The sequence below is a fragment of the Numenius arquata genome, chromosome 7 (genome assembly GCF_964106895.1).
Source record: "Numenius arquata chromosome 7, bNumArq3.hap1.1, whole genome shotgun sequence".
Lineage (NCBI taxonomy): Eukaryota > Metazoa > Chordata > Aves > Charadriiformes > Scolopacidae > Numenius > Numenius arquata.
Genome location: NC_133582.1, coordinates 22,557,065 through 22,629,153, shown reverse-complemented (window position 1 = coordinate 22,629,153; position 72,089 = coordinate 22,557,065). Strand labels below are relative to the sequence as shown.

Below are 72,089 nucleotides of genomic sequence, written 5' to 3'. Positions count from 1 at the left end.
AGTCATTCCACTACTGCCAGGCAGGAGTGTAACACATGGGTGAGCACTTGCTTGTAGACTGCTATTCCAAAAAAGCAAATACGGGGATTTTTGCAAAATAAAGCAACATTAAACTGGCTTTATTATTTTATTTTGATTTACTGCACTTTTCCTCCTATCTGCTAGGAGATTTGGGAGACTATCCAGCATTTTTTAGCATGAAAGAGAACAAAATAGAAACCCTCCTTTACAAAATAAAAAGGGATTGATGAGACAGAAGGTAGACAAAAGTGGGCAACGGGCACCTAAAATTGCAGCTGTCTCATTGAGAGAGAAGTGTTTCTGGAGAGAAGCAGTATTATTTATTTATGCCCAAGTTGGTCAAGGAAGCAAAGCCTGGGCCAGCATAGAACATGAACTTAGATGTGTCCATCACCCTTACAGGCTCATGAAAACAAAGCTTAACTTCAGATTGTTTCTGTATTCCAGTAGGGGAAGTGTTAAGGAAGAGGAAAAACACAGCCTGGGAAAGGCTGAGGTGTCTGTGAGTGCATCCAAAGGAGGGTAAGTGGACAAGCTAGGTAGAATTAGGTTGAGGCAAAAATATTGCTTAGATCAGGAGGAACAAAATTTGGTGATGGTGAGAACAGTACAAAACAAAGTGAACAGACTCGCACCACTTCTCAAATTTGCAGATCTGTTATCTTATCCAGCAGCTCCATCTCAGAACTGGGATAGTGTTTTCTACAGCTAAGCAGGATGGGAGAGGCCACCTCCTCACCATCCTCAATGGATCACTGCTGGGATCTACTGTCACATTCCCCCTACCTAGCGACCTTCAATATAAGAATAAAAAGAAGATGACCCAAAACCACTAGAAGCCCAATATCCTGTCTCTGACAGTAAGCAAAACCAGATGCCTGGGGAAGGATGCAAGATACAGCAAAAAAAATATGCCCAGCCACTGCTGTCCAGGCCTCCAAACATTTTTGACTCGAGGACTTCCTGAGCCAAACAGGTATCTATAAATTTGGTGAACTTGCCACAAATTTCTCTCCTGTAAACTGCTCTAGTTTCCACCTCAGCCCTCAGCATCTACAATATCCTTTGGTAGAAGATTCTACCAGTCTTTCACTGTTTGCATGAAGATCCCCCCTTTTTTCTTTTGTTACAGCTTCTGCTAGCCTCATTTGATATTCCCTGGCTCACCATCTCTTCAGGTAAAGGAATACTCGGTCACTATTTTGTCTTTCCTGCGTCACTCAAACACAGAGACCTTTGTTACAAACACGATCACCATTACGCATCAGTTTTGTCATTCCCATGCTGAAGACTCTTCCTCTATTTTGTTGTTTGTTGTCCAAAAACCATTCATTTGATCATTGTTACTAGCTCTCATCTTTACTGTTCTGGGTAACTCTCCATCATTAGCATCATTTGTTACTCTATCACTTACCTTTTTCTCTTCACATCATTTGCAAATATGTTCACGAGCAAAGTCCAAGCACAGATCTCTGCAGAGTTCAACTGGCATCCTCCCCTCACTGCAGAAGGTATTTACTCCAACTGCTTTGCATCTTCCAGTTACACAATGTCCATGTTGTCCACAGGGTGAGATCCTCTTAGTCCACGTTTAGTTAGTTTCATTTGAGGCTATTGTAAGGAATTCCAACAAAGATTTCTAGAAATTCAAATAGACCATGTAAACAAGATGACTTGCTGACCTGACAAATAAACTTTGTGGTTGGTAAGGCAAGGCTCCTTTATAAAAGCCACGCTGACTTTTCCAAAGCATGACAGCTTTACCCACGTGGCTGCCAATTCTAATTCTGTTTTCATTAGCCAGTATTTCACATATCCCAGTCTAACAGATTAGTGTCTCATTTTGCGGCTAAAGCCAAACTACTAAGCAAATGCACGAGAAATTCAAATACTCATTCAAAAAATTTGTTTTAATTATTAATGCTTAAATGTAATTTCTTATGAGCAGGCACAAATGCATTAATGATTCAAGGAAAACACCCATCTTTATTTCCTATAATCACTATTTCAAGTGCGCGCAAAGGCACATGTCAATCATCTAAAGGCAAGCATCTAAAAATTAAGGTTATGTATCTGTAATCTCTGTGGAGAGCATTAGTCCTACTTACTTAGAAAAATACCATGTTTAAAATCAAAGTCTGCTTATCTGTCTTTTGTCAAATAGTTTGAGATTGCAAGTGAGAAGTTAGCCTTTAACTTCAGTTTGAGCTCTAGGGATATCGATTTCTTTGGCTTCCTGACCATTCTTCCACTGCTGCAGGCTGCATGCTAGAATTCCTGCAGATAAGAAACCTCTGGTATGATGCCCTTGACATTTGGTTGCAAATCTTGACTGTTTTGGAGGGGGCTGGGGCGAGGGCTGAAAGGCTTGTCCTTGGCCTGCGTATTTCACTGCAGTGAATTGTTTTTCAGCTTTATTTCCTACAGAAACAAACCGCAGGCAAGTGTGCTACCTTTTCTGCCTGTGCATGAACATGCAAATGCAATTTCATAATCAGGCATAGTCTTTAAAAATCCCCAACACATCAGACAAAACATTCCATCAATAGTCAGTTCACAAAGTACGGAAACTGAAAACAGCTGCTTTCCAGAGAAAGGGGCACCTGGTTCAATTAATGGGTTACGTATTTCAAATTTACAGCTACAGACTGCTTTCTCTAAAAACTGTCTTTGAAAGAGCTGAAGCTTCAGGAAGTAGTCCAACAAGGGAACGGGAAATTTGGATTCCAGTGCTACTTCCTCCTCATTTTGAATTGGGTTATTTTAAGCTAGCATTTTAACATATCATGAGAAGGTAAAATCTTGTGTGCTTAATTTAAGGATTAAGATGCTTTTAAAAATGAGTGCAGTAGCCCAGAGATGACACCACATAGCAGGGAGTATTTTAACATACAAATATTCATCATAGTACACTGGCTTTTTACATCTAGTTTCATTTTCAGCGTTAAGGCAGTTAAAGACTGAAGTGCCTGTAATACAGTGACTGTGACCACAAAGATTCTGACGTTTAAATCATTCAGTAGGATTTTTATAGGATTATGTAAGAATCATAAAAAAAAGATCATGGATTTAAGCAATACTCCCTGCATCTGGTCAAGCATCATTCATGCATACAACTGTTTAAAGAAAAAGAGTTAAACATTCAGACAAGTTTTATTTTTCTTTTTCAAAACTTTATTAGGTAGACGTTACTAGATGACATTGTAAAACCCCTTGTGTGCAAGTGAACAAACTCTACAATATATATCTTCCCGCAATTCATTAAATCCACAACATCTGCCTATTTCTGAATATTGATTCTAAGACAGGTGGAATGCATTCAAATGCTACTTTACATTCTTCCATTTCATCATGGGGAAGCACTTTTTCAGTCTGTTGGTTAACAGGGGCTTGGGACATCAGTGTAAGCGGAAGGAATGCCTTTAAAGGAAATGAAGTACCGTAAGGTTTTACTTACGAACTTCACAATACGGACACCAGATTCATCGCAAAGTCTTTTAAATTAAACTGCCTACCACAAATGTGATTGTATTTAGCAAAGTGAAGCAGTACAGAGACATACCTATTACTGAATACTAGTGAGGTAACATTTTGAAAATAAAACTGTTAAAAAATTCACTTACTTTCAAAAGGTCCTGTCCAGCAGGACAAACATTGGCAGAACAACTTCCCTTGTATCCATGCATGTACGTGTGCATATATGACTGTGTCTACTATAGCTTTTTAAAGAGCATGATTTTAGTTATACATTCATCAGGACAAGTTTAAAAATCAGATATTACTATGGTATATTCTACAGAAAACTTCAGCAAACCATCTCTGGACCTCCTAAATTAAAAGGCACTCTGAAGAGGGTAGCAAGAAATAATCCTTACAACACATTGACATGAACTAAAGCAGCCATAAAGGTAGCACTCGACAGTGCTTATTGGTATACATTTAAAATATCAACTTGAAGATGGATTCTTTGTAAAATATTGCCCAAGACTATCAAATACTTTTGTCAAGTTACAGCACGAAGACCATTGTTGCAATACCATGCAACAAAAAAAAAAAAAAAGAAAAGGCAAAATGCAAGAGAAAGACAATGGAAAATCCTTATCAGTATTTTGACTGTGTGCCTGCTGGTTGTAAGAGAGAAGAATGTAATTTAAGGAAATAACTTTTGAAAATAAACAGTAACTCATATGACTGAAGAAGTATTTTGATGGTGCCTCTGCTTCCATGAGTTGTACAATGACTAGTTAATACCTACAAACTGGACGTAATACCGAAATAGAACTTAAGATATTTGTAAGAGTGATAATTCACTTATTTTAGTGCAATATGGCTCTAAATCAAATTCCCTATCACCAAAAACTTCAGGTATGCAAGCTGAATCCTGATTAAACACTCCTGTGATATTTCATGAAAAAATAATGCTGCAAGTGACAGCTATATTACTAATTAAGAACTGTAGGGGAAAAAAAAAAAAAGCCCCTCCTACAGTTCTGGAAAACTCACAAATTTCAGGAGATGAAAAGGTTCCAAGAGATATTCCTCTCATCTTCATTTCTCCCTTTTTTTCTTCCTTCACAAATTCTTACTGGAGGAAACCGAACACAGTAAAACCATTTTATGATGAGTTTACTATAAACAGACCTTCTACGCATAATTTTTCATTTACCCCCCCTTTATTAAGTCAACTTCCTTCTAATAATTACCTTTATATAAATGCAGTATTTTTTAAAAGATAATTTCTAACAGATGTTCATGTAATTCAAGATAACTTTAGAACAGTAACTTTTTATTGGCACCTGACTTCTAATAGATGGACAAAAGTGTGAGCAGTATTAGTAAGAAAAAACAGGTCCTTTGGAAAACCTAGATCACAAAAGATAAAATCCTACTGTCTTCTGGGAAAGGAAGTAATTCCAGAAAAAGAAATAAACCCTACAGTATCCATTTTGAAGTTATCTGAAGAGGGTAAAATGAATACTAGTTTTTCAGATCATACCTCCCACCACGCAATGAAGAGCTGGGCAGAAGTCCCAGAGCTGCTCCACCAAGCTTGTTTGATGGTTTAGTCCATTAAGATACCCACCCCAGAGGAATTACCAACTTACATTAAAAATATATGTTAGTTCAAGCTGGCTAGCACTGAAATGCTGTTAAACTGTCCAAGTCCCAACCCAGCTACAGTGCACCTCTGTGCGCCATGGTCCTCAGGGCTTCCACCTTCATGAATTGGTGCCAACAGGGCCCGTTTTAGCCCTGGAGTTTGAGGGTATGCATACCACTGGTCGTGGTCTAACTTAACTTCAGCTGAATTCTCTTCTCCGTAAAGTTGCATTGCTTTAAGTGGTTTAAAACTCCTAGCTGGCTACGCTGGAAGACCAAACTCATTCTGACACCACATATAGATGCATTTCTGCAAAAGTCTGAAGGGAGAGGTGGGAAGAGAGGTGAACAGCAAATTAAAAAACTCAGAAATGAGATCATCAGATTTAAAATAGGCACGGCAGATTACTTTTATAATTCATTAAAAGGTAACTTCTTCACTAATGTAACATTTTTCAATTTTCTGAGCAAACCAGTATTGGTAACTTTGGCTTAATATGTCTGTCTGTAGGAGCCCACATAACAGAAATTCCCATATTGCTCTATGGAGGAGAATGAACACCTTTCATTTCTTTCAAGCAATAAGGCACTTACGCATTTAAAATTTCCCATTTTACAAAACACACTGAATACCGGAATTCAAGCACTGATTACATGGGTATTGCCTACCTCCAGTTTTTGTAACTTCTTAGTCATCAAATAAATATACTACAGAAAGTTCTAATCACTGATGCATCTAGTGTGTACATAGCCCAAATGCGGTGTCAGAAATTGCTTTTTTAATGAATCCACAGTATTTTGCCCAGCACTGTAGTTGTGCCACAAGCCTGTACACTAAAAAAGATGTGATTCTTTGTCTCACTACCCTGAACTCTTGCCATTCAAATTAACCCTATTTTAAAGGCAATTCTTCACCTTAAAATATATAAAAGAAAAGAGATGGGGGCAGGAGAAAATTTCTCATTGAATTGTCATGGAATTAGGATAAAGTTCAGCTTGGACAACCTCCTCAGAAACAGAGATCATGTTTTCTTTTTTTTCAGCACCTATTATTCTCGTCTCTACCATAGTCTAAAGAATTAACAAATACCTTAAAAAGTTATTTGGACTCTGTTAGTTATGTAGCAAAGACATCTGTGCTGTTTAATTATATTTTAAAAAATGCAAAATTAAAAGCCCTGAAGAAAAACAGATTTCAGCATCTTGCATTTAGGTAATTTAAATAAAACAGAGTTAATCTTTTGCTGCTATAGCAAAGCATTACTGAAATGACTGCTTGTGAGATCACATTTTCCAGGTCCAATTTCATCTTCAGCCATTTTCACACGTCAGTTTGAAATTATGGAAATTGGAAAGAAAAGAAGAGCATTAGAAATAATGTGTATAACAAATGGAAATATCGTAAACATTTTATGATGAGATCGTAAACACAGTGAAATGTAAATCTACCCCTGTCCGTGCAATTTCTGGACACGAAGCAGCAGAATGTAAATTGATATGAAGAACTCTTAAGAGTGCATTTTTTTTGCAAAAAGATAGTCCATGACTAAAGACTGAATCCATCTGCTTAACCAGAACTTGCATAAGGCAAGAAAATGTTTCTTGACTGCATCAGCACTTTTATAGGGCAGGTTTAAAATATCTGAACAGCTTGTTTGGATTCTGTAAGTAGGTTTTCCTTCTAAAAGAGGTAAATGTGGCATCGTATCAGTAGCATCATGCTCAGTGACAGTAGGTTAAAATTTCAACAATACTGTTTTCAGTCTGACAAGTTTTCAACAAGATAAACACTGAATGGGGTTACCATGCAGCTGTGTTTAAGCAGGTATGTGCAAAATCCATGCTTATGCTAAAAATATAAAATATTTTTCCACAATAAATTTCTCTTCTGACTGATTCATCCACTTCAGACTAATTTTTTCAAGTTTTGATAAGCCAAATAAGCTCCAAAAATGTAAATGTTTTCTTTTGCACAATATGCATTTTTAAATAAACTAATTGCTATTATAACTTCTTTTAAAAAAATCCACATATATTTAGAAATAAGCAGCTGGAATTATGCTTAGAAATTTATGTTTTTCTTTTTTACTAGGAAGTAAGTAATTTAAGCTTACTACACATTTTTACCTTTGAAATCAGAGCATGTACTCTAAGATCAGTTTTCATTTCCCTACCTTACGGTATTTCACCATCAGGCTAAGAGAAGCGTCAGTGATTAATTGCCTAATATGACCACTCCATTCCTTACTGGAGAGGGAACGTATAGATCCTGAGCCCTTATGCACAGAATGATAAGGAAGGATCAGCCAGGAAGGTACAGTCCTGTGTAACTGTAACAAGCTGCATTTGTTAGTTTTATTAAGAAAAACGTTGGGGGCTGTTGTGTTATAGCTTGAGAAGTACTTAAATGAAAAACACTGCTAGTCTTGCAGTTGAATCAAGGCTCAGCTGGTTCTTCACAGAACAGTAGCAAGACAAGCCACCAAATATATCAGCGATACAGCTTTTTAAATATTTGTGGGCCCTCTTTTTCAAGTTTATTTGTTAAGTCTGAAAAATATTGAGCAGCTGTAATTAAAATTCTTACACTGTGCTAATACCTGTTACACTGAAGAAAGCAGAATTTTAAGACATTATTTAACACTCTATGGAAGCTGTTTCTAGCTTTACTGATGACTCAAAGCACTAAGAAGGTCTATTTATTATATTAAAAGCTAGTATTTCTCCTTTTGACAACTTGCTTTAATAAGAATGTTTGGAAATTCTTTCCTACTCCCTGCCCTCTCCTGCACTTATTAAACAGCACTAGTATCACCCTGCGAGTTAGAGGACTGGCTCCATAGTAGTTTGCACTTCTTCAGAAGCGAACTAGATTTTCAAGTTGCTGTACAATGGCTATCAACATGCCTCCAGATATTTTTATCAAAGTATTTGGGGCCAAATTCCATGTTGGCGTAAAAAAGGGTATGACTTCTCTGGTTTAATGGGGCTATGACTGGTGTCAGGAATGGAGCTGACCTGCTGTAACTATAAGGCGGCAAAATTAAAAGAAATTAAGAAATTCTCTCTCTAATAGTTTCCTCAGGTAGGATTCCTCCCGTCAGCAAAATCAGAGATCTAATATAGATTGTAAAAGTAACAGCAATCCATGGTTCTTATCCACAACTTGGACCTACACAATTACCATACCAAGCATTATGAATGATGCAAGCTTTGCTCAAGAAACAAGCCACCATAATTACATTTTAAAAAAAACCTCAGAGTCTGCATAGCAAACTGTTTGGCCATTGAATATGAAACAGTTTCTCAGATCTAACTGGCAAGAGAAACCATTCAATCACTGGAGAATTTGTATCCTCTGACAGAATTACTGGCCTACCTACAGACCATTTAATGTCACACGAGCTATGGCAGTCTTTGGAAGAGCAGAAAGCCCCTTGGCTAAAAAGAATACCTGATGGTGATCCAAAACACCTTCTAGTCAAATTGGCAACAGTCCCTGCAAATTAATATTTTTTCATGAAGTAAAACATCACATTGCTCAAACTTTCAGAACCAATAAATAGATGCAAATTAAAAAAACCCCTAACATACCAGAAAGAGTTACGAAGTCAGTATTAGTAACATCAAAATCCTCCCTTACATATACATTTGCACTGCCCCAAAGGAAGATAATAGATTGCTCAAAGTGCACTATATTTTAATGACATTTGAAAGACATGAATATGCTGTTTATTATAGAGGAGGTGAGAACTGAAGACTAATAAACTTCTTGTATGCAACTAAAACTGATGGGTCAACTAGAGCACGAGGCTACTCAGAAATTCACTTCTGCCTCTCACTTATATTTTTACTCAGTTTCTTCTTCTCACTGGCTAACAGATTGACACAAGGAAAAGCACAATTATTTTCCAGTCGCAAGCTCCTGGATAAGCTCTGCAAATACACCTAACGATGCTCTAAGAGGCCGCAGTCAGACTCATCCTGCCACTGACATGCTTGAGCAGCCCTGAAACTTGACCCAATTAATGAAATACAACTAATTACTCTTAGTGGAGAAAGCGGAGAAAGGGAAAGCAGCTCCCCCCGACTGGTGTGTCCAGCCGGCCCTCCCCAGCGGGAGCAGGACTGGGAACACACAGCACAGCGCTGCTGGGAGGGACCCTGCAAGGAGGCCTGAGCACCTGGGAAAATCCATTTCCAAGCAAGCTAGAAAGAGAAGGCTTATATAGAATGGATTTAAGCATTTCCTACTATTGGTGAGCAACAGCTTCGCACAAAGAGAAATAATCTTAAATATTAAATGTGGTGAAAGCAATCCTGATGATCAGCAATACAGTAGCATGAAATCTGCCTTAGCAGGTTAATTTAGCTGCCTGATGAAACTTTCTGCTAACAGAGATGGAGTAGAACAGTTTGATGGTTTCTTTAGAGTACAGTTACAAAAACCAAAAGATGTTTACATAAGGAAAGAAAAACATCCTTGAATTTCCTTACAAAGTTCATTCCATTTCTTTCAAACTGATAAATTAATTCTTGTAAAACAAATGACTTGACTTTGATGTAGATAAGATTTTCTATGATATAAGAAGAGCTGTTTAAAAGCTAACATTTTATTGAATGAAGTTTTGTACTAAGCTACTTTTCACATTTCAGTTGGTTATGTTACATAATATTGATGAAAAATTGTATTCAAGTGGGAATATTTTTATATGGATGGAAAAAGACTTCCATATCCCTACTCTGCCTGGCCCTTGAAAATTCTTCCTGTTCTACAGAAAACCAAAAGCAAATATTTGTCATTCCCTTTTTTTTTTTCTTACAGAGAAAGTAAGATTAGACTCTCTCATTTTACAAGGTCAAAGATGCCTCATTTTGCTATGTGTGGAAAATGAAGAACTATTTCCCTTCGATTTAATCTGTTCCGATAAAATCAAAATGGCCTAGATGAAATGATAATGTTGGAACTGAGATGTGTGTTCCTTTCCTCCACCCACAATGCCATGCTTTCTGAATATAAATAAGTGCAGATCTATTATCTTCCCTTTTATGCTCTTTATTTTAGCACCTTAATTTCAGATTTTACTGAACTCCCATCAGAAACTGAAAACGGCAAACATGGCAGAGTGAAAACAGCTACAAAGACCGTAAAAATATTCCACATATTTGTAAAGAACCAGGAAAAGAAAGGATATTAATCCACTATAAAGTTAATTACGGATAATCTCAAGTACTAAAATATTCTCAAGTGGAATAGTTTGACACCATATTACAGACTGCATTGCAAACCCAGATCTCTCTCTCTCTCACTCTGAGGTTTGAAGGTTTTTCTAAATAATACAAAAATATCTTCATTATTTGACATTTAAAGAAAGGAATAAAAATCCCTGAGTAAGCTAAAAAGACAACTGATATGTATAGCCTCAGAAAACACACTCAAAAACAAGACCAATTTTAAGGCAGCTTCCAACCTCAGACAGAACACAAATAGAAAACTGATGTGTCACAGAAGAAGAAATCTAATTAACGGGTGGATTTGCATTGATAATAGGCTTTGAACTTTACTTCTAAATGTCATTGCTTCCCTGCTTAACTTGCAAGTCTTAGAAAGGTACTATTTCTACTGTTAAGACAACAGGGCCAACATGTCCTTAAATTCAAATGGAAATATTAAGTATTTGTTGACTACTATGGTGTGCTTGTACACACAGTTTCAACAAGAAAAAACTCCAAGGAAACAAAACCAGAAGTTGACAGAAAATAAGCATACTAGCCAGCTATGGTAAGCTGATTATTTGTGTTTCCAGGTAAACAAAATGAATCAGTTTCTTCCACTGAGGCTTTGAAGTCAAAGCGAGTATCTCATAACAGTATTACATTAGTGGGATAGAATACTATTTACTTACAAGTTACAACTAGATTCAAATTTAGTAACAGTTTTCAAAGAAAGTGGTGCAAAATACATCCTCTCAAATGATATGCTATTTGCAGGCCTAGATTTTGAAGTCTGTAGAGGCTTTAGGACATTGCCCATCTCCCTGCTTCCCCCTCTCTCCATATATATATATATATATATGTATATATCACACACACATATATATCTTCAAACACACATCCCGAAAAAAAGTACCTTCACAGTACAAATCCAATCTTCTTTTAAGATCAGCTTGTATTTTTGAAGTATAAAGTAGATATTTCTCTTATTCAGTTCCTTTCTTTATTGTTTCAGTGTTCTGCTTACACAAATTTCTTTTATGCTATTTTTTTTTAAGTTATATTTGTATGATAAATTTGGATTATAACTAAAAGTGAAAAAATTCTCAGTAGCTGATTCCTAATGCTGAATTACATTGCTGTTGTGATGATGCGCTGAGAAAGAGGTCTGGTGGCAAACAGTGGTACTCTGAAGTTAGGAAAAAAGAGCAAGGATCGCTATTCTCTTCAGATCATCTCAGGAGGAGAAACACTGGAAGCAGAGAATAAGAATGAAGTGGTCTCATAAGAACTCATGACCCCTCCCCTTGCCCAAAATTCACAGATTTTCCTCATGAGACATCAGTGGATGCTCTAAGACTTATGTAGCTGAACAAACAAACAAAACGTGCTTTTTAGGTTATAAAATTTCATCAAGTCAATCTTCACACAACTAGTGTGTAGCATGTGTATTAGATACCAAGTCAGAACAGAAAAGCAGCTTTCCAGCTTCCCTGCAAACACATTTCCTTGTACGTTCTGCATCACACTTCAGGGATATCTTAGGACAGAACAGGCTACTGACACTTCTTGTTATCTAAACCCTTCAATTTTTTTCTGTAATGGGAGAGTTTCAAAATGCTGTACTCTTCTAACAAATCTGTCACCCCCTCAATCAATATTAATAGACTGTCATAAATACTAAAGTGAAACCAATCAGCATATCTCTAAGCATCACGGAGCTTCAGTACTAAGGCTATTTCCCTCTGAGGCACTGCAGTTTGGCGGTGGCCATCTGCACTCTTGGCCACTAGCAGGACGACTCAGAAGATAACCAGCTGTCATGCTCTGGCATGTGACGGGGTTTTGGTATGCTGAACAGAATGCTGTGTGATGGAAGTTATTTACAGAAGTAGTTTTTAATACCAAAAGTAGTATGCTCAGTATACAGTAAGAGTCCAAACACTTCTAAGCATTTCCCCCTTAAAGGCCGACACTGAAGTTAAACGGAGCACATGTTAGCAGTTAAATGCTTTCTTCACAGGCCAAATCGGTAGTAGAGTTCTGGCTACAATACAGACTTTGATTGTCTAGTTCAGAAACTTAGACTCAAAAAACCCTCCAAAGTAATAATAAAAAAAAAAAAACAAAACACCAAACCCCAAAACATTTAAAAAGCAGCAGTCAGGGGGCCCATCTTGTTCAGAGTGCACCAGAGCAAAGAGGCTTTCTGGTCTGCAGTAGTGTTTTCGGCTGAGGGAAGATGGCAGCAGATCCCCCCCTTCTTCTTCCAGGGCGGTGGCTTTGATGCTGTTACCAGCACTGTATTGCTCTGTTGCACAAAGCGCGGATAGCCCTTGCAGGACCAGCTCAGTTCAGGTGAGTTAAGGTCCGTCCTTACCAGGGCATACCTGTCCGTGATCTTTTCCTCTGCTTTTTACAAAGGCAATAGATAGGAAACACAAATAAACCTGCCAAAAGAGAAAAATAAGAAGAAAATCACAATTAAATACAATCCCTTGTGTGTGCATTATGTTCTTTCAATGTATGTAGAGTATTTAGATGCAGCTTTCCATGCCACAAGAGAATTCAGACAAGGCATTTGGACAATCAGAAAAAATACTAGTCTGCAACAGTCTAAGTTGTAGTCTATAACAAAAGACTATTACAGTCATCAGGATCCTGGCTTTGCTCAATAGCCTTGTAAATGGTGTAGAACAGTTTTCAGCTGTGATACTGAAATTAACAGTTGTGTTGGCAGTAAATATTGCTGTAATTACCTAAAACCCAAAATATTCCTATAAATAATCAATGATTTTGGAACTACTCATAGAGCTCTCATTGATTGTGTCTTACCTGGCCATACCTAGGATGGAACTTCAGTGGCTTATTGGGTATTATTGCTATTACTGCTATTGTATTACTGCAAAACCCTGTTAGTTTTTAATGTAAGTAAAAGAGTGGGGTTTTTTCCAGCATAGATTATACCAGATTGCTACACAAAATAAGCTTTACCAGCATTAAGAAGTCTTTATTACCTATATTTTGGCATAAAAATGCCACTAAAAAGAACAAATATTTAAGATCTCTCTCTATAATAGATGTCTTCAGTGAATCCAACTCAGAATATTGATACAGAAAAAAGATATGTATTCTTAGCCTAAATACTGAAATTAAAGCAATATTCCTTATTTGGCCAGATGTATTCTAGAAAAGCCGTAAAAGTATTTTTGTTATGTACAATCTTATTAATGTAACTATCCTGGTAGATTTTGGCTTTATTATATCAAAATAAATATGCCACATCCCAACATACCTCAGGGCTGGGCACACACTGCAAATTTTCAATGGAGTAAGTAGTTTGGTGAAGAGATTGGCATATTACTGCCAATATAAATAGTGGACATGCACTTACACGAGCAAAATTATGTATTTATAGTTACAGCTTATTTAATTCTGCAGAAGAATTCAGTAAAGCCAGGCAAAGAGCATATTTGCTAAAAAAACTATATCTACATTAATACGCCTACATTAACAGAGTTTTGATACTACATCAAATGAGTTCACAGTACCATTTTTTGTGATGGAATCCAATTTGGCAGCCTATGCACTGAATCAGATTTTGAGATTGACTCATCATAATTTGCTGTTTTCTTGTTGTTTCTTTCTTCAAGCTGGAGGGCTCTTGCCACTACAGCTAGTGCCCCAAAAATCTTGTCATGCACATGACCAAAAACTTAGACTTGTGATCTACTGGGGTGATTAAAGGGAGGGTCCAAGTCAGGCAGTCCCCAGTACTATGCTTAAATTACTCTGGCCTTTTTACTAGGTTATCTATACTAGCCAAGATTTTGGTTCAGAAAAGCTTTAACAACCAAATAACTGGGGAAAAAAAAAAAGCTAATTGGCATAAAATGAAAGTAAGAGAAAAAAATACTCTAAAGACAGTTTTTTAAAGAAAAAAGTCACGTGCTTTATACTAAAATGGTATCCATTAAATTCTCTCTTTGAGATGAGAATATTGAGATGTCATACTCAAAGTCATTGAAAAATCAGAATCAGGCTCATTCACATATGTAACTCTTACCTATTACAACAGCTATGGCTCCCAGTGCCAGTCCCAGAACCAGTATTAGGGGTGTAATGAGTAATTTTCCAGCTGAAATGCAAAATTCATTAAATTAAAACAAGCATTTTATTTTTCCCTTTCCAACCATCCATAAATATATGTCAACATCGGACTCCCAAAAGCTGGTTCATTTTCTCAGTACTTTACCAGGATTCTTATTTGTAAATTCATCCTACAAATCCAGCTAGGAGCTATCACCACTCAGCCAGCTCCCTGCACACACTTCTCCGTGACCTCTTCACTCACCACAACTCTCCAAGCACAGCTCCTTTTGTACATTAACAGTTTTGCATTCAACAGTTTCCATTCTGAAATCCCTCTGGCCTCGAAAGGAATGTGATAGCTATAAGTCTACTATCACTTGGCTTCTCCGGAATCCTACTGTACAGCAACCACCCTGGAAAGCTGCCAAGCAAACCAGCATCTTGGAGAGTTTAGGTTAGCTCAAGGAGATGAGACCATCATCTCTAAATATGCTTCTCTCACTTTAAAAGGCTATGATGAAGTCCTCGTGTACAGTTGTGATTTAGGTCTAAATCAAACCACAGCCAAGTCTATTTTGGATCAACATTTAAAAGGATCCGTTGCTGCTCTTACATGAGTAAGGCAGTGAGGCCGCACAGCACACTAGCTAGAGCATAAGATACTAAGAACAACTAAAACGTGCTCATATTCTTTGCTTCTGATGAGTTTACCGTATGCAGAAGTGCACAGAAGGAAGGCAGGGCTCCATTTGAAACACTTGGATTCAAAGTTGGGTTTCAACTTATCTCTCGTGTTGCATGATTTCAACTAAAATGCAGAATCTCCCTGGCTGTGTTGGCTGGGCAGCTGGATCAAAGACATCACATACTTCAGCTGTTTGAAAACACAGCAGGGCAGGCATTTTTATTGCTTCACCTGCAATTTGATCAGGGATTTGAAATTAAGCAATTCTTGAAGATGAGCATGTGTTTGAAAAATCACCTCTACAAGGGAAGAAAACCGAGTTTGTTACCTCTCTCTTCCCTGCCCTTCCCTCTCTCAAGTCACTTATGTCAGATTTCAGTAAATGGATTACTTCATTCAATAATGATGCAAACCTCTCCATAACCTGAACCACTAATTTGGGCAGTCTGAAGGAAAAATGAGATATTTTGGAAATATTTACAGCGGTTAAATGAATTGGTCCTTTTTATGCTCTGTTTTGATAGCTTTTAAATTTCATAGGAGTGCTGTGGGTGGGAAAGATTAATTCCTAGAAGAAAAAAATTGGCAAATATTATTGGTATTACTCTAGTTGCTAGGCATCCTAAAAGTAAACATTCTTGGGACTCCACTGCACTGCATTCTGTACACACATAGGTTGTCAAATAAATTATTCAACTGTAGACAGGAGGAGGAATGCAGAATGATGGAAAATGTCGAGAAAACTCCAAAAATGAGTGATTTAAGACATTTTTAAAATTACCAAAGCCTTTAGTTTCAAAATAAAGCTTATAAAATATTAAGGTATGAACTCTCTACTTTATTAATAACCATGTAATTAGAATGTTAGAAAATTATGATGTTTGGTACCAAAATTATTAAAAACCTTAAAACACTAAACTGGTGACTAAGTGCACATAAACGGTTTGCAGAAAGGGCTGAGCTCACTTTTGTCTGTGCAGACACTAAGAACTGTTCCTAAGTTAATTCAATTTAAGAACTTGTTTACTTACATTTGACAAACTAACTCAGAGCTGTAATAAAGCACAAGTGAGTGTCTTAGTCCTTCTCCCTGTGAATACAAAATTATGACTATTGTGTAGTTCCAAGATCTTATAGGACAAAATGACCTTCCATTGTCATGGGACAATTATCTTCCTTTGGTTATCAATGCATTCTTTCTAAAGGTAAAACTTTAGAAACAAAACAAAACACTTTTTCTCCTTTTACTACCACCCTTAAATCCTTTATCTTTCTTTACCTTTGTAAATTAAAATTAAGGAACAAGTTAACACAAGGTGCACAAGACTTGTACAAGTTACCATCAGGTAAGAGTACAAACAGCAGCAATCACTGCAAAGCAGCATGTATGTAGCTTTGTCTCCAACCATTTTTATCAGCATTGTATGAAACAATTATAAAATTCTTCATTTTACACATCTGAGTTGAACATTACTCTAGATCCAATTCCAGTTTGACACACATCGTTTGTCAGAGCATGATGGATTATGAGGCTCTTAATCACAGAGGGAACGGTGAGACACCAAGCAATGCTGCTGAGATTAAAGATGTTTCTTGCAGGCACTAGACTTCCTAAAGGTCCGCTGTCCTATGTCTGTCAGCCCTGAGACTGCTGGCGAGAGCACAAGCGTAAAACTTGCCCCAGAACTGAATAAAATCTTGTGTCATTAGTCCATGTGGTGAATCCAGCAACAGATTATTTGTTTGGTCATGTTCAAAGCTAGTTTTTAAAGGTAACTTAAAAAGAAACGGTTGTAAATAGAACAAGCCTAAAAGGAACAATTCAACTCAAATTAATGGTAAACTATTTCTCTGAGTTACTCAGCATGAAGATTTAGACATCCGTGGTAATGTAATAACTGTATTTCCAGGTGTCCCAGAGGGGTTGCACTACTTGTGATATAGACAATGATGTTCTTCTGCAAAATGAGGAAACATGAGGGAGTATTTTCCCCTTGTATAACTTTGGGTTTGGTTGCGAGTTTTAGGGTAATATATACAAAATCACATAAATCCTTAGAGAATTCTTTGCCATGTAAAAAAATTAATATACTAGGTTTAGAAAACAGATTTAATCAGTTGCGTAAGAGAAATAAAAAGTTTTGTCTTCCAAGTCTATCATTATGTGTTTAAGCAACAGAGCCACTAAAAGTATCTCTTACAAATCCAAACAGTCATATCTATGTAGCTTTAAGTTCTAATACAAGTTCGCATCTGTTTTTAAAGAATCCTACAAAGTGTATATAGGAGACTTCTTACAAATCAGAACAACTTAAATGATAAGGTTGCTAATGAAGGTTGGATCCTAGAAATGCATGCTTCCTTCCGTGATGCTCAAAGCCACACATACATGAAGTGAATCTTGCACTGTCTTGGGACAAGGGTGTGTATCAGCCAGATCTGAAAACAGGCTGCTTTCAGAAGCCTATTTGAAATGCGGTTTACTTTGCAAGAAAACCATCATTTGCTTTAATAGCACCATTACATGTTGTGTCCTGTTGCATATCCATGAAGTAACTAGCAATTGATTTTGAATGTAATTCACCCAAGTGAATTCAGGTGGCACTTAAGTGACATCTTATGTACATTTAAGACAGCTGAACATTTTTTTCTTTCTGTGCAATTCATCACTAACTCCAGTTATAACCAAATATCCTGCTTTCAAGAACTTAGCCAAATAATTACTATGGGAACAAAATTTTTAAGTCCACTGGGACTGAAGGATAAAAGCAATTTCACCTCACCATACTGGTCACAGAGTTTCTCTAAAAAATATGCTGGATAGAGAGGGGAGTGAAATGTCCAATTCAGAGACCACTTCTGCCCCCAATTTATTTTCTTTACCCTGCTGTTTCTATTACCTTTACAAAACCATTGGTTTATGAAGAAATGCATGTTTGAATTTATGCTGCCATAAATGCTTTTCCATTATTTTTATTACAGAACAGTTTGTGATTGTAGGCACAAACATTTGCTTCGCAACAGAACCCATGACAGCATGCCAGCCTGCCATGAAGTATTCTTTCCTTTCTACACACTCCACCCACCCAGATTTGGCAGAAACAAGCCAAATAACCTAATAACAAGCCAAATAACCTACAAAATAACCACATTTGCTTAAATAATTCTTTCCTCTCCATAGCAAGAGAATAAAATAAAAAGTCACAGAAGAAAATGTATCTAGCAACACCTCACCCCTTTCCCACTGACAGCCAAGATAATGTCCTCTTAATTTCCACTTCTTAGCTAAGTAGCAGAGGCATTTTGCTATAGGAAATCCAACATTTCTTTCTTGCAACATGTTACTTTAAATTTAGAGATCACACTTCTAATGGCCTATCTCTCTGCAACCATCTCCTCTTTCCAACGCCTTCTGCTGACCCTCAGAATATACAGTGACACCTCCTGATAATAATGCTCCACTCTTGCCTGGTAAAGCCTTAATGTATCTACGTTTACAGTTCTGGCTACTAGGACATCTCTGGGAATTGGCATGATTCCTAACTGGAATTAATAACTTCTCGATTTTCAACTTGATCTTAAATGATTATACCAAGAAGCTTCAGTTCAAAACAAAGCAACAAAAAAAAATAATCAAAGATCATGACAAAGAAGAATCTGGTGGAGGGTCCATAATAGAAAAATCTGTGAGGGTAAGCAAGCTATTATCATTTACTCATTTTTATGACAAAAAAGTAAACAAAATTATCAGCAATCTATTTTTTAAAAGCAAATCACACAAGCACACAACAAAAGGATGAAAGTACTTTCTCTGCACAACATAGTGAAATCTACATAGTTAAATCCTTCAGCCTCTGTCAAAGATAACATGGAAGCCAAAACTAGAAATAATTTAAGAACTATGTAAATTGGTACAGGATACATTTATTGATAGTTATTAAGCAAAGGTTCAGATACAAACATTAACTAAGAAAGTGTCTAAACCCATGGTTACTGGAAATACACAGCGAGTGAGATCTTATTTCTAGTTGTCCACTGTTGGGCACAAACTCAGACCTTTACACTTGGCAATCAGTGTTTTTGTTTGGTTTGGTTTTTTTGGTGTTCCCCTCATAATTTTACATGTGTTCAATTTGCCTTAATTACATTGAAGTTTTACAAGGATAGCAGATCTTGTCAAATTTCCACTATTTAAGATGGCGGAATCCACAAATTGAACTGACACAGTATCAGAGTTTGGGATTATATCATCTCAAAAGAAAAAACGTCAGGAGATAACCCCTTACAACAACATAATGCCTTCTTAAAAAAAGCATGTGCATGCCCACATGTGCACTCGTGCAGAAAAAAAGTTTAAAAAAAATAAATCAAGACTGGCTCACGTATGCCGGTGATAGCCAAAATCTAATCCAATGGAGGAAGAGCAGCGAGTCGAATTCCTGAATCCTAATCTGATGTAAGTTGTTTAAACTTTTTTTTTTTATTATTATTTTCAAGCATGAATTCTTTTAGGGCTCTGGAGTGTTCTGGTAGTTATTCATACATTGTATCAGAATCAATACTAAGATACAGAGCTCTAGAGATAACTGAGGGATTTAGGGTCATGAGTATCAATGGCGAATTCTTTGAAGCACTGCCAACTTGGGTGTTAAACCACTGTGAAAATGAGGGCAATTACTACATGTGCCAGCAGGTTCAGCTAGCTCTGTCTCTGCTCAAATGATGACCATTCCTGTGGAAAATAACACTGTATCACAGAGGTAGTTCTGGAGAGAAATTTTTACGAAAAACCCTATGAGAAATTAAGATGTGGCTTTAAGCTTTGCTGATCTTTCTTGGTTTACTAATTAAGGCAAACCACAAGTGCACTTGCAAACAGGAAGTGAGAGTAAAATATCCTATACCCTTCTCTATGCATGTTTTTAAAAATATGAACATATACATCTTCACCACTGAACTTTGACATGTGCACTTCCACATTTCTTTACTGCCTCCAAGTCACTTTTTGCAAATATACTGATTTTCTTTCTTACTAATAAAAGGCTTTTCTTTTTTAAAAGGAAAAGGTTGTGCATTATTGTTCATAAAAAAACAAAAAAGGAAAATAGAAAATATTTTAATAGTAGTTATGCACATGCAGTACCTGCACCTATATTTCGGACTTCCTGTGTGGTATCAAAACATACCAATTGCTTATTCAGATACCTTTCATGTATACCATTGGAAAAATAGCAAATCTATGTTTTAATAAGAAACATAACTTTATATTTGTATATCAATTGTACAAAGGTGGTTTAATCTTTGAATAACCCTTGATTCTGCATGTGAGCAGCACAGAATTAGTAATGTCTCTGAGCACAATCCCATGCTATCACAGATACTAATTCCACCAAATGTACCAAAGATTAATTTTAAAACAGCTTGTGTTGTTGGCCATTGTGGCTTTTAGGGAAAGCTCTTCTTAAACTTTATTTTTAAATGGCTCTTGAATTTTAAGCTAAGTTTATTCATGAACATTTTATACCTGTGTGCTTTAGTGCCGGCATTGTCTTTAATCTAGACTAGACCTTATCATGTGTTGGAATTTATCTCTATGAAATGTGTCAGAGTAGGCACATCCAATCATTTTGAACTTTTATCCACTTCCCTATTTATTTCTGTATCTTTAATTCACTTCTCCCATAGTTTGTTCTAAAGCCTGGCAAGTTCCTGAGGTCAAACTAATGGGCCTGGATGAGTTCTTGTCATTTGCTAAACAAGCATTCCATGTTTGCAAGTCTCCCACAACTTTTCAGATCAGCAAGACTGGCATTCCTATTACCAGGCCTATGAGCCTGTGTGCCAGCTCTTGTGTTACTCTAAAATGGAAATTGCCTAGTTTATTTACTGGAACATGTTTGGCTCAGGAGTATTGTTTTCGCCACAGGTCTGCTGACTGCTATTTCCACACGTTCAGTCTCTTACCTTTACCTCTACATTCAACATTACCAATTGGTAAGCTCATAGCATTTCTTCATCCTAGGTAAATTCCGAGTCATATCCTATTTTGATGTTTTGATTCAAAGTACCAAAGGTCCTATTTTCCTTAACAAGTCCCTGTTTTTTGACACTTAATACAATCATTTCCTATAATGTTACAGATAGCTTTACATGCTGTAAACTCACTACAATGACTGAAGTTAATGCACATGCAAGGTATGACATAAGCTAATAATCTACTTTGTTATCTATTTTTCTTGTGCTTCTATAGGTTGAGACAGGTACAAGACTGGTTCAAAGGCAAATTAGGAGTGCCTTTTTAAAAAAAAATAAAAAAAACTAGCTTTTGGCATTATATTCCTGTGAGATAAATTAATGTATATAGTTGTATTTTGTTTTAAGCTGGATTTTATCTGAAGCAAAGCTAAGAGAAAAGCATCCTCCCATTTAAATGGGCTAACGTGAGTAGTTTGGTTTTTCAAACTCAGGTCAGGCTCAAATCCAAGCAACGCTTTATTCAAACAAATCCTTGACACAGAGGTTAATTTAAAAAAGGTTCCTGCTCTGATCCATTTCTCCTATATGCTTTTAGAATAAAAATCACAGCCAGCAATATGCATATGGTCAACATTTTTTCAGTTTGCTTACATATTATTAAAAAGGGTTAGGAAACAGAAGCTATCAGAAGAGGACACAATACTTATTCATGCACAGTCCAGGGAGTGCAAACGCTATATATTTAAATATATTTAATAAACCACCTTCTACATAATTAAACAACAGGCTGCCCATCTCATACTTTAAACCAATAATTTTTAACTATTATTGCCCCCCCATCACCTCTGTGTGCAGCTCTCCACAAGGAACATTTATCCACTCACCACAGACAGAGCCTCGCACTAATCTCCTTAAATGTGGTCTCTCGGGGAGGTAGCGGTATTTGCATCCAAAGATACTGAGGTTTGAGGTGTGATCTCCGAAGAACCGGAGCTGGCGGTATCTCTCCCCACAACGGTAACAGAAATTAGTGTTACACTGTGAACAGGTCATGTGGTCACACCCTTCTGTTCTCTGGATGTGGATCTGTATAAGCAGAAGAAAAAAAGAAAATTTTTTTTTTCTCTCCCCGTGCCCCCCCCCCCCCCCCCAGCCAAGCACAGGGAAGTGGGCACTACCCCATGCAGCCCATGCATCAGAGGAAAAGACACCACAAACAACTCCTTGCTTAACTCTGCATTTGCATTAATTAATACTGCAGTTGTCCTAAGAAAATAATGGTTTTCTAAGGCATGTTTCAGAGCATCAAATGTGAGTTATAGTTATTCCCAGATCTCCATATACAGCTTCCTATGCAATCCTCCTTCTTTGTTTAAACATATCAGATGAGAATCTGAGTGATCCTTGCCCTTAATGAAAACTTGCTTTTATTACTGGAAGTAGACATATTAGCACCAAACTTTTTAAAATAAAAGCAGCAGAATAAATATAGTTATGAACTGTTTGACCCCTCCACAGATGGGTTTCCTTCTTATGCCACCTGCAGCCCCACTCCCTTTCCCATTACCATTGCTAATTGATTTGGCATTTTGTAATAAACACCAATAAGGTTTTGCTGTTGGAGTGAATGATTTGAAAAGTATGGGGGTTTTTTTTGGGGGGAGTAAAAAAAAGAAATATTTCATAAACTGTATAAGAGAATCACACCTGGCTTTCGTAACGCCTGCAGGACAGCATGAAGCTGGGCTGCCTAGGTTCTGCCTAGGCATCTTTTTGCTGATTGCCTGCATAAATACCTCCATTCCTGTATTTCCATGGACTCTTCTGCAAAACTGGTATGTTTACCTACTTTGCACAGATTTGGTAATGCTTCAGTTTTACTTAGTAGTTCTGAGTCTTAGGAGAGCAGATAGTCCTTGAACCGAGTATTTCACTAAATCACCTACAATTACCCAGCTACTTCTAAATCTTGCTAACTGAAAATACAGCTAATGGGGTCATTAACACACACTTTTCCTAGCTCACAAAAATTGCTAAAGATCCCGTCCTGAGATCATACTCCACAGTAGAATGGCAGATAAAGTTACCTAGTAATTGAGGTTGGAAGTGACCCTCGGAGGTCATCTATTTTAACCCCTAGCTCCAAGCTGGGCTAACTTCTAAATCATATCAGATTACTCTAGGCCTCATCCTAGTAGATTTTAAAAATTTCCAAGTATGGATATGTCACAGTCTTTGACCAACCTGTCCCATGCTTCACCATCCTCCCTGGAAATACTTTTTCCCCTTACAACCAATTGGAATTTTGTTTGTTGAAACTTGCAATGGATGAATGAATGTCTCCTGAAATTCTTATCCATATCTACACGTATTTATTTTGCAAGGAGGTACAGCTAAAGACAAGACATCAGCACTCAGTGGCCCTGCAAGCACCAGAGATTCCAAAAGCTCAGGTACAACTAAAGAGCTTTTCACCTCAACGGAGGTTTGTGACTCCTGGTGTATCCCATGTTCTTGAGAGGGTCAAGGGCGTTTGTTCTCTGGTGCTGATCAGAGTTCATCTGGGACCTGAGAAATCTCGCTCACCCGAACAGCTACTGAAACTGGCATTTTATACATGTAACAAAGTGATGTTTTCCACCAGCAATACTTCTGGTGAAAGATTCCAGGGCAAATGTAGTTAACAGTAGTTCCAGGTACACCTACCAACATCCTTGTGCCAACAGTAGTGAGCTCAGAATTCATATTTCTACACTTTCAAATGCTTCTTTTACACAGACATTGACAAAAGAGAGGATTGGGTTATAAAACATTACTTTCTAGTAGGCTAGTATTCTACTGGACTTGCATTCATCCCACAGAAGGGATGCAAACAGATTGACCAAGTAATTATCCCCCTCTACCCTGAGGAAGCCCACTATATCACAAGTGCCCTGTCTTCCAGAATCACCTGAAAAAAATACCATTGCTGATGAGTTTCACATTTAAGCATTGACTGCAAGCAAAGTGGGACGAGAAGTCTACCAAATATTGTACCAATTTAACCATAACTTCTGAAGTTATACACTACTGTCTTCTAAAAGGGATATTGTCAATTTGACTTTTGCTTTTACTTTTCAGGTTTTATATGAAAAATGTTGACCCTACTCAAGGAGTCAGTTTATTTAATTCCTAAAAGATTAACTTGAACTGAAATTAAGGAATTTTAATAGTGACTTAATGTATTTTAACAAATTAACTTTAAAATTTAATTCCTATTAGTTTTTCAGGGGACTGAAATTCAGACAGCAACTATACAGCATTTTGCAATTTTAGAGGTACCTTTCCTTACCTGCCGATTCAGTGACATATCTCCATCTTAAAAATGTAAATGAGGGAATTAAATCTTATGACACTAATGAGAATTAACTGGTTGTTTTCTTTTCTTTTTGAATCAAGACTTGGATTTTCCTTTCTCTTCTCCAACTTACCAACCCAATCTAGTTGGTAAATTACCATCCATCCCAACTGAAAATCTGTAGAAGCCTAGAACCTATAAAAAACCAAGATGCAAACCAAAACTACTTCACATTTCAAAAATAAATTAATTTTGGTTCTTGAAGTTCTTAACTTCAAGGAGCCGCTGGCAATAGCTTTACACTTTCTACCAGCCATACCTTTCAGAAATACCCACCTCTTGGACACCGCCTGCCATCCTTCTACCCACACTTTCCTAGAAGCATCCCAGCTCCAGTTATTCAGGCACGACTTCTAAATCACTTCTGAAACTACTTGTTTCTCCTCTAAAACCTCCAGACATACTGTCTGCTTAAAACAAAGAAGTTCATAGAGGATTTATTTTCTTATGGACATATATTGCAATCACGTGCAATTTATCTTGGCTTCTTCAAAAAGTAATGTATTAAAAAATGTTTGGTGATTACTTATTTGCACATATATAACTGTCTTCAAAAGCTGCAAATTTGGAACAACTTTTTGTGCTTGCCTATGTTTTTGTTGTAAAAAACTTTTCCTTTTTTAGTGAGGAAAAGCTTCATTAAAAACAATTAAATAAAAAACACCCTCCAACCTTAGATGTGGGGCTTGGACTCCCTATCATGTGCACGCAGACTGACAGTGCCAGATGAACATTGTATGATTCAGTCAGGCTGCTCTCAAGCCTGAGACATGACATCTCACCAGATCAGCCTCAGCTCTGGTTCACATGGACGCGCCTCCCTCCCCTCAGGATAATCCACTGACAGAGATGGATTATGAATCTATAGGTTGGGAAAGCGATCACCGATGGGTCAGATATCACCACAAGTGTTCCTGTTCTGTTGGTGATACCCCGGCATGCAGCAGGCATCCAGGGGAACGCACTGGGCCGGGAATGCAGCTCACTATAGTTAGCTGCGGCCGTGTTGGGTTCGGTGCCTTCTGAGTGTAGGTTCCCCAGCAGCACGGTGAGGATGGAGAAGGCAAGGTGAGAGCATGATGATTGCAAGCCCAGTTTCTGTCTACAAGCATTCAGTCATTCTTAGTGGCTTCATCCTGCACCCAGAGCCTGCTCAGACCCAAAGACATGTCCCTCACCTTATGGGGAAAGGTTTCCTCATTCAGAAACCCAAGAACAGCTCCCAGAACAAGAGGGGTGAAAATTACACACCAGCAGCAAAGCACGCAGAGCTCATAGTCTTAAGGAAACAACTGAAATAGCACAGTGGCTATTTCACACCCTCACGTTACCCCCCCTGTGTGTTACTCTCACAGAAATCTTCCAAGGGAAATTCTTCCTCAGATCTCTTAGAATCAGAGTGGCCATTTCTCCTCCACTCCTTCTGAGGAAAACCTGGTGCGCACCTTTATCCCTTCATACAGAAGCAAGGACCCTCCTCCCTCCAGAGGTTGGGAAATAATTCTCAGATCACCTTCAAAAACTATGCCCCAAGTTATTTGATAACGCTCATATTAATCAGAACAGTGAATCCACAAATAAGAAGTATATACTCCTTGATTTACATTGACATCCTTGTTTACTTAAATTTCTGCTGCTGTTCAAAGCTTTCTAAGCCAGAGCCACTGTTTGGTGTTTCCTCAAACAGCGCTGTTTTTGAAATCTGTGGTAAGATAACACCAACATGAAGTACTTCCTTGGTTTACTGAACTGCAAAAACACTTGTGGAAAAAAGGTATTTTGCTGCAAACACGTTTTTACAAGAAACTGTAAAAAAACCAAAACTCTGAAAGAGGAGCAGGAAAGACAAATAAGGTTATAGGTTTTATGAAAAGGCGTCTCATAATATGTAGCAAATTTTCCCTTGTTAGCCAGCTCCCTCTAGAACAAGATCAGCACTTTTTCGACAAGTCTTGTTAAGAAAAACAGTCATGCCGAGTTTCTCAAAATAGCATATAATAAATTTTTAAAAGGCTCTATTAAAAAAAAGTCAAAATTAAGATATAGTTTTAAAAAGTAGCATTTTGTAATATTTCCATACTGATATATAATCACGAAATAAATCTACAATTATGTATTTTGACATTGTGTAACATTTTTATTTGCTTATGTGAGCATGTCTTTGAAAGACTAGGTAAATATAAGCTATTTCTATTAGGTACGCTAAAGCTGTGTATACCTACAGGGAAAAGGAATCCTAGTTTAAGCTTATTTAACAGTGCCCGCTAGTATTCACTTACAAAGGATTATGTTCTTTCAAAGCACTTACCAAAAACACTGAAAAAAACCCTTGTGAATACTTGCCTAAGGATCTGCCTATCTCACACACACACACACCATAGGAGCGCTCCTGTTTTTTCACCTGCATGCCCAGACAAGGTAATAAGTGTGCATTCTGCTTCTGTGGTACAGCTAGTTAAAGAGTCTCTGTCTATATATGGGTCTGTGTGTATATATAATTATCTCCAGAAGATACCTGTAAAGTATGGCCACAGTTTACATTGTAATCAGTGTGACACTTTGGAAGGTACCAGTAATTTTACAAATTATCTCATAAAGAATTTCTACCTCTACTGAAGCTTCTGCCTTCAATGTCTGCTAGCTTCAGTTTTAGCATAAAGATTAAATATTAATATCTTGACACATAATTTATTATTGACTTTTCTCAATCTGTCAATTTTGACTGCTGCAATTTTTTAAACCAAAACATGAAAGAGGTTCTTTAAATACAATATATGCACATATCAAAATAAAACATGTTGTCACCTAAAACATTGCCTATGTGGATGTAGAACAAGGATAAATCAAATAGTATATACCAACTGTTTTCTCTGTCACTCTTTTCTTTATTTTATTTAGAAATATGACAGTCACCTGATTCAATGTCATTTTATATAGAGGGGGATGGCTAGAGAGAGAGGCAGAGAAAGTATTGGCTCCAATCCCCAGCCCCAAATTGTTAACTGTTGTTATGTTTATCCCCATGTGCCCAGACATCTACTAATGCTGTGATGAAGATAATGAAAATGAATCCACACAAGATGTGTTTTTTTTATAACTACTCAATAACAGATCAAGGAAAAAAAAAAGAAAAAGAACAGTACCAGTAACCACTGGCTAGGCAGTTCTTTTGATTACTTGCTGGTTATAGATTTGATTTAAAAACAACGTGTTGATATAAACATTTTGGAGACTGTAGGCAAGAAAAACTTTTTTCACCTCTGCAGAAAATATCAGGAGTGTGGGTAGCGATACGGTTTATGAAAAGGTTGAACTCCCTCTTTAATATTCACTTAGAGTACCACATCACCTGAAAGGACTTGTTAACACAGGTTCTTTTCCTGTGCTAATTTCATAACTTTTTAAAATCAAAAGAAAATAAGAAAATGGTGGGAGGCAGTAAGGAAAGAAACCTAAAGTCTTTTTGGAATTAATTGTCAAACTCATGCAACTTCAGGTTTCAAAATTAGTGACTTAACCTGCATAAGTTTCAAGCATCCAGCCTTTTACATCAAAGACGGGGAAAACAGTTGTACATTTGATATTTTAAAATTTAAAACTTATTAAAAACAGCACATCAGAGTTAGCAGTTCTAGTTACTTTCCAGCTAGCAGCCCTCTTTCCCTTGGTTTTCCACAGTCATACTTTTTTCCTTGGTGCATTTATTTCAACTTATTTCAATAGCTACATCATTTGCATTGTCAGAGAATCTGAATCTGGACACAAGTTAAAGGACTAAGACCAAAACAGATACTTCTTCCCACTCCAAAAGGAACAAAGTTTCTAAAAGGATATTAGTGTAAGACTTCCCAGAAAATGAACATTTTTAGAACTGACTCAAACCTCTCAACTCTTACCAAAAGGCAAGCTGTTAAACTGTGTTCAAATGTCACGTGTGCATAGGAGGAAGGGTAAACAACCAACCGCTGCTTTCAGAGCTTTCTGAATTTTGCTTAGTATTTTGAAATCTTTCAATTTCAAGCTATGGCATCACAGGCATTTCTTCCTCAAGACGAAAATAAGATACTTAGTAAACTGATAAACATTCTCCTATTTGCAGAAGATAAGGGTCAAATTGTGAAAAAAGTATGCTGTGGACTTTATCTCCCACCAAATGCTCCTGTTTCTTTAATTTGTCCTCTTTGTGAAGTAGATGTAGAGCAATAGATAGGTTCAGGTTAAGTACTCCCTTTCAAAAAACAAAACAAAAAACAAAAGACAGACTCCCACCACCATGATGCTCTCAAGGTTTTGACTTAGCACTAAGTCAGTAGCTGGAGATAAGTGCTTTGAAAAAATAGCAAAGAAATGTAACGGCCACAAGGGCAGCCAGGGCAAGCTGTATGGGCCTGTTGCATCTCATTTGAGTAGTACAAAATATTTCCTATCCTGGAAGAGATTAGTAACGTTTTTAGGGCTTCAGTTTGTTGAAAATGAAACCGATTTATGAGAAAGGCTTGTGAAGAACTGACATTTAATTCTAAAAAACCTCTGGTTTTGCCAAATGTTAAAGTCTCCCTTAGTTAACTTGTTGATAGAGTACTTTCTGCCTTACTCAGAAACTCAATTCACCCAAGCTCTAGAAAACTTGTCAAAGGACACCATATTTGTCTTAAAGCTTCACATTTATTTAAAGCTTTACTTTAGGAAAAATTCATTACAAGCACACATTAAAACCTCCTCTTAGGATTTCTCTAATGTTTCTTTTATGTGCACAGATTCCGCAGAATCAGCACGGGAACCAGCAAGTACGACACCTGATCAGTTTTCCTCTGTCAGTCATCAACAAGAACCTGCACAGCAAGCGTGAATTCTATTTCCAGTGCCGAGCAGAAGCTTCATACAGCTTTAAATACATACTTAAATGGTTTGAAGCCACTACCTGCAAGTCAAGGGAGAACAGCTCACCTTGCATTTTGGACACTTCTGGGCATTCCTCTGCCCGTGTTCGATTTCGTTGGCCCAGTGACGCAACAGCTTGTCTCCCTTCTTGTATTCTTTGCAGTTAACGCCTTCATGCCAGGGAGAGTGGCACTTGAAACACCAGACAAATTGGCAAGATGGACACTGGATCTGTATAAAGGAGAAAACACCACACGTTTGCAAGCTGGGCGCTGACCCAACTGGAAAGCCCATTTTAAAACCACTGCTCTTAAATTAAGAGACTAGCTGCCCAGCAAAGGTCTAATATCTTTTGAAACGTCTGTTTCAAAAACACAAGAAGTTATGGAAGCTAACTTGTTCTCTCTCTTTTTTAAAAGAGGAAAAATACAGAACTAATTACTGAAGCCAGGAAAGGTCCCAATCGAATGAAGCACAAGTAGCTTGGTTTAAGCATAGGAACGGCAGCCCAAATTAACTGCGTGGCTCAAATGCCAAAAGACAAAATCCAGGACGCTTATTCAATTGCCTCCAATACATGTGAGACCACCTAAAAATAAGAGGCCAGTTTTAAGTGCGGGGCATCTCAGCGTTCTAGTTATAAACTTCTCTGCTGAGGCTATTGCCAGGGATTACCTGGTCTTTTGAAGGGGCTCTACAGAGCCCAGAATGGGTTATGAATCTTATATTAGAAATGGGAAAAGGGGCCAAGAGCAAGGTTCTCAACCAAGGGCCACAACTCCCACCTGGAAGTCAGGCACCTCCTTTTGCTCTTGATTGTGTAAGGGTGAGCTGAGGCTGTTGCCAAACAGCCTGCCTGGTACAGACCACACCTAACAGCAAAACCCACAAACCAAGCTCCTTAAATTGAGAACGGATCTATTCTTCCCACTCCCTGGGTTTTAAATCATTGCGTCAAACAGGTACCATTGTCATCATGTCCTCCTCCAGAGCCTGGCTATTTTTTTTGAAAAAAAGCTATAGCAACTGCTGTGTTTGTAGAAGTAATAAATAGAGGCACACTGCAGGTGCTTATCTGATGAAAGCCAGGCCTCTTACCTGGATCGTGACTAAGGAATGCAAGAATTAGAAGCAACATTAGACACAGGCACATCTAGCCTCCTGCAACATCTTCACTTCTGCTGTGTACCGCAGAAAAATGAAAGACAGGAAGGCACCCCTCTCAAGTGACTGCCAAGCCCGGTCCGTCAGCTCCAGTTGTAGCCCATGCCAGGCACTGCCCTGGCTTTGTACCAGCTGATGGATGGGACTGAGGAATTCAACCAGCCAAAAAGCCACCTTTTTGGTTGTATCTGTGTCCACACCTGGTTCACCACCAAACCATGGACGTGTCTGTGTTGGCCGTGTGTGGTGTGGGGATTCTGTTCAGGAAACTACATCCTAGGCTGTAGTCACACGTGAAGTCCCCAGAATGAATTTCCAAAGTCCTCACTCCCACCAGTTGCCATACCTTTTGCTCAGACATGTCAATTGGTGGTATGCTGCTCAGCTCCAGTGAGAGTCCAAAGTAGACAATCTGATCTCCCTTAAGCATTTTGCTGGGGGACGGCCAAAATCATTATTTATATGTGCAATTCCTACTTCTGTCACGACCAGCAGACTAATACAAAGCTGATCTGATCTCTGATGCATGACTGAGAAATGAAGCTGTCTGCTACCCTTAATGCTATTCCCCAAGTTCTATACACAGAGACAGCATTTAGTATTTTGCCTTTAATGTTTCACATTAAAAACCTAATTGACAAAATGGCTCAAACTGAGCATTTTTATGACCCTACCTGACCCATTTGTCAGTGGTTGTCTTTAACTTTACCTGCAGAGAGCAAAGTTTGTTGGTTGGGTTTTTTTTTGTTTTGAGGTTTGGTGGTTTTTTTTTGTTTTGGTTTGGTTTTTTAAACACTGCAGCAGCGTGTAACAGCCATAGCTTCACTTATATAAAGTGATGTACCTCTGTCCGTGCACCACTGTTTAACCAAGTATTTTACTTTTAATGGTGGACTGTATGATGTGGTGCTCAATGCTTACCTCTTTCTGCCAATCCACATCTACAGATCAGCAAATGCTACAGTGGGAGTTAAAGGTCAAGAAAATTACTAATTTTCTCAGTACCGATAAGACAGCATGTCCCCCACCAGGATCCTTTGCCTGGGCATAAGGCTAAATGCAAAGAAGGGAAGCAGCATCAGTAAGTTGACAAATTTGCTTCTTACTACAACACAATAACATTTTAGTCAGTTACCATCTACTAGTCATCATCCTTGTAAAAAAAAAAGTCACAAGAGAATTTAAGTGTTAGAATACATACATTTCCTTTAAATCAAGCAGACTCAGAGTGTAATATTGCAATGGATGAAATTCTTGATATCCTGTACCCGGTGCAAGCATGACTTACTGCTTTCTATAGCCACAGAGTGACATTTTTTGCTAAGGCACACCTCACACAGAAGAAGACTGCACTTAGCACATGCTTCCTGTCAATGAAATAAATTACTGAAGACGCAGGTAGGCAGCACAAAACCAGGAAAGAACAACAAATGAAGCTTGTTTGTAGGGAAACAAATTAAATATATTATTTGTAACCCACACACTGTGTTGATTACAAGTAATATTAGTTTTTGCATGAAAACACAGTAATGTTTAAGGCCAAGATAAAGTATAAAACAAAAGCAATAGAAAAATATAACCGGTGCCCTGTCTCTGATTTCTTGGTATACTGGCCCAGATGCTAAACCAAAAGAAATACACTATCCTGCATCTCTGCTTCCCAGATGAATTCTCCTAATAAGAACAGCTTAATAGGAAAGGAAAATTTCCACTCTGAAGTACCTAAGAATAGCATATTTATTGCTGTTAACCAAACTAACATAGAGCTATGTTTCCTTAATCCTTTAGAAATCAATATGCACAAAATAGATTAGACTACTAGCAACTACTCTGCCCAGTATCTCTGGAACTCTTTTTTTTCCTTCCCCCCCCTTTTTCCTCCTGAGGCTTTGAATTTACTTTTTTCACTTATGCATGTCACAGTGACCTACTGCTGGGAAGACAGATTATAGCAGGCATCGCACTGTACTACTCAGTATTTCTTACACCTTAGCCAAAAATGAAGCTTGTAGCCACAATTAAGCGTTCTGCAACCTGAAAGCTTTTATCAGTTGTAGTATTCAGACATTTGAGATGCAACATGAATGTTAAAACATAAAACCCCCACACCAACAGGTCTAGGAAGCTGCATGTTAAAACCGCTTTCTTAAACAAAAAGCCATCATAATTTAAAACACAGGTTTTATGGGTTTGGTTTTGTTGTTTGTTTTTTTTTTTTTTTTTTTTTTTGGTGAGAATCTGACACAAATTCATTGCAGGCTCTATCTTTCTATTATAGCATGTATATAATTGCAAGAAATACAGCAGCCACCAGGATATATATTTAATCTTCTACACACACACTGACATCAGCTGTTTCCAAATACATGACTTAGAAAGTACTGAAATACAGGATGAGGCTATAACCACATGAACTCAGAATAACATTTGTTACCATGAATGGCCATCACTAACTGAAGTAAACAAGTGGGAACTGTCTACTTCATTACCAGGTTTGGAGATCCTCATTTCCTCTTCCACCTGCTGCCTCTGACAGCACCTTCCACAAAACTGAACTGGTAAATAGTTTTTACATTTTGAATGTACCACTTGACTCCTCTGTTGTTCAATACTGTCTGAGCATACATTAAGCAGGCAAAGAAAAGGAGTTTCTTTTAAGTACTTGTAAACCTTATTTTTCTTGGAACTAGTGGCCACAAAACAAAACCCTAAACCTATACAAACTTGGATGCAGTGTGACAACAGTGTGCTTAAGAAACACCAGGGCAATTGCAATTTTAGTAGTCTTTCAAATTCTTATTCCATTCTTTTTCTGCTTTTCTGAAAGAATAAAAAAGTCAACTACAATTTGCTTTATGCTTCCATTTTAGTGCGTGAAATCATCATAATGAGCACACAGAAATGCTATCTACGTATAATTTAAAGCAGTAAAATATATTGTAGTCCAGCAAAGAAGATAAACTATAAACTGAAAAAAACCCCGAAACATTAATCTAGTCTTTTTTCATATGTTTTTCCTCACACAAACATTTTTCCATTTATTTTACGACTTCCACTTCAGTCAATCAGAATTGAGAGGATGGATACATATACAAACTTCTATGCCATCTGGAGGTCAGTCTCCCTTGAAATAGAAAAGATTACACAACTTCTCTTACTAACCCTCAGCTTTCTAAAACACTGACCTTTGAGGCTAACATTTTCCATTTTCTTAGCTACTCTTTACTGCAAACTATTTTAACTATCATTTTCCTCACCTCCCAGGAAAAGATCTTTCAAATTGGTAGGTAAGAGCAAGACGAAACACTGCTCAATGAGAGATGACGATAGCAAAATTGACTGCACATTAAAAATATTCTGAGAGCCTGAAGCTGCAAAAAGCTTAGTGGGGTTTTCTGCTGCTTAGTGGAATGCTAGCTATATAATAGGATGGGCAAATTAATTGTGTAATTCATGTAATCAGTTAGTTGCAATCTCTAGCTACAGCTACCCAGTCACTTTATTCCAAAATAAATACGGGCTCCTGCCAAAACAGCTGCCACCTCCTCATCACCAACCCATCCCCTCTGTTGTACCAGCTGAAAATAAGGAACAACAAAACAAACAAGTCTTGTATCCTATTGGAGCTGATCTTTGATCCAGCTCCCAGCGTGACACCAAAATATCAACAAGAGCAAAAGCAAGCTGGCAGGAACAAACAGCAAAGAGGGAGAGCACAGCAAAATCACCGTGTCGGGAGCAGTTCAGGCTCAAGGCAGAGTGAAGTGATGTGTAGCCATGAAGAGACCTGTTACTCAAGGTTGAAATCTGATCCAAAAAGGAGGGGAAGAGATTGATACGAACTACACAGATCCACTCTATCACAGCATCTTTGCAGGTAGAGATTCCTACTAGTTCTAGTGCAAAAAGTTTCAGAAACTCTTGAGTAGTTCAAACAAGAGATAGTTGTTATATAACAACTGCATTGAAAAAATATTTACATTTCCAAAGCCAAGCACTCAAGCCCTTCTTTGATGTGATACGTATCTCTTGACAGAAGTGAACAAGAAAACTTCATTATAAACCTCACAGGCTGATAAGGCTGAAAGAGTCCAAGAATCAAAAACTGCTTCTTTGTGGCAGGTCAAAGAACTAACATTAAAACAACAGGTGGAATCCAGATTTTAGGGGAAAAAAGTCCCCACACCCCCCATAAAAACCTCAACAAACTCTGACAGAACAAGCCAACATACTTACTCTTGTGAAATCCGTATCTGTTCCATGCACTGAAACTGAACTACCAATTTTTCACCATTTCCTCTGCACTTTGGCATACCAGCTATGACCAAAGGTTAACTAGGATCTTGTCTACCACCAAGTCTTACACTCTCAATTTAGGTCATAAGAGACGGCAAAGGGGTATTTCCTTACTTAAAGCTGGACCCATTTGTGATACAAATATTTGATATAGGAAACTAAATAGTCACACTGATGTACTGTGCTGTCCTAAGTGGCACTAATGGGAGAAGAAAGGTTTGGATATAAAAGTTTCCCTTTTCTTCCCCTCCTCCTCTCTCAACATACACACACCAGCTAACTTTCTAGGCTTAGCACACCAAGACTTAGATCTCAAAACTGAAAAACAGCAGCAACAGCAAACTGAACTGCTGGGCTTAGATCAGTTTAGCTGACATAAACCAGCTACAGTAAAGAAAATTAATCTACCTAATAACTTTGCTATCTCTTTAAATTTAGATGTTAAGTTTATTTATAATTTTAAATACTGTATCAAATTTTAGGAATGTCATTAATAACCTTTCAAAAGTATCTGTTCAAATGTACTCTTGGATTTTACAGTGCTTTCCTTTTGCAGTGTACGGGAGAGTGAAGGTACTGGCACAGAGCCCTTGTGTGCAGTGATCCTACTAGTAGACTTGTGCGTTGACTTTCCCCACGCATGACTCAGTTCTTCTGAAGGCAGCACTGCCAGTGCTGGCGCAGAATTCCTCTGGTGCAACTGCTGTTTTTATTGCTTGCATGTGAATATGCAAGTCTCCCAGTCTCCAGTCAGATGTCTCCTATGCTATATGTGGAAGAAAATGAGTCTCTACCTCCAAAGAGCCTATAATTCAAGGCACAGACCAGTTACAAACAATCCCATGAGAATCTAAGAAAACTGAGATAATAATGATCAACGGCTACGCCTGCATGCAATTAATCACATATAGACAATCTTGTATCTAGCCTCCCTTTTAAATCTTATCCCTGCAGCAAAACTTTTTCTGGTGCTAAGCTTAAAATAAGTCTCTAAAACTGTACCTATGCCAGAAAACAACACAGGTTCAGGGAATACGTTGAAGCCCTGGACTATGATTGTCCATGTTGTTTGCTAGCACTCTCCTAATTATATTTCTGACCATCATCAACTGGACATTCTTCCAGGCAACACCTGGCCACAGCTCAAAGGACATATTTTGCCAGAATCTGTTCCCAGGAAGAGACTTGAGAGACATAATGCATCACCACAGGACGAGGGAACTGCTTCTGGCTTGCACTATTTCATGCATCACACAGCCTCCCATTCCTTCTGATTATGATTTGTAGGGAAGCGGTGGGAACATTTTTACTACAAAATGACCCATTTTATGCCTTGGGGAACGTTCTCAGAGTTGGCATCCCATGATACAACAGCTGCACCACCTGTGACCCACATCAGTGGGACAGTAACAGCCTCTGGCACCTTAAGAGAGCTGCTGCAGAAGCATTACAACATCTTATCTACCCTGGACCGCACATCCTGTCTACACCTGAGGGAATGCTAAGCGGATGGGTGAAGGAGAACGGCTGTGGGCGGAAGGAATTTTACCTGCAGTTTTGAATTTCTCCACCTCTGTGTAAGATGCCAAAAAACCTGAAAATGTTGAGTCCAACAGACATTGTGGCATGTAATTCATGCACTGCACAGATACACATAAGTAGCTCATAACTCAGAGTTAGCTTTACCAAAGTTTCAGCTCCACTGGATACACAACCTTCTACCTTTTAATCTCCATACTGGGCTGAATCTTGTCCTGTGTAATGAGGGCTATCTAAACAGTCATCTAAACTCCTGCTGAGGAGAACTGGTTTGTCCAGGAAAGGCCAGCTCAATCATGAAATTAACCACAACAAATCTAATAACCGGATGGAAAACTAACACAGAGCATGATGCTGCAGACAGAATCTTCATCTTCTAGAACCGAAATGGACATTCAGCAGCCCAAAGCTGCTTCTAACTGTAATCTCTTGCTTTTTACCTTTGGTTGATATCATAGTATAAGCAAATCTTCTACTAAAAGAAATGCCGTAAAAGTGTTTTTTTCTTATTTCTCAAGTTTTCTGTATTGAGAGCGATGAGACTACAGTAATGTATAACCTCTGGTAAGGGACTGAAGAAATCAAAACCAAGAAGTGGGACAGACAAAAGCTCTAGTTCTAATGAAGGAACAAGCCAACAGTGTAACACCATAAATGCCCAGAATTTACTTGCTCAGAGCTTCAAGGAAAGCTTGTCTTTGCTGCAGCTGTGTGTCTAAAATTATCCATTACAGTGACAACCTCCCTTCCACAGTCTCTTCTGATCGTGACTATACTGTTTGCATGTCAGAGAGAAAACACTCTTTAAATTGTGTCAGGACAAAATTATGCCACCTGCCAAAGAAAGAAGGACTGAAGTTCAACTGTTTGAACTGTTAGAAATCACTTAAGTAGTTAATCAGTGATGTACTACACATTCATATTCCTAATCACAGCTTGCACACAGCCCCAGTGATGCAAAAAAGCTCATTTAATGCCCACCAAATGCCATCCTACTTTTGCAGCGCCATTTAACCCTGGCAAGCGTGCTCACTTTGTATTTGTTCTCCAATTTGGCAGGGGTTGGAATGTGGCCTCTCCTCCGGAAGGTTGTAAAGTGCTTGCACTGAGGGCATGGCTTGGTGCTGGAGTCGATGCGGCTGAGTTCCAGGAAATATTTATACTTGATGATGTCGTCGTGGGGCAGGTTATAGAGGACAGTTGTTTCATCCAGGTGTTCGCTGCACTCTGTGATTGGGCATTTTATATCCGCTTGTCCCAGCTGCACCTGCATATGAAAAAAAAAAAAAACCAGAAGCGCTGTATGACCTTTTGCTTGGAAAAGGTAAGCAACCATTTATAAGTTGTGAAGAAATTTAATTTCAAGTACTGAAACAATCCACAGGCTATCAAACATATCATCTTTGAATTATTTTGACTTAGTCCAAGCATATTGCATTTTTTTCCAGAGAGTATTTTCAAATCCAAACAGAAACGCTAATTACCCTTATGACAACTGCAGTTATTAAATGTATAGGCTCAGTCTATGTACCATGTGTAAGCACTCTGTGAAACCAAAACATGAGGCCTAACTAGCAGCACCCATCCAGCACTCCATGCTTTGGGTGTAATGGTCAGCGCTCCACTACTAGGGCTCATACAGGCTGTGAGAAAGCAGGCAGTGAAAACATTTGTATACCGCTTCACTACAAAATGTGCTGGGAATCACAGCACAGAGAAGAAGTTAAGTGAATTTAGGATCATCAGTCTAGCAGCTCTGACTCAGTGCTAGCCTTGAGCTGGTTCCTGCTCAGCAAGCTCAGTGCCTCTGCAGTCTGCTTCCAAGCAGCTCCTTGTACGCCACACTGCAAACGCAGAAAGCATTAGCTGAGCCTGGGGCTGACCGAGCTAATAAGTTTTCCCAGAAATCAGAGCTAGAGTTTAAAAACAACCTCCAAAAAGCCACCCCCCTCACCCCCCCCCCCCCAAAACCTTAAAAAAATCAGCCTAAAAAGACGACCAAAACAAAAACACGCACAGAAGCAAGCTCAAGTTTAACAGGGCTGAAACCGTTGTTGATCTAATAAGCCCTCATTATCCCAAGCTGATCCATATGGTCAGATACCCACAACGTGTTTCCAGAGCTCCTGGGTCTGAGAACAGCACTGGACCCAGGTCTGCACCCTTCATGCTTGGCAAGCTTTAACAGTTCGGACTCTGTGCCAAAAGAGCAGATCCTACTTGGTCTGGGAGCAGCGGAATTGCATTTGCTTGGCACTGAGCCTGAGTTAATAAACCCTGCTGGATCTTGAGAGTCTGCAAGGACCCGGCCTGAGCATGTTTGTGTCTGCCTCAAGCAATCTTGAATGAGAGAGTGTTGACTGTACAAGTGGAGCTGACCACCAGCCCAATTCCTTCCTTAGTGAGTATCTCCATGCAGAGAAAAAAGGATTTAATGGCGTAACCAGCATCTCTTTCTAGGAATTACTGTCTCAAGGTTGGCAAGTTTGATTTCCCTAGACTGCTTATTTTTTAACAGGCTCCACTATGGGAATCTGCCAAATAATACACTGAATACGATAGGAACACCTCAGATTTGGATGCCGATCTTGCTGCTGCATAGCGGTACCAGAAGACATGTCAGAGACTCCATTGTTGCAGTATTTAAGCCGAGAAAGGAGAAAAAAAAAAAACCCACAATGAACACAACCCTGTCACTGCTGCCTCAGCAATGGAGCCATGTGGACTCTAACTGAATGATAATTAATTTAGTCAGGAGCCAGAGGATTAGAAGAGTCATAACAAAATTGTATAAAACCCAAGGCTCATACCGATTTAAAAAAAAATTCCTATTGCACTACCTTTGCTCTCTCAGCAACACAGATAAACCCAAGCAGAGCAAAGAGGTTACGTATATGTTAGAGGACGGCAGCAGCCCATCCCAGAGCAGAGCACAACAGAGAAGACCTCAGGGAGCAATTGCTGCCACTGTGCCCTGCGCAGCCTGGGCTCGGGGTGCAGGCAGATCTGCCCACAGTACCGGGGAGAGGCAGCTCCCCCAGCAATACACCCACTCTTAGCCCTGAACTTCATTTCCAGCTCTAAAACGGGGGCAGAGCTCTACTGCACACAAACTGCTACTGTTTGAGCTCTAGGCTCAAACAGTTGGGCTTTTACACGGACCAGTAAAAGTGCAGGAGGGGTATGTACTCAAAGCTATTAAAAAAAACAAAAGCCCCAAATCCCACAAACTACATGCTGTGGAATGTCCACATCTTGTTACAGTAATTCACCTGCAGCAGCACGCGAAAACTGAACTTGAGCCTATGACATCACTAGAGTGACTCTTCTCAGAGGAATCACCCAGAGTATCATGGAGCTGCACTTAAAGCAGATGATCAATCCAGCATTACAGCACTCAAAAATGCTAAACTAGTAAAACAATTTGCTACAGAAATATAAAAAGGTGCTGCACTACTGGAAAAGATTAGCATAAGCTTTTGTTCAAAGTAGTGTAGGTACAACAATTTAAAACCAAGTAGTCAATCCCATCTACAACTACTTCAGGGTTTGGGGTTTTTTGTTTTCTTTAAGCATTAGGGAAATACTAAAAGAGGCAAGCCCTTTTGCTAAGAATAAACTAAGCTACAACAGAGGAACGCTTCACAGTGAGAAGGCACATTGTATCTGGCATCTAAACTGGTACTTGAGAATCACTGCTTATATTAAATGCTAGTTAGAACAAACCTGCATTAATAAAACGAAGGAATACAAAGCTAAACGCTTTCTATATTTCATGCCCACACAGAATATGATTAATATATGTGGTAAGAGTCAAATGTGGCTTCAGTGTTTATTTTGAAAATATGTTTTGCACCCACTTGAAGTAAATAATTTTTATCCTCTGTAATAGTTTCAGCATTTCAAGTTTGGCAAAGATTGATCCTTTTCCTGTGTTTTGAATAGGACTGAAGTGAACAGAGCTAGTTGGCTTATTAGCAGTAACTTCAATGGAGCCTTGTCTTACCAAAACAGTCCATCTTTGTTTGTGAACTAGCATCAGCAATTGATGTAAGTAGAGCTTTAGAGGTAGCCTGTTAGGCTACCTGCTGCTGCAGACCCAGAAGGTGCTATGGAATGGGAAAGGAAAAAAATTCTTTTATAACATAGGTAAAAATAACTGTTTTTATTCTTTTCCTTGATTTTTTTTTTTTAAAGGAATTCTGAGGAGTCTTATCCTTCAATATCAGCTTATCACAATGTCAAACCCCAAAGTTTTAAGAAATCTTTGAATTTCAAAATACCACTGTGTATTAAGAACTTAAGAACTCTCAGTATACACAACAGCATGGTGTATTTTCACAGCATGAGGAACGACTCAGATATGACTAAAAGCAGCTGAGCTGTAATAGTGTTAAATGTCAGGCAGCATCCAGTCCTTACACCCAGCTGTGCTTCACTTCTGTAAAGCATCTCAGGAGGGGTGAGCTCTGCCTACAATTCATAAGGAGAAAGCAGTCTCTCGTGACATTCATCCTACAGAAAGGTAACACAAACTGTAAGGAGAGCAATACGTACGTCCCCCTAATTCTTGACATTTTATTTGAAGATATTAGAGATGGGGTGGATATGAGCGAAACACACCCAGACTCTACACTGGTCCACTTACTGCCCCAAAAGGCAGGGATACCAGCAACAGAAAAAGATGGCATGGTACTTTAAGGCAGAAAATTATTTCTATTCCCTGAGGTTTTTTTTTTTTTTTTAAAGGAAATCTTTGCTAGCTACACAAAAAACAAAGTTCAAACTACACTGGAAGCACTGATTTGTACGTGCCATTTAGCCTGGATGTAACGTAACCCGTGCAGGCTGTACTTGGGCAGCTGTACTATGGCCATATTCCTTCAAGAAGGGGCCATTCTACTTTAAAAGTAGACATATATAAACGAGCATTTTCTAACTGGAACTTTACTCTTAGTTCAGAGATGCATAAGCTAAATAAACCAGCAATTGTTCTTACTTCTCACCTATAATTGGTGAAAGTGAACAGTGCTATGTCTAATCTGCATCTCTGTAGACAAATTCAATTTCTATCAGTGCGCCAAGTTCCCTTTTTTTTTTATAAGCAAAATTCCATTGCTTTTAGTTCACTGGAAACATTGCTCTTTCATTTTTGCTGGTAAGTTGCAAATCAGTAAAGAATCACTTTTATTGTAGGTTTGGGAAGCACAGAGTGTAGTACTGAATTTGTTGGGTTTGTGGTGTTTTTTTGTTTGTTTGTTTGTTGTTTTTTTTTATTTTTAAAAAAAAAAACCAAAACCAAAAAAACCCCCAACCCGTTATTTTGTGGAAAACACTTGAAGGGCTCACCATGGCTCAGGATTCCATAGTGGTAGGTGCTAACCAAATGAAATCTAAGTACACATGATTCAACAAGTGCAAACTTTACCTAAGCATTTTGCACCTGCCTTTAAGGTTGTGGTTCCCTGACTGTTTCTGTGGTTTGCGTACTAACTTCAGCAGTCTGAATCCCCTACCTCTGATTTGTGCCAGTGATATCCTAGCATTCAAACTCCTTTTACCAAAAAAAAAAAAAAAAAAAATAAAAATCCTATGAAACTCATTCTCTTTTTCAGTCCACTCACCCTCTGTCCTTACTGTCAAACAGCACAAAACCTCAGTGCTGCAAAACAAGCAAGAGTGAACAGCTAGAACTAACAGTAATGAGATTAGGGGCTACTTAAGTTCTATCACCACCAAATAGGAAAACAGACTGTGCCACCTCCTCCACTGGGCATCTTCACAGAAGTTCTTGCCTGTCATTTATTACTTCACAAACCATACTCCATGGAGTATGTTTCACTTTTATTCTCCCTTTTATTCAGTTATCAACACAGCAGACTTGCAGTAAGTTACTGTCTGAGTCCCTTCTGCCAACCACCACCTGTAACCTCACTCCAGTCAAGAGCCATTGCTCTGCTTCCTAGGAGGGAAGGGCTTCACTAGCCTTAGGGGGGAATATATTGCTGACTTCGAAAGGATCCAGAGAGAGTTCAAAATGGTGAAGATCTCTTGCATGCTGGCACTGAATTAATAATTGTCATTTTCTAGTTTTAATTCATATTTTCTGCTATGCCAGGAAACATCTGAGTGACCAGCAAAACAAGTAGGATGACCAGTCTTTCTTCACAGTCAGTGAAGAATGAGGAAGGTGACTGAGGCAATTCAAAGAAGGTGGCAAATGTCAACATCACCTTTAAGATACCTCAGAGAAAAAACCAAATCCCCACATTTCCCCACCTCAGGGACTAAAAGCAGCCCAAGGAACCTAACTTCTCCCAGAAACCCCAAAGAATTTCTTTATCTTCTTTTTAAGTTGTAATTAAAATGGACATTTATTAATAATAAAAGTACAGCTAGAGACTTCCACTCAAAGAAATAAATCATCAGATTCCTATTGTGTCACAAGCTCACACAGATCAACCCTAAAAGGGTCCATCAGGATGTTCACCTTCATGTGCCCTCTGAGGACACAAAGTCTTTGTTCTCCTTTCACATTGGTACTACACACTTGGATGAAGCAACGACAATGACGTGGTGGTTCCTGCTCCATGTGACATTCAGAAAGAGAAAGTCACTTGCAGGCATGAGCAGACACCACCTCTGCTAGACACGCTGTTACACAATCTGTATTAACTACCACATTGCCAACATTAAAGATGACAAAAGAGAAGCAAAATCTCAGGGCCTTTAAAGAACACGTTAATACCTCATCCTTCAAGAGAAAGGCACACAAAAGCAGGAAGCTGGGAGGGAGCCACTGTGTACCTACTGCAATCCAACCATCACCAGTACATCAAAGGTTTGATCTTTCTGCTCCAAAAGTATGTCTTCTGAATGCTTTACAATGCGTATTTAAATGTGGCATCAGTTTAAATTCTCAAAGCTCATCTAGTTTTCACAACCTCAGCCATAGGCTGGGAGGACTCCAGCTTCATCCGTAACACTCTGAGGACCGTTTTAGGGAGTGCACTTACACAAACGCACATCCCCAAGGTGCCTCAGGATGGTGCAGCCACACACCAGCGAGGGCTGCAGCTAGCACCACCTACACAGGCAGTGACCAGAACGGCTTTAGCCCCAGAAACCACTAAAACCTTAACTGGCAAAACTGGCCCCCATAGCCTGGAGCAAAACCCCAAACCATGGTGTCCATTTCCCATCCAAACTCTTCTTTTTCCTTAAGTCACATGTAGGACTCGCCTAAAGAACTGTGAGGATAAGCTAGCAAGATATTCTTCAGAATATACCTAAACTCAACCAAAACTTTTTCCTTAAAGGCCTCTTCATTTGCTTTGTTATTTGACAACACGCTGGCTTAAGCTCTACTCCTTTTCTCATTTTCCCTTCCACAGGACCAGGTGTTACCTGCTGACATGGATTTGATGCCAACAGGAACATCCATCTTCCATTTGTCTTGTTCACATAGGAACAGCATTTATAGAAAATTACTTACAGAAAAACAAATTAACACTAAAATTCTCCCTCATAAGATTTAAACAAGCAAGTATCAGCCTGCCTCAGCATGAGCTTCCCCTCCACCCTTTCGTCTCCTGTTACTTTCCCTAGCACCAAGTTAATAAAGAAAATGAAGATTTTACCTCAGAAATGCATTTAGAAGAACTATGCTGCAATAAGTCATATTTCTGCCTGCTACCACTCATCAAACAGTGCATGTCATCAGCAAGTATAGAGTTTACACACCTTCTGCTCTGTTTTTTGGGCATCGATGGTGAGATGAGACACACAGCAGAGGCAACAGTTAGTCCCACGGCTGGACAAAGCCAGGGCTGGCACACCTGGATGGCTGATGCTGAGCTGGGATAACTCTCTGACAGAGGCACACCAGAGTTAGACCGAGAGATCGGCTGGCAGAAAACTTTGACAACCTCTGGGAGGCCTGGAGCGTGCAAGATAAAGCAATCTTTCATCTCTCCTCTGGGGACAAATGCGGGGGCAGAGGGAAGGGGAAATCCCGGTGAAGGAACTTAACCCAGGAGGAAGCGTGGCAGAAACTGCCAACCTTGAAGGAATCTGACCCAAACCCACAGGTCTCTCAGCATTCATTAAAGGGAACAAGGAAATGCATGAGAGCTTTCTTGCTTTTACCAGGTGTGCATACTCCCAATGCTAGCTAAGTATGGGTATGGTAGTTTTTCTATTCCTCAGAAGACACAAACTTTTACTAAAAAGATCCAAAGATGCTCATGAAAGAAGAGCTTTGAGGACAGCAGACTGAGCCAGGTACTTGCCCTTTTTGGGGTGGAAAACAGAAGCAAATATATCCAAGCCTTGAGAGCAGTTGCTTCTGCCAAGGAGCATGGTCAAAAGACCCACACCTCGGTTTTAGCGTGGAAGGGATTCCAGAAACGAAGCAAGGGCCAGGAGACCATCCGCATTCCACGATACGCTCAAATAACCCAGCCATCTCAGGAGTGAGCCCTGCTTGCAGGGGCTCAGTAGCATCAGGAAATACAAGTAGGGAAGCAGCAATACCTTTGTAAGGTAATCGTTTGTCGGACTTCCAGCATCAGAATAAAAACATTGCAGCCAAATAGCACAGAACCAAAACAAACCAGTCTCCACAGCTGATACTTGTAAAATAACCAAGATAAAAATCAGTTAACTCTTTAATCAGCAGGCTTAAATTCACAGGAGAATAGCCTGTTCTCCTACAGCCAGCATAAGACTTGTCGTCTGTGTTTGAATTTGCTACCGGCCAAGCCTAACCTGGGTCTATTCTTCCCATCCGAATGCTCTGGCAAGGAACAGACAAATTGCGAGAGCCAATGCTGACACCTTGGGAAGGCAAGGAGTGAACATGTTGAGCAGGACGGGAAGCAGGCACGGCAGCAGCCACCCACTGTGCAGCATGGGAGCCTTCCCCCTGCCATGGGGCAGCATCCCTCACTTTTCCTCACAGAAGCAGGAAAGTCATGATGTGAATGGTTACTGTAATTAATTTAAATACTTACCTCAGAAAACAATAAATTAGAATAGAAAAAAAACCCCACACCAAAACCCCCCATCAAAATCCCACTCTCCCTTTCCAGTTCAGAAGATTAAACTGAAGTGTGCTCATTTACTTGAGCAGGTAATTTTTATCTATATGCTGGTCTCTTACAGGAGCAATGCTTAAAAAGGAGCATAGCTGTTTCCTTGTCTCATTTACAACTACGTCCTGGACAGTCAAAACTCAGACCTCCATGGGGTTCAGACTGGATTAACCCAGATTCAGATCTATTCCAATGAAATAATACTGTTAACTATTAACAATAATTAGTATCACAACCAGATTCTTTCCCATGCATTTCTTAAAGATGGACAAAAAGTTAGCACTCATAACAGTGTTATAGAAAAGTGAAAAATACATGGTCTCAATCTTCACTAAGAAATATCACTTCAGTCTTCAGGTGGAGCCAAGCAAAAATCTATCACCAACATTGACAATTGATCCTACAACTATTTATATTGAAAAAGGAGATCAATAGCTTGTTTTTCTACTATTTAGTAGGCAGGGTCCCAACCAGACAACAGCTGGAAAATGTTCCTGAGTTCACATTTGCCAACCAGCATTCCCCTTTCAAATAAAATAGAGTCCAAACCACTGTACATTTGCACAACCTATTCAGTGATCTGTATTACTGAGCCTCTAATACAGATTAATCCATCTGGTATATCATCAGCAATAGTTAATTGAACTTGTTATGTTTTATTGTTGTACCTACAGAAACATTTCAAGGTGCTTAGTATTTTCCCAACTGAAAGTGGCGTTTAGCATAAAACAAAGAAAAGCTCTCATAATCAAAAGATGGAGTTAGGAGAGGTATGCTCCCACGTGTATCACTACTCCATCCCAGAAGATGCTACAAAACCTAACAGAGAGTTGCCATGGATATGGGTGATGACTTAGAAATAGCCAGAATTTTTAAACATAAATCTCTCAACTATTCTCTTGACCACCCTGATCATCTACATTCCCTCATCTGTAGAGAAAGAAAAAAGGACAAGCATTTTATAGCCATTCTTAAACCATCCTGTTTTCCTTAAGAAAGCTACCTACAACTATTTAGTTTCCATTTATTTGCTAGGTCTGAGGTTGTAGGCAAGTTTTCTCGTGCATTTATTAATAGTCAATGCTTTGATTCTTGAGTATCGGACATGAAACCAAGCTGTGCCGTCTTTACTTGATAAATTTCATATAGGAACAGCAGAGTTGCACAGGTGCAAGCAAGAGCAGAAAAAAGCCTGAAAACTACTTTTTAAACTGACAGATGATTGTCAGGAATGACAGTAACATACCTCATTTCTAAGATTCAAGGTAGAATATATGAGGTTAAAATATCGTCACTTGGCTTCCACTACAAACAAGGTAACTTAAAGAAATTTGTTTATGCACCGAAGTTGTTACAAAGTAGCTACAATTTGAATTCTGAATATTTTGCTCTGCCTCCCTGTAAAGAGACCGATGTCAGCATACCAGTACCTATCCACAATAAACAAAGCTGCTTTTAGTGAAAAGCTACTCTACCAAAGCTACCACAAAGTGAAACAACTTGGTAACTTTCACACAGCTTAAGCAGTAAGAGGACTAGTGACACATTTTTAGGGATAAATACTTCCTGGGAAAGGCTAATGCAGAATGGACTCCCAAGCTTCTCCCCACATACCATCATTTGGACAAACCCCAGATACTGTGCTAAAGCTCCAATTTCACATGACTTTATGAAGGTGTTTCTTATAATGCATTTTAAGTTTAAACCACATTTCAATACACGTTTAATGCAATGACAGATACAGCCACAACAGGGAGCAAATGTACAGGATCAAGATGATCAAACAGCACAGCCTTCCCCAGGGAACAGTTTGAGGCAAAAGCTTAAGCTGTGGCTCTGATCCATGCTTGCAGAAGCAAAAGTGAACGCAAAGCAAAAGTGTCATCCCGATAGGAGTAAACTACCCATCATCAAACAGTTGAACTATTACCTAAGATACCACAACAGAAAACTATGGCACAGAAGAAAAATCCTCTTATACAGGTTGAAAGAACAATTCTGCCCCAGAACTGATCTAATCCAGTAGAGAGCTGCATGGTCTAGCATGCAGTGATTTCTAAACAGTGTATTAAACAGCCAAACTATAAGAGTTAATTATCCTGCTGGTCAAAGTGGCAGTAATTTGGGGGTTTTTACAGTATCAGGTCAGTCTCCCTGATAGTTTGCCAGAATTGGGTCCCAACTGAAGCTGGAAGACAGCCTTCAGCTGGATTAATGGAGAACACTTGTGTATTGATTGCTGCAGACTTTGTTTGTCACAAGCACCTAGAATCTTTACAACATCACAAAATCATTAGAAACAGCAAAACAAGGGGAGAAGCAGACAACACAGATGTTTTACACTAGGAAAAACAAACCCTAACTGTGTTCAGAACAATATATTCTGCCTACCGTTTTTCATAAAGCAAAGAAAACATGAAGCAAGCTCATTTAAATTCCTGAAGGCAGCTCTATCAGCTGATTAGGCTGTTAAAAGTACTCATTTTCACATCAGGTTTGTCAGAAGAGAAGAAATTATGATTCCCCATTTGTTCCAAATTCTCTTTTAAAACCACCAAACAAAACCCCTAAACACTACTACTTATTTACCAGCTGTTCATACATGTAAATCTATATCTAAAAAAAGTGTAACAACATATGACCTTTACTACAAACTCTTTAGAGACTTCAAAATGTTGATATAGATTTGATGAACCTGTTGCATGTACTGCTGTGCTCCGAGTCTGCTTTTGCTGTGAGGCAGAAGTAAAGAAAAGAGGAAGAAAAAGTTAAAATGCCCCAGCTTAGACTCCTGTCTAAAATTTCAGAGTTAACAGAGAGGAAGAGATTTGATTCTTGCAAAAATACTGTTGTGATCAGATAAGGCTGTGGAAGTACTTGCATGTAGGAGAAAAAAAAACCCACAAGGTAAAATTAAGGCTTCCCTTCCCCACCACATCATGTTTTCAATCCCTTTTGTTCACCCTGCATCACCGGGAGTTTAGCCCAGGATCTCCAGTTATGTGACCAAACACCAACACCAGTCAGAAAGGTTTGGGGTGCGGGTCCAGCCAGACCACTCACATATCAGCTGGTCCAGATATCTCTCCCCAGGTCTCGGACCCCTTTGGCCATTGCAGCAGGTCACAGCCAGCAAAGACTGCTGTTATCTCAGACTGCACCCTGCCTAATGGCTGAAGCAGTCAATATAGCTTTCCCTTCTCTGTGTCTGTGTTAAAGAGCAATCGCAAGGCTGCAAGAAGAGAAGCTTCAGCGGGCTAACACAGGAGACTGAAGTGTTTTTAAATTAGTTTTCCAATTGATCAGGCAGCTGAATTAATTCTCCCTGGGACATACGATCACTAGTTCGCAACCCAAGAGAAAAAGTGGGAAACACAAGGCCAAGGAGACAGACTCTTGCAGAGGTAGCTGGCCACCAGTTGCCTTACCTGTCTGGTCAATCTACACCTTCAGATCATGTACCAGGTACTTCTCGTGTTAACTTTGCTTACCTTTAGGAAGGTACAAGCCTGAAATATGCTCAGAAGCTCCCCTCAGTAAAAACAGCTACTGGGAACTACAGTACCAGGGTTAGACGGGTGCACTGATTCCTTTTCCATGTGAGTCTATGCATCAGTGTTTTCCACACACGTCCTAAAATTACTGTTCTTCAGAAAGCAACCTATATTTTGGCATAGCTAGGTGATTATTAGGTTCCTGAGTACTAATGTATATTTTCCCATTCTGTGCAAGTACTTAAAATGCTCCACAGCATGGAAACATGCGTGGAAATCTTTCACTGAGCTTCAGGTCTGAACCCAGCATCTGCCCTAACACACACCCTGAGGCCCTTTAGACAGTCTTTTCACACTTTCTGCTTCTCTATTGGCACTATTTCTGCTCTCTTCTCAGCTGTCTCTGGAGGATACAAGAGTCTTATCTGTGAAGCTAAAGCAAAGGGACTAGTTATGAAGTAACGAGTCTTTTTAAAAAGAAGAAAAGCATTACTTGTAAGGAAACAACTAAGTTAATAGGTATCCTCAGCAACTTCTGAAGAAGAAGCAGGGAGAAACTATCAAAAACTGTCACACATGCTACAAAACACTGTAAAGCAATTGACTGTAAGAATAAAACAATTATTATAAAAAATAAAAGATATATTAAAATATACGAACAAGACACCTCACTAACTTGACATACACTGCACAGAATTTTTACTAAATACAATTAATTGTTCTGTTTCAAGAGTAAAGATATCACTCCAGAGATTCCAACTTAGAAACAGTTATGGGGGAACAAATGCCTACAATTGGAGGAAAACCACTGTTTATAATTTCTGTAGATACTGCCTACAAACAAAACTACTTCAAACTTGTCTAACCCTCCCTCCTTTCTCCCCCCATCCCCACCCCCCCCCCAAATAAAATAATCAAGAATTATGCACTATGAGGGTTTGTAAAGTGATGAACATGCTGTTAGATACCTTGAAGCATCACTTTTGCCACCATTAAACTTTTGTAGGGCTCCAGAAACCAGGTTACTACACTGAATATTTAAAGAAGCAGCTTTGTTCCTACCAGTAGGTATCAGAGTTTTCAAACCACCACCAGTAAGGACTGCAGCTTGGGAACCAGGGGGTGAGCAGGTGAAGTGAGGTGAGGGAGGTATCAAGACAACTATATCCATCTCCACTTCTGAAACTACAGACACCAGTAGTAATTGAATTCAATACTAGCTGAGGAAATTCTAGTTTCATTAATTATTTCCAAAGCATATATATAGTCCTCAGTGGGAGAGAGGTTAACAGGTAGGAACTGAAGCAGCACAGGAGGAGAAAAGAATTGTTACAAAGCATGGTAACAGAACGCTCGAGAGGACTTGTACACAAGGACATGCATCTCTCCAACTCCAGATTTTGCAAGACCAGAAAGAAAGGATCGATAGCTTTTGTGACAAAGAGACAAGAAATTAAATAGAATGTTTATTAGAAAGGAGATGAAAACTTTTGAAAAGTATCTGATATAGCATTTCATTGATATTTTCATTGAAATGGAAGCACACCACATGATGTCAAATGTCACTGACCTGTCTATCCAAATATAACCTCTCTCAAAATATTAGTTTTGTTTCAGATTTTTAATGGGATAAGAATTACTTTTTTTTCTACCCAGTAGCTGCAAACCGCAATTACCCTCTATGGTTAAGCAATCACTCATGATCATTTGCCACCAATACAAGCTTCTGTAGAGGCCTGGCTAGCTGCTGGTTGACTTCAGAAAGGGTAAAGCAGTCACGGCTGCTCTAGCTTGTTTAGGGAGAGGAAGACAACGAGAAGAGAAAATTGAGGGAAAAGAACGGAGGGGCACCCACTAGGAAGTCCCCGCCTTTCCCACAAGTCACATCTTTTCTCTCCTGCAGTTTTTCCCTGGAACATAATGTCCTCTTGCCTGACATACAAGGGGGAAGAAAAGTCTACTCTTCAGTATTTTCTGAATCCACCTAATTTCCCTCACTTTAATAACACACATACAGAGCCTGGCTACCCTCTGAACTGCTCCAGCTGCCCTGCACCTTCGTCCAGAGAAGGCTTTGCACTCAAAGTAACCTGCACCTGTACCAAACATCAGGAGCTGCCGCTGCAAACTGCTGTTGCTGCCGCCCAGGAAACTGCTGCCCCAAAGCACATTGATTTTTCTGTGCAAAAGAAAGGCAGTAATATTTGTATCTGTGACTTTTGTGGTTTTGGGAGCACATCCAAACACCAAGATAAGCGATGTGTTTGTTATGCACTTTTCACCAAAATGCTGCCTGCAGCGAGGGAAATGGGTGGCATCCTGCTGCAGAGCTAAGTTCTATATTGTACTGACATTTCTCTAGAAGAATCAAAACATCACTGCAGGAGAACAAACATGGCTGTGTCCATTTCCTAGTAAATTCAGCAATTTTGTGCCTACTTTTGATTCCTCGCCACCACCAGGATATACCATAGGTTTTTGAACCAGAAATGCCATAAAAGCTGAGAATTTCTGGCAGCAACAGCAGGACAGAAAAAACAGCTTGACAGTCCCCAATAAAGGGCCTTCCATGACAGTTAAGATCTCTAGTACTTGCCAAAACTTGTCTCAGCACTTTCCTCGGTGGCAAGAGATCAGGCTCAGTGACTTTCCCACCCCCTGATTCCCAACTGGATAGGAAGGGATAGCAGAAGCATCCCTCCAGAGTTAGTCCCCGGCGCTCCTCCCCACCCAGTACGATCAGCTGATGTCCCGCTCTGTGCCCATGCAACTCCATTTCCTACAAACACACAGGCTTACCAAACTTTTAGTATCAACTAACTGATGATACTAACATTAAGATGGCACCCCTGAAATTCAGTGGATAACTGAATGAAAGCCACTCTTTGGCTTTCCTTCCTCCCATACTCTATGCATTCTGTACATAAATTGAAGGTGACATAGTTGAAACAGTTGAAAAAAAATGTGTAAAAGACTAATTTTTTTGTCAAACTTCATTTGGGAACAGGGTAATTACCTGAACAGCAAGAAAAAAAAAGTAACTAAACAAATCAGTTAAAATTTATATTAAAATATAATCCTTTAAAACTGGGTCACTCAGGTAAAAATGACAAATCTGAAAAAGCCAAAGAATGCTTACACTTAAATCCACACAAGCCACTTGCTACCAAGCAACAGTAAGGCAGTATCAAGGGAAAGTTTAAGAACATTTTATGAAATCATTTAGTTTTAATGAAACATCTTTTATTAAAGGCAAAATTAATCCTTTGTTATATTCTGGTGCATAGGGTATCCTACTTATAAAGTAATTTTTAATCATGAGGTCTCTGGAGTCTACTTCCAACTGAAATACATGTTTAGAACAAATATTGTACTATAAGTATGCTAAGAATTATAGAAGATTGAAGAAAAGACTTACATATAGTTAAATGGAATAGAAAAGTGCCTGAGTCTTCCAGCTGATCAATGATTCCCCCAAATGATCGGTTATGTCTCACACTTTCACATGGAGAACAGTTGTGCACATTTTGCACAATGAACAACTTATTATATACAGGGGAAGTCTGTCAAAATTGTATACATCAGGAAAACAGTAAACATTAGTAAAATCAGGAAAAAAGAAACCCCACACCAGTGTTAATTTCCACATACTAAGCACATTTTGGGTGCCAAGTCTCCAAAGTACAAATGGCTGTGCTTAAAACTAAGTGCAAATTACAGTTCCATTTGATTTCTCATTTGCAAAACTGTAATCAGTAAGAAAGAACAGGTTAGCAAGTTTTTCACCACACAGGAAGAACGCTAAAATAAACAGAGATCATAAAAGCATTTTTAATGTGCATCCTCAGCTATTTCTGCACACCAAACCTCTCAAGAATGTTATTAATTTCTCATTATAGCATATGAGCGTCTTGCAAATAAGAATGTCTTTTTCCTAACGTGACCTTGATTTACCTCAAAACATAGCTCCTGATGACTCCAAGTGCCAGAGGTGAATTCACAAACTGAGTCACTGCACTAAGTGGTCACCTATGAGAAGCCCGGATTATGGGACTTGGTGAGGATCACCTTGGAAGTCTCTAATACTGCCAGGAAGAAACAACGATGCAGTTCTCCTCCCTTAACTGTTACATTATTCTCTCTCATCTCATGGCTCCCAGACTCATGAAAGCTGTAATCATCCTCCTCCTGAGAACCAGTTGTATGGGAGAATATCAGCTGTATGCATTTTGTCAGCAAGCTGGAAGTCAATCGTCACGTATAGAGGGGAAAAAAACCTGATGCTTGAACTTACAGAATAAACACTAGCAGTACCAGGCAGTCATTTTATGCTGACCAGCTGCTAGAGGTTTGCCAGGAGAGATCTCATCCTAGGCAGAAATGCAGACAGCAAGCAGACCCACACAGCCTGACTGCAGCCTGCCCCAGCCAGCAGACACCCTGTCTCCCCCCACCCTCCACCTCTCTTCTGGTCTCTCTGCGACAGACCTTCCCACGCCAAAGTCTTTTTACTCTTCACCAAGCCAGTCCCGATTAACCTTCATCCTCCACATCTGAAGCCTTACAAGGGTTGCCATTGGCTTGTAGACTGCCTTCAGCCCCCACGCCGTGGCACTGCATCCAGAGACAAGGCTTCCTGTCCCATGCAATTTCATTCCTCTGCCACCTCCATCCTGCTGTTCTTCATGCATTTTGGTTTGCCTACTCCTCCTGGATGGCAGGAAAGGAACATGCGCACACACACACCAGAAAAGTGTCACTCTGCTCCAGGATCTGCCACAGATATTACAGGGGTCTAAACCAGTGAGGAAGGACAAAGAGTGAATCTTGCTCAAGTCCCACAAGACTGGGACAGCTTGATGCTGTCAGGATTACTAGTGAGTTAAGCCACCTAATCAAAAGTCTGCTTGTTTAATTGTAGTTTTTCATCATGTATCATTTGATTCCCTGTGGACAATATTTCTAAATATGAAGACAGATATCCTACAATGTTGAGTTCCCCACTCAATCACTGAAACACTAAAGACTTTTAGTGAAAGAGCCTACGTGGGATTTTTTTATACATTTTTTTTTTAAATATACTGGCAGGAACAACAACATAAGCAGGTTTCTCCCAAGTTCACTCTCTCAGGTATCCAAACCAACTCTTTGCTAGGATTTTCCCTACAGATTCAAGTGGGATGAGACATTTCCATTTGGAAGAAACAAAAAAAAAAACCCAAGAAATCTGAGTTAGGATTGCAGACAATAAATCACAACTGTGATACATGAAAGACACTTTTACTCATGAAAAAAATGAATGGGGAAAAAACGCACTTCCTAAATTCACATGGGACTTGAATGATTTTCCTCCTTAGCTATGATAGCAGATAAACATCTTATGATGGAAGATGTGAGGTTCATGTCCTACATGGGATTAGACAAATTGCATCTACCGCGCAACGGAAGTACTTTTAAGAGACACTTGAAAAGTCAAACCCACTGAGCCACAAATTTGAGCACAGTACAGCAACCTGGCCAACCAGCAGAAACTGCTCAAGAGATCTAACCAGAAAAGTAGACAAAAAAAAGTGGAGGGGGAAGTCCAGGAAAAGAAACTAGGACCGTTTCACTTAACTGCCGCTAGGATGGGAGCATCATGATTCTGCCTATATTCCAGAAGTATTACAAATTCCTGCAGCATGCAAGTTCAGAGGGAAACTAATAGCAAGAGTCCAAACATAAAAATCCAAAAGGAAACATGAAAGGAGAAAGGAAGCTATGCAAAATGTACATATTTCCTCTTTCACAGAATAAGCTGTAATTTAACTTCAGTATGAAGTATTAATTATCATAGATATTTGCCCTGTTACAGTAGTCAGTGTCATTCCGTACAATATTTACAGGTTCAAGGAAATTTCAACAATTAGGTACCGCTCCCCTGAATTTAGTTCTCAAGCAAAACAGCATTTTTAGACTTTTAAAAGTTTCAGATAGTTTCAGATGAAACCATACCAAAACCCACCATCCTTTCCCCCAAAAGTTGAACCAAACCTGATTTTTAAGGTAGTTTAAACTGGAGTTACAAGCAGGCATGATTCCAAGGTTTTTCCACTGTGGTCACTCTAGGACAGCTAGGACCAATCAGCTATCGTAATTCTGTACTTTTTCCCATTTAAGAAGAAAGCTATGAGCAATTTCTTGTTTGCTTGGGTTTGCAACATGTAGTATTAGCACAATTAACATATCTCTTGTACAATTCAAGACATGATATATGCAGATAACTTCTCTATATCTTAACCCCCCAAAAAATGTCATTTCTAAAATGTGAATAAGTGGTCAAAGCAATAGGATGCTAAATGAACAGTATATAGTATGGTAAAATTTCCTACTGCCATGTGATGTGTTCTCTAGATTGCATAGTGACAGCTGCTCTTTTTTAAATAAAGCCCATTTTCTTTCTGGTCTCATTAGTGCAGCCCTACCTGCCCAGCCGTATTAGTCACTTCCTGCACGAGCACTTGATCACCTACATGGAATCAAAACACCTCTTATTACATCCAACACAGTATACAGGTTTAACTGAAACATTAAAGCCGTAATTGAGCAAACCTGTCCCCTGTGCCATCACACATAAGGGTGTCACCTGCGAAACACTCTGGAGAGGAACTCTATTGCTTCAGAGAAAGATTAACTCCTTCTCCCAACATCCTACCACCCCCAACCAAATTATGCTCAAAGAGGAAGAAAGGAGGAAAAAAAAGGAGGAAGAGCCAACAAATGAAATCTTAATCTCAAGGTTACTCCACTCTCTTCTCCTCATTTCTAGAGCTTTAGAGACTGGTAAGAAAAGAGAAAACAAAATTAATTCTGCTACTTGGTGGGGTGGGTGTCTTCAAAAAACTTTTTGTAATGAGCTTTTATGACTTTATACATTGGCTTGTCCAGAAGAACAACAAATCCCAAGTTCTCCAAGCTGCAAGTAACAACACTTCCCATGACCTTGCAGTAAGGGGGAGAAGAAAAAAAAAAAAAATCACCACCTGCAGTTTCACTGATGTGAACACAGCTCAGCTCCCCCTCCAGAGGTGTACAGGGATAGCAGGAAATGGTGAAGAGATACTTAAGCCATCTGTGACTGATGTGTCATGAAGGTTCAGCCTTGGCTTAAGCGTCTTAGTTTAATGCTACAGCACGACACCACCAGTACAAAGCGCGGTCAGCTCTTGGACAAATCTGCTAAGTGGATCATACTTGGTCAAAAGCAGCTGGACAAAGGGATGTGACATCTGATTACAAAGATACTCCTGCAAGGAGGTCTTTCTCTCCTGGTCAATTATACATTGGCAGGAAGAAAAAACAAGACTCCAAAGATACGAAAGAGATAAGAAGAGTCCATGGCCGAATAACAATTCCTTCCCACCAAATCACACAACAACAGATGTTTGATTTCTTCCAATATAAAACTTTCATTTTAATGACATTGATGAATAATCTATAATGTGACCAGGTTAGCCTTAAGTTGTGTAAACCTCTACCTTTTCAGAGCATGACTGCAAATACTGTAAGCAAAAGGATCGCTGTGGAAAGGAAATACCGTTTTAAGAATCTCTTGACCATGGAAAGGAAGCTCAACCAGGAAAAGGAAGAAGAAAGAGAGCAAAAGTTGAAAGCTGGTGACAAGAGGTCACTCTCCAGGATCTTTACAGCACTCATTAGATAAGCATATACCTTTTGAAGAAGCTCAACTTCCTGCCATAAATAAAGATTTTATAACCCACTCAAAATACACATTAGCCAGCCAATTACTTCATTTCATCTGCCTTTTCTTATTCCTTGGGTGGTACTTGTACATTTTTCAAGCGTCTCAATAGGCCAGTACTGAAGATATACTATTATTTGATATATTCCAGATATAGTTCTCATCAGTTTTTCCTCCACAGTTTACACATATGAAGTAATCCATTAAAAATCATAAGCCTGTATCTTTCAGAAATGTTTTTAGTGTTTCAATGCCTGTTTGTGTTAGCACATATCAGACTTCATGTTTATATAAGATATGTTCAAATCTAAAAGTAGGTTTGTTGTGATCAGATTAGTGCCTGATACTGATTTCAGAGCCGAAAAAATTGAATCAATTAGCACTTCCATGAAATTTATCTTCCCAGACTTCACTGGTGAGCTCAGAGACACTACATGAAACTGAAGCCCTGCAGGAGACCAGTCTAGTCTGGTATGAACCTAACTTAAAAAGAATTGAATAAAAATATCCTTTAATGCTACACAGTCTTCAAAGGTGCCAATGCATGCAGGACATTAAAGACGTAAGACACATGTGCTTGGCTATCCAGCCTCTACCTCTGTTCAAGATTTGTTGATTCTCCCTGTGGATCTAACTTCTGCATATAGCAGCTATGAAGAGCACAACAGCTTCAACAAGTTTGTTTAGGCAGCTTGCAGGTGTATTTTGGGATGAATACAGAAACTCAATGTTTATTGCATCTCAGCAGCAAAGCCCTCTCTACGTACACCAGGCCAGGCACAGAGCCAGCATGGATTTCACCAGAATCCCCAATAAGTCACCTTGCAACCACCTCAAGCTAGCACAAGACTACCAGCCAGCCAACGTAAGTACTTTAAGGATGCTAAAATCCTTCCACAAAACATCAGATACTGATAAAAAAAAAAAAACCAAAAAACAAACCACACAACACAACTGTAAGGGAAAAATAACCCTTAGAATTGGGGTTTTTAGAACTTAGAACATCAAGAGATAAATCAAGAATGAAGATGCTGCAGCCTCTCAAGGGAAGCATACAGCTAAACTAAAGAATAACAGAAAGATAAGGAAGTTCAACAACAAGCAGCTACCACCTTCCCGGAATTTACAACAATTTACCCAGCTGGCAACTGCAGTTTCACCAAAAAAAAAAAAAAAATCAAAACAAATCCCACACCCAAAACACTTGTACTGTTTTGCATTTTTAAATAACATGATGTTTAATAACAGTCTTCAGGCATTTTGTTTCTTTGCAAACAAAAAACCACCAACAACCAAATCCACACAACCCCCCCAAAATCCTTCTATCATTTTGACCTCTGCACCTTTTCATTTGTTATTCAAACAGGTAACTAGCAACAAGGAGCTTCTCCTGAGAGCTCCTTGATGCAGGAAAAATTTCTCGAGAAAATGATAGAAGTTTGGTGTTTCTTGGCTGCAGCAGACTAAAACTGTTGAAACAAGCAAGGTCAAAAGAGGTGCCCCATTTGCAAGAATACTCACATGAAAAACTTCACTTATAAAATTGCCTTAGGAGTTATCTGTTCTGTTACAAAACACTTGGGGATGCTTTAAAATACCAGCTCATTGAAAGTTTCTTATTTAGCGACACCACAGGAAGCAGAGACAGGACTGGTGGGTACCAGCCATGGCTGGACTGAGAATCTCAGTGCCGTGAGCAACTCAGAGAAACGCTCTGGACCATGCCACCATGACTGTCCAAGATCTGTGTGTGCAGATGCACCTTCAGGCGCTGGACAAGCCGTGACTTCCATCTGGGTTGTGAAAGAGGAAACGATGCAGCAACGAAACAAAATTGCAGGTTTGATTTCATCAAGCTCTAATGCAAACCCCCACATCCAGTCCTCTTGGACATGTTTTACTCCCCTTCCCTTGCACTGCCTTTTCAATTGTTTTGTTCTCAAAGGCTGCCACAGTTTCCAAAATAAATGGCCCTCCTTGGTCATGGATGCTTTATTCAGTATCATGTGGAATAACCATTTGCACGCTGCGCATGAGACAATTAGGAACTGGGTAAGACAAAAAAAAAAAAAAAAAAGCTATGCCTCCATTTGCATTGGCTTAGATGAGGTCCCCATGAAATGTCACACTGTGGGATACCTCAGGCAAGATTTGCCAAGTTACTCTCACAAAAAGAACAGCAAATCAAGCCTTCACATGAAACGTACTGAGGCAAAAGCACTCGGTAATGCCCATCAGCAGTAGTCACAACTAACTACAAAGAAGGTTTAAATCTGAGAGACTGGGAAGCTGCTAGTAATTTAAAATAAAGTTACAACTCCAGATAATGCCTTGAAAGAATGGGCACCTTCAGAAGTTTGAACACTGCTCTCGCGTGTTACTGAGAAATACAACAAGTGTGAATCTACTTTCCATTATACAAATGGGTGAAAAATTCTGAGATTGCCTCATTTCCACTGTCAATATATAAGGAAAATGGGGACCATAGATATGTGCATACTTTGAGATACTCAGATTTTAATAATGTACATCACTTCAGCCTTGAGGTTTAGGTAGCAATATATAAATCAATACCCATAAATGTCTAACAGCAACAACATTTAGACAGAACTCCAGTGTTCTACAACTGATTTTCTAGCCTTACTCTGCATAGGATTAGTTCACCACAATGAAATACATTACCACCACCATAATTCTCCCTGGAGTCCTAACATCCACATTTTGTAGCCGATATGCAACACTTGGCATCAAATACTATATGGGGCATGTTCACTCTTTTGTGGATCTGTCCATTCCAAAAAACTTTAAAGTTGCACGTTCTTTCCCCTTTTTAAGCTGTATGCTAATACCGTAAAGTTAACTAAGCAGAGTTTCCAAGCTATTGCACAACTGAGCTGCACATGCACTTGAAAAAGCACTGAGCAGTTTACACATTTGCTTCCGTAAGGCCTTTAAAGGAGTAATTCTAAGCAGACAAATTATACCTGGCACTGCACAGGTGCACTGGAATGGAAAGGCACAAGGTGTCCTCTCCCCAAAGTGCACTCACACAGCAAGCAATATCAAAACAGCTGAAAGAGCCAAGAAGCCTTCCTTCACCGTTTCTTTGCCCCCATACAGCAGCGATGGTACTGCCAATAGTGATGTACTTTTTGCCTGCTCAGGAAAGCAGGGCTTCTCACAGCACCTCCGCAATCGTGTCACAGATGGCATGCTGCAACTACCTACTCCACCCTTCTCTATACTCTATAGGGTATAAAAGTCTTCCAGCAGTCCAGTAAAACACATCCATTATTTTCCTAGAAGTCCTGTACTAAAGTTACGTACTTTAAACTGTGTTTAAAATATGAGGGGGGGAACGTTTGTTGTTCGCTTTTTGAAGTCAAATTTATTGACTTGCCCACCCCCATCCAATGGGAAACCAGAGAGAGTTTCCTAGTCCCATTTCACTTTCTTGCCACCATTTACCACAATAACCGCCAGTACGCAGCTGCAGGTTTAAACAGAGGCCAAACATCCACCTTATATATAAAGGCCACCAGTCTTCATGATTCCCTTTTGTTTTATGAAACCTTATCCTGAGCAAGCCCACCTTCTGGGGCGAACTGATTCTTACAACCTCACCAAGCCCTTCCCATCCTGGCAACCTTCTTCTCGCTCTTCTTCCTTCCTCGTATTGTGTGAGCAGCCCCACAGAGTCACATCACAGCTGAAACAGTTTGGATAGGACTTCCCTTTCCTACAAGCTAAAGGGACAGAGTCATTCAGACCCCCATCCTACACCCCTGAGCTGATACACCACCATTCCTATGAGATCAGGGAGCCAAACCAAGGAAGTTAGAGGTTTTGGCCTTTGCTGCTGTTCGTACCATGTCAGGGGTAGGAAACTATACACAATGGCATCAGCATGACTAGGCTTGAGAAAGTTAAACTTTGCCCCTTATATTTTCCACTACAATATCCAATATAGTTTGTACTGTTCTTAAAAACACCACTGGGGAAGAAAACCGTGAAAGGATAAAGATACTTTTATTATTTCAATGGGATATTCTTCATAAGAGATACCATTTTATAACTGCAGTACACTAGCAAGCTTGTAAGAAAAAGGAAGTGGGATAGTTAGAAATTTCTTTATATTTTCATGAAATTGTAACCTAGGAAGTCCATGGCCTTTATCACAGTTAAGTAAATAAACAGGAGCAACCACACATCCCAGCAAGCTTGTCAATGAAAATATACACTGCTCTTAAACAGGAGCAGTGAGATAGCTACCAAGGTAAGTGTGGACTCTAAGCCGTTTCAGTTTCAAAACTGGGTTAAACTACTGTTAAGCATCTGGCCTTCCACACTGAAATCCATAAAATCTTACTCTCTAGGAGTAAATTCTTGAATTTGTTTTTCATCCTAATATTTTTCCTATTTCACTTACATTAAGCAACTGTTCTCACAAGGCTTATTTACCTATACAATAAATGTATGTGTGCTGTAGCAGAAAAACATATGTTTAAGAACTGGCTGTTCAACACGAATGGTGTTATTTTTACGTTCACGTTAACTTCCATATAAAATTCTTTGCCTTAGCAAAAATTTTTCAAGTACTGTGGTTGGACTTGATCTCTAAGGTCCCTTCCAACCATGAAGATTCTGTGATACTTAAAAATGGATTCAAAAGTTAAATAAACTCTTCATCACTCGACAAATTTGTCACCTTTTCTATATTAGAAAGTCATAGGTACTTGGCTAATAAGATCCTATAGACAAGGACTTTTTAAAAAAGAATATAACTCATAAAGAAATTATAAAAAAAACGAGCAAGAGAAATATACGTGCAAGCAGCTGAAGTATACTGAAAGACAGATAAGCCAGCATAACCGGGTGGGTAACTAATGCCCTGCTTCACCAGTTTAAATTCTTTTGAAGAAATTGCATCCCTTACAACTCTTAATCATTTTGACAATGCACTTACATCCTGACCATGTAAGATACATACTCTCCTCAAGCCTGGCTGGTTTAGGCAGCAGGAAGCAAGATATTTGTACAAGAAGAGAGGAATGAAGGGCCAAGAGGCCCCAGAGCAGTTGGAAGAACAGTTGTTCTGGGTGGAGAAACAGAGGAATGGGGCAGAGGTGAGCTGAAGGCCTTCCCAGGCCCCATTTAACTCCTTCATTTCTCTTTGTTTGCGCAATTAAAACCCAGCAGTTCAGTTTTCAACTAATTTCTCTTTAAAATCTCTGGACTGAGTCCATACCTGTGCCTGGTAGCTCCTGGGAACAGCTGGTGGGAGCAGTGGGAGGGACGGCACCCAGCAGAGGATCTCCTCATGGCTCGGCCTGTCTGGTCCCCGGTGCCAACGCCACCGACAGAGCAGCGAGGTGCAACACACTGGCTACCGAGGCAGCTGACGAGCAGGGCTTCTGCTTCACAGAAATTCTGCATTTTCAAAATTAGATTTCAACCCAAGCTAAAACAAAACTGTTTCTCCTTCATCTCTCACTGCAGTTTCACATTTGTAGGAAGTTTTGACCCTTCAAAATCCACTATACTATCAACACCAACAAATTTATGGCACCACTGTAGGACTCGCCATTTACCCTCATCCCTTGCTACCAACACCAACAATTTCGTGATACCATTTACCCTCACCCTAGGAATTCAAGCCTTCCCCAATTAGCAAAACCCTTCCTGCAACTGTTCAAAGGTGACGCCATCTTTTCTGTTCCCAACATCTCTGATCCTACAGATCGGAGTTTTAATGGAAATCTTAGCTGTAAGAACAGCCAATCTTTTCCCCCCTTCCCCACATAACAGTATGGCTAAGAAACGGCTGCATATTCCAGCTCTAGGTCTGGCAAAGACTTATCCAAACAAGAGGAAATCATAGCTGTCCATGTAGAGTAGGCTTGCAGCTACTTCTACACAGGGAACAAACATACCACACAGAGCGGTGGTATGTTGACAGAGTATCTAGGCCTCACACACCATGACAACTAGGCAGTATTATCATTCAAGAACATTGCTCAAAACCAGTTTTCTTTAAAAAGAATTTAAATGCATTTCCATCGATGCTTGATTTTGTAAAACTTTGTTCCGAACTTAAGTTTTGGCCCAAACTGGATCTGCCAACAAGCATTCAAGAGGGACTGAAAGCCAGAAATACACCTAGTAAACTTTAAAGATTAATGCTTACAATCTTAAAGGTGCTTGGATGTCATCCTGAACTGTGACAGCAACCCTTGGGCAGCTGGCTACGCAGCAGCATTTTGGCACTGGCACTGCATACAACACGTCAGGAGAACAGGACAGACTCTCTGAAGCTGCTTGCTGAAAATGACAGTGAAGAAGTTTAGGTCCTCCTGCAGCTTACAGGCTGCTCACAGCTGATGGACCAGGTCTATCTGCCACCTCCTCATCCTCCTTCTACTAAGAAACATAGCCATCTTAAGTGGCTGAAGTGGCTGGTTTGGTTTAGAAAGCTTGAAATCTAGCAGATAATGTATTCTCTTCTCCTCTGCACCTCTCTTCATCCTTTAGAAACTTGTGTTCTTGACACAACATCTGGAGGGTGGTGGCTAACCCTGCCGTCACCTCCTGGTAGCCAGTCTGCAGCTGTCCTAGCAACTCATTAGCTAGCGTTAGAGCTTTTTTTTGGATTAATAACCCTTGCAAACACAAAGTTTCTCCCTCACTGAATGACAGTGGCCCTTCTGAGTTCTGGTTTGACTCAGGGCACAAGCAACTCATTAACCATCAGATGATTCAGCACTTGGTGCCTGCATTTCTGCTGGCTGGTTTTCGTCACCAACCAGACTACGGCTTTGAAGGTGTATCATTTACATGATACGATCAGACACCTGTAGAGGCACACAGGTGTCAAGTCCCTCCAGCTCTAAACTCGTACTAGTTTTAGGCAATATAGCCTGCTCCTAAGTTCTCCTCTTCACTAAGTGGCTTTATAATCACATTCCCCACAAAAATCCTGCCTGTAACAGTCAGCTGCTTTTTTCCCCCCGGGTCTTTCAGAAAGAGATCACACACACAAAGTGGTCGAAAACAAGATCTCTGGAGAAAGAAAGACTGGTAACAGGTCCTGGGCAGAGGGAAGACAATCTCCACATTTCATGCTCAGGAAAGGAGAGCAGGATTTTAGTCCCACCAAAACCATCCATGCACAATAAGCTGTTGGATGCAGCCCCTCCCCACTCCTAACAATCCCTTCTGATTTACTCACGGCCACTAATCTCATTAGAGTTCCTATAATTAAAGCACCATAATATCTGATTGAGAATATAGTATGCTGTTTAAATTAACTCACCCAAAGTCTAATATAAGAATGACAGTTCCAAGAGAATTACAAGATTTACAAAATAAACCATCACTAATGAGCATAGGATCAAAACTGGATTATCAAGTTTCCTAATTTGCATGTAGAAAAAGCAGGCAGTCACCACGGTTTCTATAAAACTTTTACAGCCACTTTATAGGCAAAGTGAAACAAGTATAGATACATTTATATAGAGAGAGCTTCAAATATTTATTAGAGAACATATTGCACTTTATAGATGCTAGGAAACAGCAAATGTTATTTTGGTCTAGTCAATACTTGCTAAACAGTGAGGAGTGAGATTGTTGTTCTGAATAGCACTTGTCAGGTTTACAGATTAGGGAGATGAGAAAACACATACAAACCTGAGCCTCTTTACCAGTCCAGGAAAAGTTAAATATAAAAACCTGGTTAAACTTTAGGTCTTCTCCCTCTCTTTTTAAGTCAAATTTCTTCCCCATACCTATTTGTTTATTTTTAAAGAAAATGTTCAAACAAGACCCCCCAACACACAAATGGACAAAAAGCAAAGCCAGGCACAAATATTCCCTCTGACTCAGATGTACAAGCAGCCAGGAGAGGTTAGGAAGTGAATCACTTATTTAGCAAACCTATGTATGCACACAGCTTCTGGAAGAACCCACATTTGGTGCCATGTTAAACACAGAGGAAGATGGGAAGTGAAGGAGATGTGAATTGCAGTTTTACATCTGTGAGACCAAATGCCCTGGTTCTTCCTCCCCCTGCCCCCAGTTTGTATGCTGGATGCACGAGTGTAGAAGCACACAGCTCCTAGACAAAACAGTTCTTCCACCCTTGTGACTCTGACCTCACTCAGGACATGCCTGAGAGCCCATGAAGATGGCCTCTGTGAGCACCATGGTCCTGGAAAAGCACTGACATTTCAAGCATTCACACTCTCCAGCCTCATCTGTTTTACGTTCATGATTAAGCATAAGCACAAAGAACAGCTTTGGGCTACATTGATTCCTGGAGTCAGGGCTTGCTGAGACCTGATCAGGCTCTGTGGGACCCACACCAGGTCCTGAGGTACAAGAGCCGCAACCTCTTTCATGCTAACCCATCACCCATACCTACCCCTCCCTCATTTTCTCTGGGTCCAAGAGAATAAAGTCATAGAAATATTTTTGTGAATGGTAGATAAACAGATTGAAGTCAGACTCTGAAAAGCCCTGAGGGTCTGCGAGTATTAGGCCAGGAGAAAGAACAGCTAAACTAAGGCAGAGGTAAAGTTATACCATTTACCCAAAGTCAGGCTCCAGATCAGCCTGGGTGCTCCAGGCTCGCCTGCTAAGCTTCTGCAACCAGCCATTAAATCTTTGAAAGGGATTATGCAGCAAGGTGCCAGTGATAAGAGAGACTGGGTTTGACCTCTAAGGACCTTCCAATGTGACATTCCTAAATCAATTACCCTCATTTTCCGGCATGCTGGTAAGACTGCAAGCAAACTCTGCAGTTGGAGTATTTTCATCTGGATAATCTTCTTTTCAACAATGCCTAAAACTTTGGTTGATTTTCTGATCTATAAAGAGCTCAAAGGCAGAAGTTTTGATGCTGTTAGGTTTGCACAGAAGAGGGCAGAGTGCTTTAACAGGGTTTTTTACTTTGCTACTCCCTTAAGCATCATTTCAGAAATCATGATGAAACCATATCAAGAATCCATCTCTCATCAGTGGGAAAACACACACAGACATTAAAGGAAACATGAATTATTTTAAGCATTATACTACTGCCAACATACTCCACACTTTCGGCATGAAAGACCACTCCTCCAGAAACTTAGAGTCAGACAGTGTCCTCCCAAACAAAGGGCACAAATTGCTACTTCTCTGACATGGAAAGCAGATCTAAACAATGCATATTGATGCTTGGGGTTTTGTTTTTTTGGGTGTTTTCATTCGTTTTCAATTTCAGGTACATTCCTAAATGAAGCTGACTGTATCCAAACTGAAAATCACTTAAAATTTTCAAACAGAAACAGCTTTTCAAAGTTTACTCCTTTTGGTAAATTTTCTTCGGTACAGGAAGTGCTAAGTCTCAAGGATGAAAGGTGACTTTATTCCTATCCTATATTGCCTTTCCACTCACTCTTCCCAGAAACTCCCCTAGTATAACTGATACGGAGAAACCTTCTCTTCCTCCTCAGGATGAGTCACAGGGTCCTTTCCACAGCACAAAGGAAAGATACATCACTTCTTGTTCTTCTCAAAGAAATACCACTTTCTTGTTCTTTTCAAAAAAGGAAAATAGGTGAAGAAGACTTTGGACTGTTATTTGAGGATATTTTGTTTCCTTTTTCCCCAAACAAATTTATCAAGCAACTAAAATTCTGTCTGGTCGTAACAGCTTCTGTAACAATGTGCCCACAGAAGTAATCTCCCTCCTCAAGATCAGTATCCCTGCTGCAGACGTCCCCTCTCTGCATCTGCATCCCTGCCCCATCTTTTATGCACAGGATTAAGTACCTGTAGGGCTATTTGCCAAGCAGACCTTTTAGTTGCTGCTGGGATAAGCTTTGCAGAGCGCTCAGCAATAGTAGCAGCTTCCTTGAAGAGGGCATCCCTGCATATGCACCCAACAGCTGGCCAATGGTAAACCCACTTCATGGGGCATATACCTGATTCCCAGGCCAGCCAGCTGTTTCAGCCACCAAGCTGCTGGATCATCCTCCAAGAGGCCAACCTAAACCAGGCAGAAGAGTTCTTCATTATGGTTTTAGCTACCGGATCACACAACTTACATTAGATCACTGCAAGCTGCAGGCACCTGTGGAAGCTAGAGAAGACTATCCTGACATCACACTTCACAATTTCCAGTTTCAAAGCAAGACAATATTCTGACATATGACTTCAGTGGCAAACATAAAGGTGGCACAAGTGTGCACTGGCACTGTACTCTAAACGCTTACTGGGAGTTTTCAGTTCACTACTTAACTACAAATCAAACCATTCTGGGCTCCGTGCACTAAGTCTCAAGAAGGCATATTAAGTGTTCCTGACTTTCAGTGTTAAAGCAGACATACAAAACACAATTCCACTTCTCCCATCCATCAGTTCCCACGTTAAGTCCTTCCCTGTTACCTATACATAACAAGGGTGGTCCACAAAAATGCTGCCGAGTTTACTATAAGCCAGAACAAACGCTACCAGCACCAGTAAATGCCACGTAGGCTACCAATGCCTGGAGAGGAGCACATGCTTCACTTCAGCCAGCACGCGCAATCTCCAAGCAATGAAATGTTCCCTGGTCAGAACAGCCCAACAACTATTTATAGTGCAGAGGGGTAGCTGTAGCTGTCCATCCTGTCCCTACACATGCAGCCCGGCAGGAGCACAGGCTGCCCCAGCATGGCTCCCAGCCCCAACAGGTGTAAAAATTCATTCTACCACCACACCAGCACGTCTCCACTAAACACGTCCCAAAAGCTTCTGTTGAATAAAAACATAAAGGTGGTAAGCAAAGGGTTTATCTGGTTTTGTTTTTCCCCACATACCCATACTTTTCCCAATGCTCTTTGGGTTTAGGGCATGCCTACACTAGCAGCAGAAACAATGCGCAAGTGTTTTGTGATGCTAAACTAGCTACTAAAAACACTAGGGAAAACAGAGCTTTGCTTTCAAGCTGCTGATTTTGATTTGGAACAGCATTTCTGACTGACAAAGCAGTGATGAAGATATAAGCAGCCTCTACCTGAGCAGCTACCTACCCAGGATGAGCAGCTATCTGCCCAGGATGGAAAAGTCATTCTGTTTACGTTTCTTTCCCCCAAAGAAGTTCTTGTTTACTGTTGTAACTGGGATTCCTCACAAATAGTTGAAGAGTCCCCCCCGCTACTTTAATCTTACATAACTGGTGTAATACCAAACGAGATGTATTCCCAGAGGAACAGGCTGAGGGGCTGCAGAGTCTACCAAGGGCATGCTGAACACCCGCCGGCACAGATGGCAGCACAGGCACAGAAAGGTGCGAGGGGCTGCAGGATGGGGGCCGAAACCCCCATCCCCTCACTCAGCAGCGGTCACTTATGCTCCCAAGAATGATGCTCTGTTCCTCATCGTTCTTTGCACTCCTCTTTAAAGGAAGCTGGTGCTAGCAAGAGTTTGAGAATCCAGAGAGAAAATCCTTTAAAAGACGGGCAAGAGCCTGAAAACATACAAGTGAACAAACCACCAGGCTGCGTAACAACATGCAGACAAACACTTCGGGAACAAACGGTCATTAAATCAGCCGCTCGCAGGCAGACGGCTGCCAAACGCGTTCCGTAGGGGATGGGACACGTTTCCTACTCCACCCCACCCCACCGGAGCTCAACGCGGCGGGCCCACAACCCGCCGGGCCGGACTCGGCGCGATGCTCAGGCCCACGACATCTGGGCGGGCGGGACGGAGCTGCCACCGCACCGCTCGGCACCGTCCCCCCTCAGCACAGCAGAGCGGCGCCTGCCGGGCCGTACCTGGGAGCTGAGGTACCGCTTGAGGCACTCCTCGCACACCGCCTTCTTGCAGCAGGACAGGGGCTTGATGGGCTTCTCCTCCAGGCACACCCGGCAGCTCAGCATCAGCAGCGGCCCGAACTCCCCCGCGATCAGCCCGGAGAAGGGCTCGGGCAGCAGGTACAAGTCCACCACCTCGATGCTGCCGCCCGCCGACAGCGGGTCGCCGCCCGCCGCCACCCCGCGCCGGGACGGGGGCTGCCCCACGCCCGGGACGTCGCCGGGGCCGTGGTCGCCGCGGGGGGAGGCGGGGGCCGCCGCCGGCCGGTCGTTCTCCACGCAGTAGACGGTGCAGTACACATGCCGCCGGGGAGGGCGGCGGCGGCCGTTGCCCCCCTCCGGCCCCAGCCCCTCCTCCGCCAGGGCCGCCGGCTCCCCCGTCGCCTGCTCCGGCCCGGCCGCCGCCTCCTCCTCCTCTTCGGTCCCCCGCCGCTCGGTGCTGAGAGCGGGCGGCGGCGACTCCTCGCTTCGCCCCTGCCCGGCTGCCCCGCTGCCCGGGCCCGCCTCTCTCAGCGGAGGCGGCTCGTCGGGGCCGGGCTCCCGCGGGCCCGCGGCCGGGCTCGGCGGCGCGGCGGCGGCGGCGGCCGCCGGCGGGGCGCTCAGCGAGCTCTGCTGCTCCCCCATCGCCGCCCGCCGCCGCCGCCGCTCCTTCCCATCCAGCCGCCTGCCGGCCCCCGCTTCTGCTTCCGGGTCCCGAGCCCCGAGCGCCGCGGCCCGCCGCACAGAGCCCCGCGCCGCCCGCGGGCGCCGGCCGCCGCCGCCCGGCTTCCTCCCCGCCGGGCTGCGGGGAAGGAGAGCGGCGGGTACCGCTCCGGTCAGCGCCGCCCGCGAAGTCTCGCCCGGAGCCCGACCCCCATGCCGGGAAGGAGGACGCGGGCAGCCGCCCCTGGTGCTGCGGGGCAGCGCGCCCGGCCGCGCCTCGCAGCCGCCCCGGCCCCGCCCCGCTCGGCCCCGCCCCGCTCTGACGCAGCGCTCCTTGGCCTCGCCCCTCATTCAACCGTAAACACCGCGTGCACGCACGCACGAGACGGCCGCGGCCCCGGTCACAGTCCCAGTCCCGGTCCCGGCCCCGGTCCCGGTCCCGGCCCTGGCCCTGGTCCCGCGCATCTCCCCGCCGTGTGCCCGTCCCTATCCCCACCCCCCCCCCGCGCCCTCCATCTCCTCCCGCCGCCGGGGCAGCGTTTGTCGCCGCGCCCCTGAAGTCGCCTCCGGCTGGAGAGAGAAGGAAGAGGAGGCGTTGGGAAGCAAGCGCCGGTCCAAGCGCCGTAACGCCGCCCTGCTCCCAGGGCAGCGCCTTCGCAACAGGGTCCCGGCATCCCGTTTAGAAACCAGCCCCACGGAAAACAAGTCGTGGCGAGCAGGAGCAGCGCCGTCCTTGCCGTGTGTGTGCCTTCAGGAATAAGCTGCGCCTGTGAGAGCCGTGCGCTAAAAACAAGCAGTACAGTGACATTGACAGAAATAATTTAAACGGTTAAAAACAGGTGGATCCACATCTGTCCAAAATGGTATCTCGTTGTTGGGGTACTCGCAATTTAGGGGATTAGAGGGACCTCTGCGTGTTCTGCTCTGAGAGTCTGCCAGTCCAGCAGTGCCTCTGCCTGAAGGGCAACCAGCCAGTGAGGGGTCTGGAGCACAAGCCTTACGAGGAGCGGCTGAGGGAACTGGGGTTGTTCAGCCTGGAGAAAAGGAGGCTGAGGGGAGACCTTACGGCTCTCTACAACTAGCTGAAAGGAGGGTGTAGCGAGGTGGGGGTTGATCTCCCAAGTAACAGGTGGTAGGACAAGAGGAAATGGCCTCAAGTTGCACCAGGGGAGGTTTAGGATAGATATTTGGAAAAAATTCTTCACTGGAAGGGTTACCAAACATTGGAACAGGCTGCCCAGGGAAGTGGTGGAATCACCATCCTTGGAGGTACTTACAAGACGTGTAGATGTGGTGCTTAGGGACATGGTTTAAGGGTGTTTTTCGCAGTGTTAGGTTAATGCTTGGACTCAATGATCTTAAAGGTCCCTTCCAACCTGGACCATTCTGTGTTTCTATGAAGACAGTATCTCCAGATCTTGACATCATCAGTTACATCATCACATGGGGCAGATGTCATGGACCTGATCCTGCAGCAACTAAGTAACTTAACAGGGACTGTGCAGTTCCCATCCCGAACTTTGTCTGGAGTGTTAATCAAAAATTAATCTGTTGCTCTACTTAGAGGGGCCATGGGGCTGGGCTAACCAGAATAAGAGGAAGAGGAGGAGGAGGAGGAAGACAGTGGGGGACACCAAGGGTGTCTGCATGCTGTCAGCTCAACCCCAGTGAGCTCATGAGCTCCGGCTCACACAGGCCCCTTAGGACCCGGAGCAGCTCCATGCATCTGTATGGCTCCATGCTTGCGTTCAGCAGCCCTCCAGCCCTGCCAGCACATGGGGTGTTGAGGACACTGGATGGGCCCAGCCCAGCTTTGGAGGGCCCTGTGTGGCACTGACGTATGTGTGCTCTCTGGAGAGGAGCTGAGCCTCCCAGAAAGCCACACAGGGAGCCTGCCTTGCCCTTCCCTACCCTGCTGAAGGCTGGAAATGGAGACATCCCAGGCTCTCTGTGTGGCAACTGACAACATCTGCTGGCTTCGGGGCTCTTCAGCTTGAAAATGCTGTATTTCTTCCAGACCCAAGCTGACCTGAAAGTCAGTGTGAATGAATTTGTGCAGTGTCAGACTGTAGTTACCTCTGCAGGAAAATCTTATAGAGGAATTACTTCTTCTAAACAATATGTTTATTTAGCTTTTCTTATTTGAGCCTCTAGAGATTATGCTTCCAAAGCTTACTTTGAAAATACAAAGTGTAAAACTTCTAATGAATGAATAAACATCAGGATTTCCTACAACCCTGCCATTCGAGAAGCTGAGGTTAAAGAAAAACCTAGAAAGAAAACGTCATTGCAAGAGCAAGCAGTATTGCTCGGCTGTTAATTCAGAAATGCATGAGCTAAAGCACAGCAGGGGAAAAATGGTCCTGGGGAGTTGAGTACGGCAATGCTAATCGTACTTGTCTGAGGGGAAGCGTTAGGCAAATACGAGTTTTGGAATTGCCTGTGCCCTACCAGACTATGGACTGAGGAAAGTTCAGTGGCCTGTGCCCGGCCATGGGTCCTGCGGGTCCTGGCTGTGAACAGTGGGCAAAAGTGCTGGCCTCACTTGCCCCTGGTGCCCCCCATCCCGCCCTGCTTCTGGCTGAGGTGGTGGGACCAGCCCTGGCTGGAGAGGTTCTGCCTGGCAGCCCCCAAGGGGTCCCCACCACTCCCTGCCACGTGGCTGCTTGGCAGATGTACTCTTTGCAACAAGTCTTTGCCATATTCTGTTTATATTCTCTTAGGCATATTAGAAAGTATGAGATTACATAGTAGTAGACAGAAGGAAAGTTTGGGCTGAGGTAAACATAACATCACCTGCTAGTAGGTACTGATTGCATTTCCCACCGTGCATTCACACAGATTCATATTCAAATGACCTTGAGGAAGAAGAATTTTCAGAAAAAAGACCACCGTAACCCCCCGCAAGCCACCAACAG

General features: G+C 40.7%; 1 protein-coding gene across 1 annotated transcript; it reads right to left on the bottom strand.

The window, feature by feature from the left end:
- Window positions 1-12,711: 12,711 nt before the first annotated feature.
- RNF217 (ring finger protein 217) lies at window positions 12,712-69,153 on the bottom strand. The gene is made up of 6 exons (XM_074150936.1): window positions 68,491-69,153; window positions 37,399-37,632; window positions 29,433-29,597; window positions 21,973-22,174; window positions 14,402-14,473; window positions 12,712-12,785 (listed from the first exon to the last, which is right to left on the bottom strand). The coding sequence occupies exons 1-6, from the start codon at window positions 69,151-69,153 to the stop codon at window positions 12,712-12,714; spliced, it is 1,410 nt and encodes a 469-aa protein (XP_074007037.1).
- Between the last annotated feature and the right edge of the window lie 2,936 nt (window positions 69,154-72,089).

Excerpts from the sequence above, each read along its gene's own strand:
- RNF217 (XM_074150936.1), bottom strand. The coding sequence starts at position 69,153 with ATGGGGGAGCAGCAGAGCTCGCTGAGCGCCCCGCCGGCGGCCGCCGCC. Across the intron at positions 29,598-37,398 it reads AATTGGAGAACAAATACAAA|ATCCAGTGTCCATCTTGCCA; the intron begins GTGAGCACGCTT and ends TCCTTTATACAG. Across the intron at positions 22,175-29,432 it reads AGAAGTGTCCAAAATGCAAG|ATCCACATCCAGAGAACAGA; the intron begins GTGAGCTGTTCT and ends CTGCTTATACAG.